Raw genomic sequence first — 68,918 nt, 5'->3', positions numbered from 1 at the left:
TTTTTTAAAAACTGATGCAGATTTTTGAATCACACAGAATTCTTCTTTAGCGTTAGGTCATGTTGCTCAACGCTGGCAACTTTAAGATGTCTGGACTTCAACTCCCAGAATTCCCCAGCCAGCATGGCTGGCTGGGGAATTCTGGGAGTTGAAGTCCAGACAACTTAAAGTTGCCAATGTTGAGAAATACTGGGTTAGGTATTGAAAACAACCAATCTGTCAATAAAATATATACCCAGTATGTCTGTCTGTCTATCATCTCTATTGTCTGTCTGTCTGTCTGTCTATCATCTATGTCATCTATCAATCATCATCATCATCTCTATCATCTATCTCTCTATCATCCATCTCTATCATCTGTCTGTCTGTCTATCGTTTTGCTCAACCCCTTTCCAAAACAGGAAAACGCTTACAACGTGTGCCACTTTTTCTTTAGAAAGGTTGTGGCTTTATACCTGGTAGTTTGGAAAAAGTTTCGTTTGCGATTTACTCTGTGGTTATGCGTGTGTTTAGAAGCGGTTAGGTCATTATTTATTTGTGGTTCTATTTGTGTACGTGGTACTTTAGAAGGAATGAGCGGTGTCTGTCGCTTGCAGGCCTGACAGCTCAGAAACAGGCTCAGAAACAGACAGCCGTTCACGGAAGAGCAGAGAAGTTGCTGCGTTTACGGTTTCTTACATTTCGGGACGCTAGGTGCCAGGTATTTCAGGGTCGGAGAGCGGCATCTCCACGGTCTGCAGAGACAATTCCTGCAAATTAGAATTAGGGGGTGCAGAAAGAAGAGCAAGAACTAAGCTACAGGGGCTGATGAAGGAGGACAGTAGAGGGCCAGGGGAATTCATCCAGTGTGAATGATGCAATTTCTCAGTTGTAGTGACTTCCTGGACAAGTATATGCAGTTTTCTTGGGAACAGTATGGAAGAGATTTTCCATCGTTGTTTTCTTCTTCTTCTTCTTCTTCTTCTTCTTCTTCTTCTTCTTCTTCTTCTTCTTCTTCTTCTTCTTCTTCTTCTCTCCTCCTCCTCCTCCTCCTCCTCCTCCTCCTCCTCCTCTCCTTCTCCTCCTCCTCCTCTCCTCTTCCTCCTCCTCCTCTTCCTCCTCTCCTCCTCCTCTCCTCCTCCTCCTCTCCTCCTTCTCCTCCTCCTCTCCTCCTCCTCCTCCTCCTCTCCTTCTCCTTCTCCTTCTCCTTCTCCTTCTCCTTCTCCTTCTCCTTCTCCTTCTCCTCCTCTCCTTCTCCTCCTCCTCCTCTCCTCTTCCTCCTCCTCCTCTTCCTCCTCTCCTCCTCCTCCTCTCCTCCTTCTCCTCCTCCTCTCCTCCTCCTCCTCCTCCTCCTCTCCTTCTCCTCCTCCTCTCCTCCTCCTCCTCCTCCTCTCCTTCTCCTCCTTCTCCTCCTCCTCTCCTTCTCCTCCTCCTCCTCCTCCTCCTCTTCCTCCTCTCCTCCTCCTCCTCTCCTCCTCCTCCTCTTCTCCTTCTCCTCCTCTCCTCCTCCTCCTCCTCCTCTCCTTCTCCTTCTCCTTCTCCTCCTCTCCTCTCCTCCTCCTCCTCTCCTCCTCCTCCTCTCCTCTTCCTCCTCCTCCTCCTCCTCCTCTCCTTCTCCTCCTTCTCCTCCTCCTCTCCTTCTCCTCCTCCTCCTCCTCCTCCTCCTCTCCTTCTCCTTCTCCTTCTCCTTCTCCTCCTCTCCTCTCCTCTTCTCCTCCTCCTCTCCTCCTCCTCCTCCTCTCCTCTTCCTCCTCCTTCTTCTCCTCCTCTCCTCCTCTTCTCCTCCTCCTCCTCCTCCTCTCCTTCTCCTTCTCCTTCTCCTCCTCTCCTCTTCTCCTCCTCCTCTCCTCCTTCTCCTCCTCCTCTCCTTCTCCTTCTCCTTCTTTCCAGTCTTCCCTCCCTGGTGGTCTCCCATCCTAACCAGGTTTACTCTGCTTAGCTTTTCAAGAGCAATCACGGAGGACAGGGGCTGCTCCACAGGCATATCGTTACGTATCTGTAAATATTTGTGCTGGAGAAGTTAACTCATGGGGCCAAAGGTTGGGCTGATGGATATCCTCCCCTAATCAATCCAGCTGTGCTACTCTCTCCCTTCCCTTCCAGATGCAACTTATTCCCACTCCTTGCCCCAACCAGCCCATAGTCAACTCTCAGCTCCTGAGCACCTCGAAGCAAAAACCCGAATGGTGTCTCTGATGGAAACTAACACGGGAATCCATCCATCTCAAACCAGAAAGGAAGAGCTGCAAGCGAGGAGGAGAATATGGGGTGGCGGAGTCAAGTTAAAAGCCCTTATGGAGTCCTTGGTGTTCCCTGAGCTTGGTGGTTTTCTCGCAGACATTTCGTTGCCCAACTAGTCCTAGCATTGAAGATGGGTTACCCTAGTTGGGTAACGAAATGTCTGCAAGCAAACCACCAAGCTCAGGGAACACCAAGGTTCAACTCTGAGCTACAGATATTCTCTTCTCTTGGTAAAAGTCTCTAATCCAAGCACATCTTCCCACGGAAAACAACCCCATGATCTTGAATTAGGCAACCGTTCTCTTTTCCTGGGAAAACAAAAACTCTCAGGTCTGCCCTAAAGGCAATCAGAAGTCCAAGGGATGCTGATAATCTGGGAAAAGATTGTGGGAGCTGAGCAGAGCCCTGGAAAAGCAGAGAAAGTAGGTTCCAAAAGACACTGTGTTCATGGAATAACCGCCTCCTTGTTCTTTCTGATTCCCATTGTCTTCGTAGTCCTGCCCCCATGACCTCATAGGTATACCCTGGTGACCTCACTGACCTAACTAAGCTCATGATGCATTATATGTAATCAAATACTTGCTGTTATATTGAGTCAGAGGCATGCTCTAATTTTCGTAAATCTATATGGAAGAGAGACTGTAACTTCATCCCTCTGTAGCAGTGTTCCTCAACCTTAGCAACTTTAAGATGGGTGGACTTCAACTCCCAGAATTCCCCAGCTAGCCATGCTGGCTGGGAAATTCTGGGAGTTGAAGTCCACCCATCTTAAAGTTGCTAAGGTTGAGGAACACTGCTTTACAGACCTGTCTGTGTCTCCCATGCTGTCAATCAACCAATTAGTGCTCCCATGTAACTGTGTCCTGGTCTCCACTTCAAACCTACCCTCCCCCAAATCCTACTACATGGCCCACCACCCTCTGTTAGATCAATGTTGGCTTAGGGAAGGACAATTGAATTTGTGCAGCAAAAACTGGGTTTCATTGTGCCCAGTGTCTGTGTGTGTGTGTGTATACATACATACATATTGTACTTCCCACTTCTTGATTTAGGCAGAAGCATCAATTAACGCCTTCTGGTGAGCTAAGAATTAATGAGCTTTTATGGGATCAGGCTTGTCACCCACCCCCGGTCAAGTTTTTAAGAAAAGCCATTTCTGAACTGGTAACTCCAAAGGCACATCCATGGAACTTTCTTGGCACCAATATGGAAGTAGTTTTTCAGCACATTTTTTCAATTTCCTAACTAGTCTACATTCTGGGGATACCCTGCTGGTCTCCCATCCAAATTCCAATCGGGACGGGCCCTACTTAGCTTCGTGAGCTCAGCCAAGGTTGGCTAGGTACTGCCACCAAATACATTCTGTCCATTTGCCCCCTTCCCAATGTGATGGGCCTGCCACAATTTGTGCCCCTTCCGCACCTCAAAATGGGCAATTAGATTACTTTTCAGCAGCCATGATCTGAAAGACCTCGGAGGGTTGCAAAAGAGCATTTGGGTGGTGGGGAGGGAAACAATAATCCAGTCCATGCAATCTTCTAAGCAGGGGTGTTTTTCTGCCCCTTATTTGTGTCTCTCTTCTTTTAGGGCTATGAAGAGGCCTCGCTGCGGTGTCCCGGATAAATTTGGGTCGGAAATCAAAGCCAATGTGAGGCGCAGGCGCTATGCAATCCAGGGACTGAAGTGGCAGCAATTTGATCTTAGCTTCTGGTGAGGCTGGAAACAATGTCTGTCCGGGAGAGGGAATGGAGAGGCGGGACAAGGTCCATCTTGGGAAGGGCAGCTGAAGAAAACAATCAGTGCCGGGGGTGGTAGGAAGCAGAATGAAAGCAAAAGGAAAAAATGGAACCTCTTTTTATAGACCTCTGCTTATGAAATCCAGGAACTTTTGCTGCTGCTGTTAGATTCTGGATAAGTGCAAGGACAGAAAGAAGCTGGAGAACAGGGCAGAGAATAGGGGTTAACTTGAAATCTCATCCCTCAGTAGACTTCAGCCCCACCCCTGCCCCCTATCACCAGGGTCACTTTTCACATGGTTTGATACGAACATGAGGACTAGAGGCCTTGAAAAGGAAAATAAAACATCAGAGTCCTGCAAACAAACCCCTAGATCAGTGTTCCTCAAATTTGCTGGCTTTAAGACGTGTGGACTTCAGCTCCCAGAATCCCCCAGCCACACGCCCTAAAGTCGCCAAGGTTGAGGAACACCACACTAGATCTTCCTTGTGTCTGCCTCACTAACACTTGGAGATTTTGAGAGTGGCTATCAAAGGTATTGAAATAAGATGGAAAGTCAGTAACAAGGTGAGTGGCTGAGAATGGAAGGAGAACTTGAGCAATTGTTGAGCGGGGAGAAATTGAGGCTGTGGGGGAGAAAGTGAGTTGGTTGATCTATCAGACGTACCACAGCAGCTTTCCTAACCTGATGTCCTTCAACAGTGGTGCGACCACAACTGTGGAAACACGGATTTCTACGCTGAGCAGGGGGTTAGACTAGATGATCTCCAAAACCCCTTCCACTCTTCTTTTCTATGACTCTATGGGTGTGCTAGGAGGCAATTCTGGGAGCTGAAGTTCTGGCCCATCTAGAGAACATCAGGCTGGAAGAAGTGATGTTAAGGGTTACCGATGGTCTTGACAATAGACAGACTGTCCCTCCATTGAACAAACTCAGATTGTTTTGTGGAGCAAACCCAGTTTACAGATCCTACTTAGAGATGCAAGATGGCGGGGTGGACTCGGCTAAGGCTCTGGGACCTCATTTTTCCCCTCCCTCGCAGCATCCAGAACTACACACCCAAGGTCGGCGAACAGGCCACCTTTGCCGCCATCCGACGCGCCTTCCGGGTCTGGCAGTCGGTGACGCCGCTGCGCTTCCGCGAGGTGCCTTACGCGGCCGTGCGCGAGGGCCGCGAACCGCAGGCAGACATCATGATCTTCTTTGCGGACGGCTTCCACGGGGACAGCACCCCCTTCGATGGCGAAGGCGGCTTCCTGGCCCATGCCTACTTCCCTGGGCCCCACATTGGAGGTGACACTCACTTTGATGCAGCTGAGCCCTGGACGTCTCGCAATGATGACCTCAGTGGTGAGGGCAGACTTGGGGAGCAGGCTCGACGGGGGATGTTGAGGGGTGGGATGGAGAAGGTGACCCTTGGAGGAACCTGGAAGCCAGAGAGGTTGTGGAAATGAATCATGGAGGGTGATGCATCCGTGGGTATTCCCTGCTCTGCTACTCACTCGCTTGGGACTCAGGAGAACACTGCTTCCCTTTTCCACTTCTCCAAACTTCCTCGATCACGTTCTCAATTCCCCTTTTTCCCACCCTGTGTGAGAATTCTTTTGGGTTGAAACTGGTGGTACCCATGAAGAGGCTCCCTCTTCCACGTCCCCAATGTCTGGTTGAACTACGTCATCCTGACTTTACTGTGAAGAAATATCTCCCTCTGTTTTCCCTGATCATGACCCCTTCTGCGTTCCTCCAGGTGAAGAGGAGTTGCAACAGCTGAAGTATGAGGTATGGTTTTCATCATCAGCCTCGAAATGAGTTAATTTCCTGCCCTCTGCCTTGCAGGAAATGACATTTTCCTTGTTGCTGTCCATGAGTTGGGTCATGCCCTGGGACTGGAGCATTCAAATGACCCCTCTGCCATCATGGCCCCTTTCTACCAGTGGATGGACACGGAGAACTTCGAGCTGCCGGAAGATGACCGGCAGGGCATACAGCAGCTCTATGGTACGAGTTGTGCAATCCCACCTCAATCTTCTGATCTTAATCGCTTTTTGCTTTTCTCTTCCTTTGATGCCTCCAACAGTAGCAAGTGTGAAGACCACTAAACCTGGTCCAGCTGTCAGGCAGATGTTTCCCTCAGTGCTAACAATGGCAATCTTTCCAAGAACATGGTGCCCATGCTTGCTGGTCCACCATTCATGATGAAGACCTTTTTTTCCCTTGCTTTGCTCAAAGCTACTTTTATTACCTGACACTGGGGCGGCAAGGTGCTCTGTTAGAATTATGGGTACCTTACCTGTTGGCAGGTGTGGAGAAAAAGAATCGCCCCGTTGGCCAAGCATTATTTACATAGATATACATATTCATACACACAAACCCATCATGGTATTTCTTTTTGAGGTCAATAGTGCTATGCAGAGCTTAGAAAAAGAGTAAAGAAATCAAAGGCATAAGATATGAAAAAGGGAAGGAAATAGGTTTTCCTTCTGGCTGGGGAATTCTGGGAGGTGAAGTCCATGTATCTTAAAGTTGCTGAGGTTAACAAACACTGTTCTAGAGGGAGCCTTGGCAATTCTTAGCTGTGTTCCTCGCTCCAGAACCCGGCCTGATGTGTTGGATGCAACTCCCATCCTTCTCAGCTGGTGGTCCAGTGGCCTGGCTGGTTGGGGAGATGGAAGATTGCATCCTCCAACATGTGGAGGACAACAAGTTAGAGAAACCTCTAGCACATCGGCCACGTCAGATTTTGGGGTCAAGATTAAGCTGAAGACCAACTCTTCCTTTCCTTCTTTCCAGGATCTGAAGTTGGCCACCCCACCAAACCTCCACGGATCCCACGCACCACTCCGAAGCCCCGAAACCCTCACAGGCCCCCCAAGAACCCAACCTATGGCCCCAACATCTGTGATGGACGGTTTGACACCATTGCTGTACTCCGGGGCGAGATGTTTGTCTTTAAGGTGAGACGTTTGGAGGGATTTAGGACTGCAAGGCCAAGAGGAAGGGTCTTGGGTGGGCGGGAGAGGCATTCCTTTGCTTTGGGACCAACTCCGCCTTGCGCAACATTCTGCAGAATTCTGTAACCAGAATTCTGCATTGGCAAAAAATAGATTCTGCCAGAATTCAGCACGTGTTTCCACATAATTAACCGCAGATGGATTGCTGGGTACCCCGTGTTTCTCTTACTTCTTAGACAAGGTTGTGTCCAACCTCATCTGGATTATAAATTCTCCTACACATTTTATGTGAAAGACTGGAAACTTAAAGGAAACCACGTACCCCTGATCTCCGCCATCTGCATCTAAGGATTTTGGATATGAAGGAGCGTAGAGTTGAACTTGCCAAGGAAATAGAAAAATTGCCCTTCTGCTGCTGACGTTTCTTCTCGTTGTGCATAATTTGATTGATTAAATGAAACAGTTGGATACAGACGTAACATTTGCCATTTTCCAGGATAAATGGTTTTGGCGAGTGCGGAATAACCGTGTGATGGACGGATACCCTCTCCCCATCGGCCAGTTCTGGGTGGGTCTTCCCTCAACGATCAACACAGCGTACGAGAGGAAAGATGGAAAATTTGTCTTTTTCAAAGGTTAGTGATTATCTTTTGTGTCTGAAGAGCATGACGTCTGACCAAGAAGGGCCACCAGGATTTCCTGGGGTGGGAGGGAACAATGTAAAATCCGTTCCCCCCTTTCCAAACAGTGTCCTGGTTTTTGCAAACTGAGCTGTCGAAATAACGTTGAGACACAACACCTAAAACTCTGTGACTATGCGAACGGTCTATCAACTGTTGCTCATAAGTCGCTTGTTGGCTTGACTCCAGGCAAAATTTACAGGGAGGCCAAGTCAAATTTGTGGTTTGGCGGGATGTTTAGTTGAAGTGGGAGAGTGTTTCCCAAGCTGATGTCCTCCTAATGTCTCTGGACATCCCATCTCAAAGCCTCCAGTCCCTGAAGCTGGTGGGTGCGCTGGCTGGAGAGGATGGGAATTGTAATCCAAGACACCTGGAGAAGGCTTCTTTGTGGAACACAAAGTTGGAATAACGTTGGGATCCGGACTGTTGAGGGATTGGTCGTGGACCCATTGCTCTTTAACCTGATGAGTCTTTGCACCATGGTGGGGTTGAATCCAAAGTTTTAATCTTTGGATTCTCTGTAAATCCAAAGAAAATTAGAAACGCATAACCGAGGCCAGCTCTCACTTCCACTTAATTTTGGGGGTTGCCTGCCTTCCAAGCAGTTTGAAATAATGAATATTCCAGCTGTTAACCGTTCTGTTTGCTTCAGAGCTATCTGAAGCCACGAATTACATAAAACCGGGGGAGGGTGGACCTTATTCATTTTTGAGTCTGACATTAAGCGAATCGGAAGGGTCGACTGCTTTGGGTGTGTCTAAAGAAGAGCGGAGATAATTAGCATTGCCGGTTGCCCTTCTTCTTGCAGGAGACAAGCACTGGGTTTTCAATGAAGCCAACTTGGAACCTGGATACCCCAAACACATCAAGGAGCTAGGAAGGAGGCTTCCCACAGATCGGATTGACGCTGCACTTTTCTGGATGCCAAGTGGAAAAACATACTTCTTCCGGGGAAATAAGTGAGTTGGCAAACTATTCATCATCCCGACCTCTGTTTGGCTTGATAAGGGAATACCTCAGGCTAGTGATATCTGGTTTCCACCTTCAGAGTCCCTCTTGGGTGAAGCTTGACACCCATGTTGCCTTCGGGGATTTTCTGTTGGTCTCCCATCCAATGTCCCCTCCCCACAAGGTGGTGTTCAAAGCTCTGCTTATTCAGCTCTGTACTGGTTCTTCCTACCTCTGTCTAATACATGTGGTGATCATCCAGCCTTCAACCGTTCATTATGGGTGGGGTAATGGGACAGAAAATTCAGTGGGTAGGAGATAATGGAGCTGTTATCACTTCTTAATGGTGAGATGGGCTTTTGGCCAAGAAAAATATGGGGAAATGCAGAGTAAGCTCTGAATGTTGAAACTCATGAGAGCAACAATGTTTTGTTTCCAGCATATGATAGTTGGAAAGCTTTCTGGAACCTATGTAAATATAACTCAAGTGAGCAGAGGAACATCAAGGAGGACCCTAAAGCAACTTATTTTCCAGGCGGTTGGAAAACTAGCTTATCCTTCTTTAGAGGTGCTAAGATTTCAGTTTTACGTTCCCAAGTCTGTCTTGATAACTAAAAGGGCTACGCTTGATTTTTTTTTTTTTAAATGACACCGAAGATTGAAGGGATAATATCTTGAGAGACTGATTTAGGGCAGGGAGACAAGATGATGGGACTGAGGGATAAACTGGATCCTGGCCAACATCTCTGGAACCTCAACAGAAACAACAGTTGAGTGGCCGGTTTGCTACAAGTAATTTGGTTTGGACATGATGGCATTATCAACATTATATTACACACATGATACTTCTTTGAGATGAGCAGAGACTGTCCTGTTTCTCCAGGGGTGATCAACCAGAGAGATGTTGGCAAGAAGTTCAGAACCTTAGCAGGAAACCCATATTTCCCATCTAAGGGCTGCTGATAGACATAACTCCTTTGTGAATTTAGTCCTTTCTAAAGACATCTGAGCCTTTAGATGTGGTCCACACATCATCCCAAGATTTACTTATTGCCATTGATTCTCCTGATGGTTGTGATGAAGTGCATGGTTATGGATGAGACCAAATTCAATTTTCTGTTGGTCTTTTCCCCTCTGCATTGGACCCCAATATTCTCTTTTCACGATGCAGATATTATCGCTTCAACGAGGAGAGCAGATCGGTCGACGCGGACTACCCCAAGAACATCGATGTCTGGGAAGGAATCCCTGAATCACCCCGCAGTGCATTTATGGGCAGTGATGAGGGTAAGATACAAGGAAGAAGGAAAGGGGTGGACAAGATTAAGACCATTTAGCTAGGGGGCTGAAAAGAAACTGCTTTTCTACCATCAGTTGCCTCCCCAATACCTACTGCACTTTTTTGCAGAATGGCACCCTACCGTTAAAAGTAAAAATTCCCATCAGCCATGTGGGGTGGGTGATCATAGCATCTTTAGTCCAACACAATGTGGCTGACTGGAGAAGGTCGATCAGTGTGTTTCACGCCAGATTGCTGTCTATTGCACAACTGAGTGATCTAGACAGGATCATAATTTTGGATCTGCATGCAGAAATGCCTTAAGGCAGTGAGGTACTAGAACCCTTGAGTTGGAAGGGACTTGAGAGGTCATCTAGTCCAAATCCCTGGTCCATGCAGTTCCACTGCAGCACCTCTGACAGGTAAGCATTCAGCCTCTGTTTGAAGACCTCCAGGAAAGGAGAACTGATCAATTCATGTGGCAACCTGTTCCACTGGCTGACAGCTTGTATTATTAGGACATTCTTTCTGATGTCTAGCCTGAAGCTCCTTCCTTATAGTTTTAACTTGCTGGCTCTGTGTCCGTTCTCTGCAGCAACAGAGAGTAAATTCATTTCCATTTTGAAACCAAGGGCTGCACTTGATTTCTAAGTGGTGTGATGGGATGGGGGAGGGCCCACTCCAGAAATGGGCAGAGCCAGGACAAAAGTCGAAAGTGATTTAGCCTAATCCAATTCATCCAATTAAATTTTACATTTGAATGGTCTTCAATTAAAGCGATGAAGTCCAGTGAATAGGATGACTTCCCGTAATTTCCCTCTTTCCAGGGTGATCAAAATAACATTCTGCCCACATCTCTGAAGGTGCTTTTAAGAGCTGCAAACTCACAACTAATTCCTCTCCATTCTACACTTACTGACAGGAAGACAGATGAGTGGCTAACAGTCATTTCCGCCATGGTGAAAAGTTTCTGGTGTCTCTCAACGTTGAGTTAGTGTGTGCCTACATAAAACCATTCACTAACGTCAATTAGTAATAATTATTCATACATGGGCTGACTTATGTTTCTATTAATCATTTTCCTTTTTTGGAGGAGGAAATCCTTACTCTTTCTAACCCAAATTTGGAAGTTTTGCTGAAGTACCATCAGCATTTCTTAAAATATGCATTGAAAAACCAGTCATAGTTTTTTTGTTTATGTGAAACCAAATATATCCTGCCAATTTCTAACATGCAGTGAAAATGAGGTGTCCAAAGGCTCGATAGAAACAATTTAGCATTCAGAATAATTGGTCAGAAACAACCAGGGTGATTCTTAAGTTTAATTGAACTCCCACTGAAAAATCATCGTTTAGGTTCAACCCAGTGAAAATTAGCTTTGTGTAAAATATTTTTCCAAACATTTCCCAGGTAATACCTAATTTGGAACTTTTATTGTATCCACGGAGTGTAAGATTGCTGTCAATGTTTAAATGCCTGAGATGAAATATTGGGTTCTGAATTCTGTTTAACCCCCGTGACCCTCCTTCTGGCATCACAAATTGATTTTGAAGTGGTCATTTGAAGGGGGAAAAAGACACCCTCCTCGAGTTTAAAATGGCTGTCGGCATTTCCCATTTAAGTTTCCAAGCCATCCTTACTCTGCCACGTCCCCTTTCCCTCAACAGCATTCACCTACTTTTATAAGGGAGACCGCTACTGGAAGTTTAATAATGAGAAACTGAAGGTGGAACCGGGATACCCCAAGTCGGTGCTCCGAGACTGGATGGGATGTCGCTCTGATGACCGGCGTGAGGGAGAAGAAGTGATCATTATCGAGGTGGACAATCCCGAGGAAGGGGGGCTGAACGCAGCCGCGGTGGTGGTACCCGTCCTGCTGCTCCTCACGATCTGTGCCCTGGGGGTCGCCATCCTCATCTTCAAGCGTTACGGCACGCCCAAACGGTTGCTCTATTGTCAGCGTTCTCTGCTGGACAAGGTGTGACCTGCGTTTCGCCTGGCTTGGGAGTAGAGGTCTCACCTGCCTCCTCCCCCCCGTCTGCCACAATTTGGCTCCGGACCCCTAGTTGCCATCTTTTGGGTCATCCTGTTCTGGCACCCTCCCCCCTGCTTCTGCCTCCTTCTTCCGTACGACCTCTGGTTCATCCTGCCTGCCTGCTGGCCACCAGCCACGTTCTCTCTCCAAGGGGTTTCCTTAACCAGGGCTGGTCCTCTGCCTTTGTTTGCCTTCTCCTGCCTTCCCTCCTGTCTCTCCCTTCTGCATCGGTCCCCTTTCCACTGTGTTTCCATTGTCCGCCCTCACCCTACTGGGCAGTGGGTGTGCTGAGCACACTCCCTAGTGTAATTCAATGAGGCATAAAGTAGAGGATCACGCTCTACGGGGCTTATGGCGATGCCAACCTCATAGCCACCCTCTTGCAAGGGGGCATCCTTTGACCTTGCAGAGAAAGGAGACGCTTATTTCGACCTACCAGCTTGCAAAGCCGGTGGGCGGAAGCCAACCCTGCGAATACTTTAGGCTCTCGTGATCATCCCAGGGACCTTCGATCTAAAATATTGGTCGCCAGATCTCTCTCACCACCCTTCCGGTCTTTCCTTCCGAGGGCAAAGAGAATTTACTGGTGGGGAAGCCATGGTCTCCCCTGCATTGCCCAACCAAGCAGCAGTGGGTAGGGGAGCTGCAGGTTTTGGCCTGATAGTGGGTGAAGCATTATAGACCGCAAAGGGAAACGGCCCTTTCCAGGGGGAGACCATGGAGCCGGAAGGAATTACAGCATTCCAAAGGGGACACTCTCATTCCATTGGGCAAGGCTTGAAAAGCGGGGAGGAGCCATGGCTGACCAGTCCAAGTGCTTATGGAGACTACCCAATCAGGAATAGCAGGGAAAGAAGTGGGTGGGATGCAAGGGGCGGAGGGTCTGGCCCATTCGCCAACCTTTTTCTTGGGGGTGGGGAGGAATCTTGAAGGGCCTAACCTAGTTCAGGTGGGGAGGGGGCAAGCAGAGCTTTCCCCATGATGTAATGGAGTGGACCATTGGTACTTTGACCGTAATGGAAAACAGGGCATGTTTGAGAGAGGGGGGAGAATGGTTGTGTGGGCTAGAGAAGATGTTTGCCTAGAACAGTTGTCCCCATCCTGGTGCCTTCCAGATGTTGAGATCACAGGTGGCATGGGGGGTCCAAAAAAAGTGAAGATGGGGGCCACCTTGATGGACATGTTGACTTTTTTTTTTACCTCTCCCATGGACACCCCAGGTTAGATCTAAATTCTCAATACTCGGTCATTTGGGCCAAGAATTTTGGGAGGGGAGTCCCCCATATCCCTGCAGGGCACCTGGCTGGAGATGGAGGAGGTCAGCCAAGTTCAAATGTTGGCAGTGCCGCTTCTGGAAGTGTTTACTTCTTCATCTGACGATACTTGCGTGACGTTTACAGTCGTCACTTAAAATCCATTCCAGATTCTGCAAAAATGAAAGAGAGCAATATTTTGCAAAGGGGGGGAAGAGGAGAACTGCCTCAAACTGCCTTTATCATCCTGTGTCTTGATTTTTGTTTTTTGAGTATGTAATTTTAATTATTATACAGAAATGCCTTTTTTTTAAAAAAAGCAAGGAGTTAAAAATAGCGCATTAATGGGGTGTGGGAAATAGAATAGGCATAGGAGGAGAATTTCAAAAATCCTGCAGGCCGGGAACTGGGTGCCTTACAATCTCTCCTTTCCTGCCCAGTGCATTTTTAACTGGGGCAGGGTGGGCGGGCTGGCTATATAAGTATTTTCAAATGGTCTCCAAACGGAATTAAACTGTGTTTAACGATAGAATTGTTTGTGGGTGGGGTTTAATATTGTTTATTGTTCTACTTTATTATTGTTATTATTTTGTTATTAATAATAAACACCCGTTCTTTGGAAGGGAAATATATGTCAAATTGCTGCAGCCTGTAATGTAGGCTGTTTAATTCTGTTATTCCTTTTAATGTTAGCAGTAATAATAAAAAAAACCCACCATTTCTGGGTGGAAATGGACTCAAAACGCTGGGAGTTTTAAAAGAGTTATTTTGGTTTTGCCCCTGCACAAGTTGTTCGTAATTGTTTTGTTATTAAAACGAAGCACGAAAGATTTTTCTTTTCTTTTCTTTTTTTTAAAGAAAAATAATAAATGCTGGAATTTCCCCTCTTTTTTTAAAGTAGTATAAAGTGTGATTTATTTTTTCTTTTGAGGGAAAATAGTAAATCAGCACTCTGGTGAACTTGGATCCCTTTCTGGAATGTTGTTCTTATTTGTCTAAAAGGTTGAAAATGTGAGGATAGAAATTAATTCAACATGTTTGGTTTGTTAATAAGACGGTTCTCAAGAAGTCAGTCCTTCTGAATTCAAAGAAAATTATTCCCAAGTAGTTTTTGATGAAAGATTGCAGACTAAAGATTTAGAGTCTGGCGAAAGACTCAAAATATTTTAGCATAGCCTCTGCCCGCCCCTACCTCCCACCATCCAAGATAGATGACACAGCTGTCAAAAGTGTCCTGTTAATGTGGCCATGCTGAGAATGATGGGAGTTGTAGTCCAACATATCCAGAGGGCTTCATGCGTAAGACTAGTGATGTGTCTTCAATTAATTAGCAGCTGCAATTTGTGGGTTAAAGTTTGAATAGAGCCCAACACAAGTCTCAAGAATAGAATTATTTTTTCCATTTCATGCAACTGAATCCTGCTTTAATTCAGGATTCAGGGTGGGTTCCTGAGTTTAAATGGGGGTGAGTGGGTAGGGGCGGGGTGGTTATGGATTTGCATGAATTCCATGAAAAAACAGATGATCTGATCACTTATCCCTGCCAAAATACGTTGTATACTAATATTCTTGGCACAACCTAGATCCAAAGTCAAGAGGGAGGCGTTGGAAATAACAAAGTTGGGGGTGGGTGGGAGGGAGACCAGGAAGCCTGCATACTTCCTATATCCTATTCCTTTTTCTCCCCATTCAGAAGTTAAAAGCTCCATCCCATTTTAGCAAAATACTTGGCTTCTTTTTTTCCTGAAAATGAGATGGTACTAATGTCAGTAAATTGCTATCCTATGTCACCCTATTGTGTAATGTTTATTTTGAAATAATCTTTCCTGGTATTTTGCTTTGCAAACCAACATGATAATTCTGGGAAATTTGGTCTGTGTGTTTCTGCGTGTATGTGCCTGATAGGGGAAGGGAGGCTGTGCTGGCTCGGCAGCTTCCACAGGTTCAAGAGCTGAATTGTAGAGCATCCTTGGGCGTCCATTTCGGAAAGGAGCTGAAGCTGGAACAGTGTTTGTTGTGGATGATATTGCAAACAGTAAGGGTGCGGGGACATCAACATCAGCCTCCCGTGTCTCTTGAAGGTAGCATGTTTGCTCCTGCCCACTTTCATTTTTAAAACAAACAATTCCAAAAGTCCAAAGCCACCCAGGAAAGCAAAGCATTGTGTTGTTTTCAAGTGAAAAGTGCCAGGCAGTACGGAAGAAAATAAAGGAAAGGGTTAAATCAAATGACTTTTTTTTTTTTTAAAGGTGCTCCTCCGCAGAAGGCTGTATATATAAATAAATTTTTAAAAAGTCAAATCTCCAGAGATGGATGCATGACACACAACCTCTGTATCCTGTCTCGGCTGATGTGACTGCAATTTTGCCCTCAATTCAACTGAGTCAGGGATAATCCAGCGGAGGGACGCTCGCAAGGGCTGTGTTGAGATGAGCCAGGCTCTGGAGCTAAATGGGTGAAATTTGGCGGGGGGGGACTGCTGGAAGAGGTGAGCTGGCCCTTGACGGCTGAACCTCAGCAGGGGGCCCTGCTCAATCGGGAGGCATGACTTTGCCCCTCCCCAGCTTGGCCGTCCCAGTGGGTCTCGTGCGCTTGGCGGACAACTCCAGGGCTGATCTCATCCTGTGTTTGTGGTTGCCACATCTGGAAGCAATTATAGGAGTGGGGTGGGAGGAAAAAAGATGTGTTCAAAACACAGATGGAATTAGCAAGGCAGGGATGACTGGGAAGGGGGGCACAGAAGGGCAAAGAGATTAACAGCTCTCTGTTTCCTATCCCGCCCCCCCAGATGCTATGGGGCTGGGGGGTCATGGAGACCATCCATCCATCCATCCATTCCCCCCCCCCCAAATCGCAGGATGGAAATAAGAGTGGAGCAACAGCGAAATCTCTTTCCAGATGAGCCGCTAACCCAAATTTGGCATCCAAGTTCCTGTATTTGAAAGCTAAACGACGCCCATCTCGGCTCCAGATGTTGAGCGGTGGAGACAGTATTGCAAAGATGGGGTGGGGGTGGGGGTGGGGGTGGGGGAGGAGCTAGCCCGCAGGGCCTTCCAAACGGGTTGAACAACAAAGCCCATCATGCCGAGCTGCAGCGAGGATGGAATGAACCAGGAATCCTGGCCGGGTCCTGTTTGTGAAAGTCTTGCTTAGCCAAAAACCTTTAGGTGACTCGGGCAGAAACAGTGTGTTCTATGCCAACTTCCCAGTGTTTGATTAAGTTAAATTGAACTGTGCCTCCCATACCCTGCCTGCAGAAAAGTGTATGGGTGTGAGCGAAAAAGAAGGATCTATAAGAATCTATTCTTTTTCGTGAGAAGTGTAATTTGAGAAAAGAAAGCTAGAACAGAAAATGTCATCTACACTGAAGGGGAAAAAATAGAGATTCTTTACTATTAGGAAAAATGCTTGGTTCTCCCCACACCCCGCTTTTCCTTCATAGGGTCCTGTGACTTGACCTCCGGCAAGCAGAGGTTCCCACGGGGCCGGAGGGGTGCGGGGACCCACACGGCAGGACGGAGCTCTGATTGTCTTCTGCAGAGAGTCCAAAATTCTTTTCAATCTGGCTGCCACTAACATCTGGGTTTTGGCCAGGATGGGATCCCCCCTCCCTCCCCGTTTCCAAAATCTGTTCTCCTTGGCCAGCTCGCAGGGCCAGAAGAACGCATCTTTCCTGGCAAAGTCTCCTCTCTCGGCCTCTCCTGTCCTCTTCGCTTTCATCCGCACGAGGCCAACTTCTTAAACTTCCATGGACACCTCGATTCTCCACGCAGGGAGGAGGCACCGCCTGCCACAAGGGAAGCTGGGGAGGGGGGAGGCATTTTGCTGACTTTTCATCGCAGATATCCTGGCCCACAACTCACCCTTGCAGCCGGGACCAAGGTTGGAACGTGAGGACTGATTCCAGGGCATGAGTTCAACATAATAATAAAACATCTCTTGCTTTCATTTTGGGAGTGCTGGAAAGTCACATTGCAGGATGCCTGAAGGCTAGAATCGTTTAACAAATATAGCCTTGTATCTCCCCTGCCAAAGGACTTTTGTCAATCTTTTTGTGACTGCAAATTGGGCTAAGTGTATACGTGTAAAAAAAGGGGCTGTGTTCATGGATTATTTTCACCCAGAAATCCAGATGTATTAAATTAAACCCAATGAATATGAAGGAGGTCTGCTGCGCGTAGCCTGTTCATGCTTTTTTCCTCCCCCTTATGAAGCAGGCAAGCAGACCTAGACCAAAGTATTCCATGCTAATTATTATTCCATACCAATCTGGGATCATGCGCAAATAAGCCGAACTTGTGAACTTTTTTTTGTAAACTTTGGCGTTGGCTGATAATTTAAGCTTCTTGGGGAGAAATACAACACAGTCTGTTTGGATGCAACAATCAGCTTTGGTTCACGTGTGAGTGCAAGGAGGTTGAGGTGTCATCTTGGGATCTTCCGGGCTGCCCTTGAAGAGCATTCGGAAGCTTCAGCTGGTGCAGAATGCAGCTGCATGGATAGTAAATGGTGTCGGATACTCGACACACGTAACACCACTGCTATGTGAGCTGCATTGGTTGCCGGTGTCCTTCCTGGTGCAATTCAAGGTGCTGGTTGTCTCCTTTAAAGTCCTTCATGGCTTCGGACTGGGTTACCTAAGGGACCGTCTTCTCCCAGTTGTTTCTACCCGTCCAATTCAATCTGGCAGGCTGGGTATGCTGCAGGTCCCATCAGCCAGGGAATGTCAGTTGGCGGGAACTAGAAGGCCTGCCTTCTCTTCCGTAGCGCCTGCCCTCTGGAACATCCTCCCTCCAGAAATTAGGATGTCCCTGACCCTGCTGGCCTTTCGTAAGGCCATGAAGACCCGGCTTGGTGCCCGGGCCTGGGGCCCCGAGCGTGTGAATGGTCCCGTTTCTTGGTTATATTAACATCCACACAGTTTACTTGGCAGCCATGTATATTTATCTTGTATTTATTTTGTATTTTAATTGTAATTAACTGTTTTATAGTTTTATTGTTGTAAGTCGCCCAGAGTCACTTGCTGAGATGGGCGGCTATAGAAATCAATCAATCAATCAAATAAATAAATAAAACGACATCAAGAAAGCCTTCTTTGAAACTGCTTCCTATAATTGGCCTTCAGACCTCAGCCTGGCTCTGGGGCATTGTGGCCTAAAACTGGGCCTCTGGGTATACTATTCACATACATTGTGGCTGGCTAAACCAGGATGGCTTGCTTAATGCTGCCTACTAACAAAAGTATGATCAAGTTGGGCTTGTTCCATCTGCCTGTGAGGTATGCAGGTCCTGAATGTGCAGGTGGTGATGAGGATCTTCAGTAATGGGAACTGAACAGGCCCTACAGCTCCCCCAAGCTTTTTTGGAACACCCGATTCCTTTACGTGGCTGATCAGTAGAGGCGCTGCGATTTCTGTGAAATGCCCCCTCTTCTGTCCTTCTCTGCCTCTGAAAACTAGGGTTCTAGCAACCCCCTCCAACATCAAGCCCCAGAATCCAAAGGGATTGAAGTCCCAACCCGCAGAGGGAAATAAAGAAATCTGAGTATCGGTGTCTTCTGAATATGGTTCCTGGAATAAACGGGCTAATTTCCCCAACATAAACAAGAACAAGGCTTTCTGCAGGATAATAAGACTCTCCTGAAGCCGTGTGATGCTGCAGTTGTATTGAAACTAAGCAGGCCCGAGCTAATGCATTTCTTTGCAACGAGCCACGCAAGGAATGTGCCAGTGCAGCCCCCCCACAACCTTGGTTTATAAACGACGAGGTCACCGTGAGAAAACGGGGGAAAAAAAGCTACCACCCAGTCCTCTCCTTACAAAATGTACATTTATCTTTTTTTTAAGCTTGAGATTACAGAAAAAAAGAGCAATCATTTCGGGACCTGCTGGAGTAAGGCTCCCTTAGGTTGAAGTCTGTTCCACTGTTTCTCTTCCTCATCTTGTTCCTGCTTCCTCATCTTCGCTTCCCACTTCTTCATTCCATGATCTAGTTCTGCGGAGAGCTGGGTTATACGCCTCTGAAGGGGCAGAAGGAAAGAAGGGAAGGTTGGGGGCCTGGAAGATGTCCTTCACGCCTCCTTCCCAGCACAGGGAATTGCAAACATACAGCCAAGCATTCATTTCCGAGGGTAAATCTACATGCGACTTCAAAACTAAATATACACCCCACCCAATATTCCAAATATTTAGGAGTGCAGACAACGATTCTTCAGGCAGGTGTATATTTCTAGCTGTCACCTAAAGGCAGAAAAACTCATTAATCCTTGTATTTTTTTTTCCTAAGGGGTCATCCCGTAGGGAGGAGTGGGGGGCGCTTCACGTGCTCAGAAGCACATCACAAAGAGATGGTATCCAGAGCCGGATCTGCTGTTAGAAAAATTTGCTAGTCTTGCCTGAATCCGTCAACTCGGGACAGAAACGAACGCCGGCTTTCAATCTGCTTGTTTTCATGGCTTACGACACATGGACAAGAACAGATGCAGGTCTGCACCGCCCTAGAAAAGCAGTGGGACCCCCATGCGGTTAGAAACCATGCTTACCACAATCTCTCTGTTTTTTTCCTGTCGACAGAGTTGGCCGGACATGGGGGGGGCGGGCCTGCCATCTGTAGAGGGGGTAAAGGCACAGCATTACTGGAGACGCGGGTTGGCATTCTCAGCGCTCCGTCACCTGCACTTGATGGGAGACGTAAAGCTGGCTCAAGTGCAGAATGGTTCTCTTGCAGCATAACGACCCCCTTTCCTGAGATCACAGGGGCGATTCGAACAACTGCTGCAGTACGCAGCATAACCCAAGATTTGGTTCGGGGATTAATTAAGGTAAGCAAGTAGATGGAGGGAGAAGACGAAGAGGTGATGCCCCAGAATGCAAATATTTAGAAGGGATTAGGAAGGTGAAAGTAAGGCCTTCAACAGTGACCTGACACAACAGCAGAACTGAAGTTATGACCTAGCCTGTTATACGTGAAATCAGAATCCCATATTCCGAAAACGTTCTATTTTGTTCTGCTACACTGGGAATGACTTTCTTGCACTCCTTTCTTCATTTACCATTAAAATTTTCTGGTTGCATGCTCCTCCCTCCCTCCCTCCCTCCCTCATCTCCCCTTCCATTTTAGAGTAACCTAAACCTAAGGGACTCGGGATGGCATTCACAATCCACAAAAAGAAAAGCCAAAACATAATAATAAGTAGGTAAATTGGAAGAATATCAATCGCCCATCAGTCCCCTGCCATCTCAAAAAGCCTTGATAAAAGCCGAACAGAACCCAAGTAAGTGTCCATAATCAGCAGGGACCAAAAGCACATGGAAATAGGTCCGTTTTTACAACATTTATATTTATTGAGCATCTTACATGCTGTAAAAGTCAAATCTAAAGAAGAAGATAGAAAAGAAAGGAAAAAAGAAGAAAAAGGTGCAAGAAAAAAGGAAAGAAACTGAAGTTATGAAATATGACTTCTGACCTCTTCCACAGATAGTTGCTATATTATAATCCTTAGCATTATCTTAGATATTGAAATAGGTCCGTTTTAAGCTTTATTGCAGCAAGATGGGGCTGCATGTATTTCTGTGCGGGGAAGAGCGGGGGCTATTACCCAGAAATCATCCTGCCCACACCCTGCAGACCTCAGGAGGGGAGGAAACTTTTAGCATACTCTCTCATGACGACCAGAGTGGGAAGGCAGATTCAATTCTGACAAGACATCCTCTGATGCATTCTGGTGCCAGGCCACTTAGAGCTTTAAAAGTGATGAGCAGCACTTTAAATTGGGCCTGAAAGCCTGCTGGTGACCAATGCAACAACCTTAACATGGCTGGAATTCTCCATTGGCTGGACTCCCTGTCAATCGTCTTGCCACTGCATTCCACATGCCTGTCCTTTGATGATTATTTTTTTCCTTAAAGGAATTTCTTGCCTTGCTTGAAAAGGGGGTTAGTTTTATTCTGCTTTTATCTTGCAAGTTGGTTTGAGGGGCTCTGGCATAAAAGCAGTCTATAAATATCAACAGATAATGTACCCCCTGCCTCTTTTTTTTTTTTTTTTTTTACCAGCAAACGACCAATCCGGTAAGTCAGTTGTAAGCCCATGATCTGACGGATTTGCGGGGAGACCATTCCTGGAAAAAGAAGACAAGTCATTTGTATGGCTCTCAGAAATTAAATATATCACCAAAAGAGGAAAAAGAGTATCTTGCTCACTTTGAGTCTGCCTCTACTGATAACCTAAATGATGTTGGCATCCCTGCTCAGTTACAATTCCTTCAACAGCTCCCTGTTTTCAATCTCCTAAATATTTAAGCACAAAATATTCCTCACCAGAGTGACGTCCCCTCCATTTATATAACTCACTTCAGTCTCCATTCACTTCCGGCATGCTTCACGGCACTGTAATGGAAGCTCCGAGCCAGTTTTGCAAGCTGGGGTCCTACACAGTGAAAAACCAAATAGAAAATGCAGGGCTGAACCAGAAGTGTGGTGTTCTTGGCCCAGCATCCTGTTCAAACCATAAAACAATTACAATTATTGCCTATAGATACAGGTACTTTTGAGTAGCCAAAGTTTAATACACATTATCATGGTTACAACTCCTACTAGCTGAGATGATCTTTAAAATGGTATATAAAGTCTGCCTTCCTTTTCAAAAACTCTCAGACAGAGGGGTGTAGATGTTATGTCATGGACTCATTTAATCACGTTCTAGATGTCTTCCACCCCACTTGGGAGGGGGGGATTTCTTGATTTTTACACAGTGTACATCTTGTGTGGTATTTTTACTTATACTGACTTCCAGGAGGCAATACCCAGCTGGTTTCATTCTAGCTGGATCTCATCAGGTGTACATAGGTACTGTGGCTACCTATACCTGATAAGTTTCAAATAGAATGAAAACAGTTGTGCGCTGCCTCCTGGTGGTCAGTATAAGCATTAGCTGAGATGGTCTCCAGGCTAGTGAATAGATACATGCCAGAGGCAAAATGTGGGCTGAAAGGTACCGATTTGACAGATGGCATTGCAACAGCGGGTGGCATTTCAACGACAAGGAATGTTTATACTGTAGAAAGAGCAGGGGGAAATCGTTTGGGGTTTGCTTCCCAGAAGCCTCCTGTTCCATATTCTGACCCTTCAGCCACTCACAAAACAGGCTAAAGTCAGCTTGCATGCCTTCCAATTTCTTCATCAGCCAACCCCCCGCCCCAGTAAATGGTGCTGCCCAATACGGCCATCACGGGGGCGGCAGAGCAGTTTGCACACTTCTGCATTAGACTTATTTCCTAAAGTTTAAAATAACCCAGCAAGGAAATAAACAAACAAACACACAAATACAAACTGCAATTTGGGCTCTGACAGCAGGCCATATTCAAGGTTGCTTGAAACATTAAAATCAGGAGAGTAATTCTCATAGGCTAGGTTTACATAAGAGGCAAATCATATTATTAATGTAATGTTTTGTCCTTCCTTTCAGATCCGAAGAAAGGCTGAGCTTCCTCAACACAAAGAACCAGAAACAACCCAAACCTACTGCTGAGTATTATAAATTTATTTACTAGACCACTGATACCCGTCCAGGATCAGTTAATCTCCCAGCACGATACTAATAATGAATTATATCTTTGTTCACAAAACCAGAAGGAAAAAAAGTCACAATTAAGAGTGATGAAAAAACAGACATGGAATTGCTGGAATACCCCTGCAATCTCCTCTATAGGTAGTCCTCGCTTAACAACGATTTTAGTGATGGTTTGGATTTACGACGGCGCTGGAAAAAACTCATCTTATGACCAGTCCTCACACTTATGACCGCTGCAGTGTCCCCATGATCACTTTGGGTGCTTGGCAACTGGTTCACATTTATGACCGTCGCAGCGTCACGTGATCACCGTTTTCGACCTTCCTGGCTGGCTTCTGGCAAGCAAAATCAATGGGGAACCACATGATTCACTTAACTACCATGTGATTAAGGCCTGCCACAAAAGGTCATAAAATTGTGTTGGATTCGCTTAAAGACTGTTTCGCTTAGCAATTGAAATGCCAGTCCCAATTATGGTCGTTAAGTGAGGACTACCTGTATTATGGACGAATTGAGTTTGATTCCTAACTTTCACCAACACCGCCTTGCAATTTGCCTTCCGAAAGGCTCCAAAAACACAGCTCCGTCCGCCTGCCTGGGGATCCGGTTATGTTTCTGAGCCTGCTAGATGGCTGTATTGATTGATGCATGACTTGCACTTGACTGTTTATTATGTTTCTCGGTTTTAATTTGGTTTTAATCTGGTTTCAAAGGGGTTATTATCTTTATTGATTTTTGTACTTTCTTTACTAGTTTTGTTGTTTAATTATGTGAGCCGCAAACGTGGGATGGGTGACCATACAAATCGAATTAATAAATAAGTAATAAATTAATAAATTTCCTCAGTGGGATCCAGAAGGAAAATTTAGACCATCAGAAGGAATGAAGAATTGGAATTCAGCCTTCCTCAACTGGGCGCCTTCCAGATGTGTGGGTGACCTTGGGCCAGTCACTCTCTCTCAGCCCTAGGAAGGAGGCAAGGGCAAACCACTTCTGAAAAACCTGCCAAGAAAACTGCAGGGCCTCGTCCAGGCAGTCTCCGAGAATCAGACACGATCGAATGGATTAATAATAATAATAATAGTAATAATAATAATAATAATTTATTTAACTTGTACACTCTCAGTGACTCTGGGCAGCTCACAACGATCAAAGAAATCACAATAAAATCGATAAAACATACGAAACAAAGATAGAACTAGCACATCCCCTCAGAAAGGAGCCCCGCTGAATTCGACGGGATTTGAGTTCAGCCTTGCCCAGCTGGTGCCCTCCAGACGTGCGGGGGCCGGGGTGGGGTGGGGTGGGGGGCACCCAGCTGGGGAGGGCTATTCCAGCCTTGCAACGTGGGTCTCCGCATATCCACTCAAAAGGGAGCCCCACTGAATTCAGTGGAATTGGGCCCGGGAAAATAGAGCTACGACTTTATGCTCAGGATGGCGCGATCAAACTCCCTGCACGCGTGTCTGCGTATACGCACACACAGGCACACACAGGCGCGTTCCCGCGGTCCATACCCAGCCTCGGGGTCACGCGAACTGCCATTCAGGCGACCGAGTTGCGCGGCGCTCGCTCACCGGCGCTGTGCAGGCCACCCCATGCTGGGAGCCGCCATTTTGGATCGTCAAACCGGAAGCACCGCCTCATCCGGTCACGGTTCGGCTGGGAGCTCTGGGGGACGCCATTTTGCACGGAGCTCTAGAAAGTTTGCAGGAAGGGACAAAACAGCTGACAGGGGCAAAGCGTCGTGGCATCAGCTGTTGCTACGCTCGGCCGATCGCCGCTGGACGGCGTTTGGGGACTAACGCGGGTTATGTTGTCCGGCTATTGAAAGTATCAATACATCTGTGGGAGCAGCCATTTTTGGCTCAGGCATTAAATACCCGGATGTGGGTCCCGGAAGCTAAACTAGACTCCATTTTGCAAACGGAAACGGAGATTCTATCCCTTCGCTTCCATCTTGGATGAGGCAACCTTCTTCGCCAGCCCTGTTCGCATAAACAGTAATGATCACTGTTGAAATCTAATTTCCCGGTATTTCTTTAAGGAAAATATCACACTTATCGGAAAGGCCTCGTGTAGGTTCGCATGCTACACTCGTGACGTTTCAGGTCGCTGTGGCAGCCATTTTTCCTAGGGGCGGAAAGGGCGTCTCGGCCATTTTCGAAACGGTCGCAGGTTCGCTGGCGCCATCTTGGATGCTGGTTGCTAAGGAAGCCGTTGCCCTTGGCGACGACGTAAACAGTCGCCAGGCGAGGGACCCGAGGTTCCCCTGGTGGGATGACGGTGGGAGGCCCCTTCGTGAGCCCATATTGATGCAACGCAGAGAGGAATAATATATTACTGTATTTCTAATAAGCACCCTTCCCCAACCTGGCGCTCTGAACTTCTCCCATCGGGTCTAGACAGCGCTAGCTGGGAATGATGGGAGTCGAGGTGGAACCATTGCCCAGAGCATCAGATGGGGTCTGGGGTCTGTAGGCCTGTGCAGACCTCACTTCTTCCTTTTTTTTTTTTTCTCCAAGGAGAGGGTCTTTTCCTCTGGAGCACACACACCAGATCCAAATAATACTTTGGAGTGGAGCTCTAGCTCTGCACCAAGAGCTTTAAAAATCAGCACTTTCTGACGATAAGGGGCATGTTGGAGGGTGCTAATCCCAAGCCTGTAGCCCAGTAAAGTGGCAGAAAAAGATTTGTCAGCTGCTGCATTTTCCAGAATTCTTTACTGGACAAAAGAGTTCAGAAATAAAACGACGAAAGTGCAATAATAGAAATGGAGAGTTCATTGGGACTGAACATTGCTCAGTGCCACTCACTGATCTGTGTACAACTGGCTACAATAAAAGTTTCAGGACTACTTTTGATTTCTACTTGTCTTATATTCCTCCCACTCCTCCTCCGACTTGCCCTGGGAACTCTCAGTTCTGCAGACAACACAAAGAAGAAACGGGAAGCATTTTCTGCTCAAAACACATTTCTCAGCCTGGGGTACCTCTGGGACTGAGCCTTTGGATTTGAAAGTTGCACTGATAGGAAGCAGAAATCTATGATTTTTCTCTAGAGCTTGGTGTGACCTGGAGGCTTTGTATGAGAGTGGATGCAGAAAGCAGATACAGGAAAGAACAGTTTGGGTGGGTGGAGGGAGGGCAAGACTTTCTTTCTTGCAGGAAGTCTTCACTCTTCTTGGGCATGGCTGGGAGGAAATTTGCAGGAACTGGCAGTCCCTTATCTTCCTTAGTGATGAGGTAGCTCCTCTCTGCCCCCACCTGGCACCAGACGGACCTTGGACTCAATGGCTCACCCGCCCGTACACCCCCTCACTCCGCCTCCAGTCGCCCTGCTTAGTTCCTCAAGTTAAAAGTGCTGTCCTGACAGCTTCTAATTCTTTATTCCTAAGCTGGTGTGGGGCCAGGCAGGCAGATCAGAAGGGAGACCTAAGTCCAGAAGTGGTGAGTCCTTCTCAGTTCATCTCTTATGCATCCTCTCCATCCTTGTCTCATTCTGTCCCCTGGTGGAAGGGGTTAGAATCTCGATTTCCAGCCATCAGACGGCTGCCCCAGCCCCTGATTAAAGCAGAAATCCCAGTTCTGCCTCCCTTCAGTCGCTTGGGCTCCATTCACTACAGTCTCTTCCCTCTGGGCAGAATATCTAAGGCAGAGCTTTTAGTTCAAAGTTTTTTAGAATCTCCAGATGTAACTTTTCATAGCCTTTCTGATGTACAGGAGGTGTGCCCGCAATCTGGATGCCAAACCTGTCTATTTCTGCCCATTTGATCCTTCTTCCAGATTAAAAAAAAATCAGTTTTATTTCAAGCTCTTCCTCCCTGGCTTTAGCAGAGAAACTCAGGTCCTGGATTCCAGCACTTGGGAAGCCAAGGAACATCTGTCTTCCAACCTTTCCCTCTATTTTGTATCTGTCTCCTGGTAGAGACCAGACTCACATTGCACTAAATCAGATTGTGTTACGTTTGGCTCTTGGCTTAGTGGCTTGTGTGAACTGGCTGATTTGTTTAGTAAACCACATTTAGGCAAACTGTGGCGTAGCAGACTGTGTGTGCATCCAGTCATGGTGAATTTCATTTCAGGACAAGCCAAGCTCTGTTTGCATCTCCTTGACAAGTGAGCTATGCTTCAGCCTTCCCTTCCCCCCAAAGCTTGCTTTGGTACCAGCCCTCCTCAAATGGGTACATGATGGATTGTAGCTGTATTGACGAGGGGGAGTGACTGCACATCTGGAAGGCTCCAGGTTGGGGAAGCTAATAATATGTTGTCTGGATCACTTCCAGAGGAAAAAAAACATCTTCTGGGATGCAGGGGGGCACTTCTTCCAGCCATGGCAGTAACCAAACTGTTTTCTCCTTGCCCAGCCATGACCAAGTCCACCCAGTATGTGGTGGCAGCCACCCAGGATGACCATCCTGCCAAGACAGCCACCAATGGGGCCTTGTCCTCTTCCAGCTCATCCTCCGAGGAGGCTATCCAGTTGAAGAAGGAGATCTCACTGCTCAACGGGGTCTGTCTGATTGTGGGCAACATGATCGGCTCAGGCATCTTCGTCTCACCCAAGGGCGTCCTGGCCTACAGCGGGTCTTATGGACTGTCCCTCATTATCTGGGCTGTGGGGGGCCTTTTCTCTGTTTTTGGGGCCCTCTGCTATGCTGAGCTGGGCACCACCATCAAAAAATCAGGGGCCAGCTATGCCTATATCCTGGAGGCCTTTGGGGAGCTCCTTGCTTTCATACGACTATGGACCTCTCTTCTCATCATTGAACCCACCAGCCAAGCCATCATTGCCATCACCTTTGCCAACTACTTGGTGCAACCTTTCTTCCCATCCTGCGAGGCACCCTATTTGGCTGGCCGTCTCCTGGCTGCTGCCTGCATCTGTGAGTGCAACCAGAGAGGGGAGGCAATGGCACCCGAAAAAAGGGTCGGTTGAGGTCATGACACGTTGCTGTCCTCTAGTGGTCATCTGGATTTCTGCAGCCCTGATCTGCTCACCCTTCCTGAGAAGGCTTCTTAGCTTCTGAAACATGGGGGAGGGGGGAGGCATCTCAAGGCAACGGCCCATGCTACTTAGGTATTTTGATAGAATCTTTGCTACGCCAAAGCTTGATTCAAGCAAGGCAAAGGGCAGATTGTTTCTCAGTATCTAATCTATCTCTCTGTTCTTATCTTGCTGTGACCTTCCTTCCCATTCTGCGCAACTCTCTCCTTCTTTGGCTGAGATTTTGAATCACTGGGGTGTTGGGGTTTCAACTTTGTCCAAAGACAGAGGCTGGCTTCTATCTGGAAATGGGACCTCCTGGGGTCCTGTCTGACACCATTTTCCACCTTTCCTGTATTTGGGGTGGGTGGGATAGAATCATAGTTATCCTGCCTCCTAAGAACATAAATCTTTTTTCTCAGATAGGACCTGCTTTCAGCTCCTATTTCCCCTTATCCTGATCCCATTCTCCTGGATGACCTGTGACTCAGGCACCTGTGAAAACCATCTCCTCTTTGCTCCTCTGCTTTTATCACTCCTGGATTTTGGGATGGTTAAATCAGACAGAGTTCTTCCCTTGAAAGTTTCAAGCTGTAGTGACGTGACCAGTTGGATTTCTGCTTGAATTGTCATTGTCATCCAGCTGAAGGAGAGCAGCACAACTTTTTTCTGGGTCAAGGGCACTGCAGAGACCATGCTCTGAAAAATGATGTGTGGGGCCAGGAAAGCAATGACATTTGCTTTTCATGTTCATTTCAAGTTATCTAAAATTAAATTTAGTTAATGTGGTTACTCGCCAGTTCTACAGGTAGTCCTTGCTTAATAACCGTTAGTTTAGCAATGGTTCGGACTTACAACCGTGCTGGAAAAATCAACTTATGACTGGTTCTCACACTTACAACCATTGCAGCATCCCTGCGGTCACGTGGTCACAATTTAGGTGCTTGGCAACTGGTTCACATTTATGACCGTCGCAGTGTCCCGTGGTCATGTGATCGCCATTTTCAACCTTCCTGGCTAGCTTCTGGCAAGAAAATCAATGGGGAACCACGTGATTCACTTAATGACCATGTGGTTTGCTTAATGCCCATGGCGATTCACTTAACAACTGCTGCAACAAAGGTCGTAAACTCAGGTCAGATTTGCTTAATGACCACTTCACTTAGCAACCAAAATTCTGGTCCCAATTGTTAAGCGAGGACTACCTGTATATTTAATAATCTCCTTGCTGCCAAAATTACAACTGTTGAAACCTGATGGAGCCTGCACTCAAAGATGTGGGGACTAGGATTTGTACCTCTGTGCTAAAAGAAAAGGTGGCACCTCTGCAGATGTTCATCTTGCTCCTTTGGTCCACTGCAACTTCCCAGACCTCATTCTCCTCTGCCACAGCTCTAAAGAGGATCCAGAGGTCCTGACACTGCTCCCACATTATGGCAGGAGAAAGCGGTACGAGGCAAGCCACATGCAGACCTGTCCATACCCACCGGGTTGGAGCTTAATCCTTGAAACCTGCTTGGATGTCTCTGCGTGTGGCTCTGATGTGGCCAGGAAAATGGTCACTTCATTCGTGTGGAGAAAAAGACCTTCTCTCCACATTCAGAGAATCTGAAGGAGATTCGATAAAGTTGGCTAGTCAAAAAGGTGCTGCCGGTTTCCTCCTGATTTTTTGCTGCCTTAGACCAAGTGGGCTTTCCTCCTCCATGTTCAGAAAAGCACCCTTTCCGCATTGGGCATTCTGACTCAGGGTCTGGTGATCTCCAGCTCTTTTCGGCTGCGTGCTCTCCTTTCCCTCTTAACCAGCGGATAATTCTGGGTTGTTTGCAGGAAGCCAGTGACTTCAGCTGATGGCCAGGCAGCATGCTGAATCGGCAAGTGCTGTCTGGAAGCGGCTGGTGAGAAGTGCAGCGTCAGGCTCCCCCGAAACCACGCGGTTGCGACACAGGAATGTGCCGGCTGGAACGTCGTGGGCTTGGGGGTTAGGCAGGAAAACTGCTTGCTTGTGTTGGGAGGGAAAAGAGCAGATCCTGTGGGCTGGAGGTGGGATGATAGCAAAGTGTGTGCGGGGTGAAGGCTGCAGTGGAGATTAATCAGAACTAATGTATCTGTCTTTTCTAAAGCAACTCACCTCCATGAACTAGCCCTGAAAAGCAGACCATTCCCTTTATCCCCATTTCAGGGATGCCAAAATGGAGGCTGAGTTAGAGAAGTTTTCTGAAAGCTGCAGAGCTGGAACTAAAGATCCATTCTCCTCACCTGAGACAACCCTTAACTTGTGCTTTGAACAGGTCTCCGCTCAAAAAATGAGCCATTTTTTCACTTAGGACTCTTGATAAAGCTTGTCTGGAATGTTGGCCTCATTAGAGGTGGCCAGCATCTAGTTCTTCAGTCCATGTTGAAGGTGAAAGGGTGCAGAAGGCCCTCTGTCCAGGGTCAGAGACATCTGTGGGGTCCAGGTGGCAACCCACACCCACACAATGTATTTCTATCGAGAAGCAGGCTATGCCATCTACAGTAATTTGTTGAGGTGGCACAGAAAAGAGAAGGCTGTCCTGTGGCAGATGTTTGGAGACCAGAGCTCATACACTGAGGTTGGCATACACAGCTGGGCATTACGTACCATGAGAGATTGGCACCAGAGAGAATGGGATTACTTGAAAACTTGGCAGGACTGCTTCTGCCATCTCCCACCGGAAAGTAGGTGGTGCCATTGGGAAATGAGTCCTCATATCTGTGGTTTCTCAGATCTGGGCACGTACCAAAAACCAATAACAAGGAGGGATTTATTGCCTTGTTTATCAAGAAGTGACGCGTTGGTTAAGAGGTATGCCCGATCCCCCCGTTGGCTTTGCAGTAAGGAAGTGGCATCTTGGACTTGAAATCAAGCCTGTAGCTTGGAAGATGCTCCTTAGCTACACACTTTCTCTTCCGGCCCCCGGGGGTTTGGGTGTCTGGCCACAAGCCGAGTCTCCCACAGCCTCTTGAGGCACAACAACTTGTTCCTGGAATAAGGATCAAGGTTAGAAGGGCAGAATATAAAAAGCTGTAGGAGCTGGATAAACAAGTAACTTCTGTTCTTCCTCTTTGAACTTTGGGTGGAATCCAGGAAGACCTATCTTCCTCCACCTTGATTCAACTTCTCAGTGTTTACTGGCAACGGTTGTCTGGCACCTCGTGTCTTGCTAATGGGGCGGGCATCCTGGCTTGGGAACTTTGGGGGCTGGGCACCAGGTTGGGGAAACTAGCAGACACATCAGGCGACAGCTGTGCGGTTTCTTTGCATCCAGATGTTATTTTGTCCTTCTTTGTTGCTCTGGGGAAGGGGCTGTTGATCTGGCCTTGCACCCAGCCAGGGAAGGGAAATGGTTTAACAGAATCACGCGTTGTCCCTAATGCTGAAAATCAACCTGCAAGGTTGCTGCCCGGTTGCTCCTGCTACAGGCTTGAATAGACGGGGGGAAAAGGGGCTTTTTTTCCCCCCCCGATTGCTTCTAGCCTTCCAATTGCTTTCTCCCCTTCCTTAGGGGAGAAATCTTGCTCCCAGGCTTCCTTAGCTGCAAATCTCTAGGGCGGATTTCCTCCCTAGGCTTGGGAACAGGAGGCAAAATGCAGGATTCCTTTCTCCCCTCTAACATATCTGAAGGTTACAGCCTGGACTGTAACATTGGCTTTGTTGGCTGGAGATGATGGGACCTGTAGTCCAAGGCATTGAGAAGTGCTGCGTGCAGAAGGTGGGTTGGAGGAGGAAGCTCTGAGCTGGGAATTCACGTCTTATCGGCCAACCTACCAGTTATCTCTCCCCGTTCGTCCCCCCCGCTCTCCCAGCTCCCTGTCTTTGCGGAGCGATTGCTCCATAGCATGACTAAGAAACAGGACCTAGGGAAGAAGTCCAAGATAAAAGGCCAGGGCACTGTGGACAGGATTACGCCCAGTAGCTTCCATCTGGTGGGACCACAGCAAACATGTCAGAAGCTGCTTTGCGGAAAGAAAACTGCAGGCTCATGAGCTTGCAAGGAGCGGTGGCCAGATTTAAACTCCATCCATAGTAACAGCTGAAGAATAGACACCTTTTCCCCAGGCCAGTGAATGACGGTGAAAGCATCATCTAGTAATAGGGGAGGGATTCAGGTGGGCAATGGGAATGGCCTTTGAAGAGTGATGTGGAAAGGGGGTATGCTGGTGTCATTTAACGCTTCTGTTGGGAGTCGCTGAGAAAACAAAGGAAGTGCTGTAGAAGCGATCCAGAAGTAGCCTTCTCCTCCTTTTTTAAGCCCTGTTGTACACAAGCACAGGATCTTAAAGGGTCTTTAGGTTTTAGAATGCAAGAGGAGACCAATTCAGTTGGTTTCTTACTTGGGCATGGGTATGTAAATAGACACCCCGCTGTTGTAAGTGATTCTGCTTTTTTTTTTTCCCTCTTGATTTCAGGCTTACTGACTTTTGTGAATTGTGCCTATGTGAAATGGGGAACCCGAGTACAAGATATGTCCACCTACGCCAAGGTGCTAGCCCTCATTGCCGTGATCATTGCAGGCATCATCTGCATTGGACAAGGTACTAAAACTCTGGCTGTGGTGTTGCTACTTCTCTTGCCCCTCTGCATGTTGCACATGCAGTATATACAGGTAGTCCTCGCCTAACGACCACAATTGAGACCAGAATTTTGGTTGCTAAGCAAAGTGGTCATTAAGTGAATCTGACCCAATTTTACGATCTTTTTTGCAGTGGTCATTAAGTGAATCACCATGGCCGTTAAGTGAACCATGTGGTTGTTAAGTGAATCACACAGTTCCCCATTGATTTTGCTTCCCAGAAGCTGGTCGGAAAGGTCGAAAATGGCGATCACATGACTATGGGGTGCTGCAACGGTCATAAATGCAAACCAGTTGTCAAGCACCCAAATTGTGATCACGCGACCTCAGGGATGCTGCGATGGTCGTAAGTGTGAGCACTGGTTGTAAGTTGTTTTTTTCAGCACCATCTTAAGTCTGAACCATCACTAAAGGAATGGTCATTAAGTGAGGACTACCTGTATTGTGTTTTTACTCCTTCTATGAAAAAACCCCGACCTCTCGGGTACCTCCATCCTGGGTGATCAGAGCGAGCCCACATCAGAGATGAGATCTGATCCAAAGTCAAACCAAATTTTCCAATCTGCTTTCTTTTCTGGTGATCTCTTGGAGCTAATTCACACTTGGATGAATGTTCTTACTGGGTGTCTACAAGCTTCAAGGGATGGCCTGCACGTGTGAATGGGCGTCATGTGCACCACACCCCAGACAGGATTTTAGGATCCCCTTAGATTTCCTCAAACCTCACCCCTACTGGGGAGGCATTAAAGGACTTCTTACACATTTGGGTGAACCCTTATCTTCCCCTGCAGGGCAGACTGAGAACTTCACTGATGCTTTTGAGGGATCTGCCTGGGACGTGGGCAACATTGCACTGGCTCTTTACTCTGCACTCTTCTCCTACTCTGGATGGGACACCCTCAATTTTGTCACTGAAGAAATCAAGAACCCCGAAAGGTCAGCATTCAAACTGCGGTCTTGAGTTTCAGGAAAATATGGGCTCCGTCCCAGGCTGTGAGATCACTGTGGTTTTGCGTGCTCCGTGGAGTGGAATCCAGCTGCTTGCAGCTTTTGGGTAGTGCCTGAGATATCTCTCCAGAGAAGCAGCATTGCTTCCTCACCCATTTCCTAGAATGACCTTAGAATTTTTGCTCAGCTCCCAAAGAGGGAATTGGGGGAGGAAGCTAAACCTGATCAGCTGCTGGCCCCTCCTTGTTCTTCAGACTTTGTCTCCAGCCAATAAATTCCTTGCTGGGGATTAAGTTAGAAGTTCTTCGTTGGCTGAAGGAGCACTCTCTTTCTTGTGTGCTAGAATGCACATGGTCTAGCCCAGTGTTTCTCAACCTTGGCAACTTTAAGATGGGTGGACTTCAACTCCCAGAATTCCCCAGCCAGCCATTGGGAGTTGAAGAAATTCTGGGAGTTGAAGTCCACCCATCTTAAAGTTGCCAAGGTTGAGAAACACTGGGCTAGCCTATTAAAATTAATGGGCTGTGGTTGTGGGCATTATTATTATTTATTTATTTGATGCACCGGGGTGCTGGAGACCACGAAAGTCCATGAGAAATACCCACCTTTGTTCTTTCCTCCCTCTTAATTCAAATCCCTGGGTCTTTATTTGGGAAGGGCTGAGGTGGGGAGAGAGTGCCATCTACTGGACAAAGTCAGGCACAGCTCTTATCAAGGTGGGATAAAATATATCGTGACACTTCCAAATCAAAAGGTTTGTACAGGTAGTCCTTGTTTAATGACCACAACTGGGACCAGAATTTTGGTTGCTGAGTGAAGTGGTCATTAAGCGAATCTGACCTGATTTTATGACATTCTTTGTGGTGGTCGTTAAGTGAATCACCACAGGCATTAAGTGAACCACGTGGTTGTTAAGTGAATCACACAGATCCCCATTGATTTTGCTTACCAGAAGCTGGCTGAGAAGGTAAAAAATGGCAATCACATGACCTTGGGGCACTGTGATGGTCATAAACCAGTTGCCAAGTGCCCAAATCGTCACTGTGGGGATGCTGCGATGGTTGTAAGCATGAGGACTGGTCGTAAGTCAGTTTTTTCAGCACCGTTGTAAGTCCAAACTGTCATTAAACGAGTGGTTGTTAAGCGAGGACTACCTGTATCTGCTCAGGGTGGTTGAAGGGAGGACGGGGCTAATATGGATTTCACTGAGGAAATCCTGCAGTTTTCAAAGAGCTACCCTGAACCCCGACGACGTATCTTGCAAGGATATCAAGTCTGATTATGAAATGGAATGAAGCATGAGCTTTTCGCCTTAGGTGGGATTTTCTCTTTTTTAAATTGAGGGCGGAAATGCTCTCTTAACCCAGCGTTGGGACCTTGTCCCTATTCTTTTAATGAAATGAAATGAAAGCCAGGAGACTTAATTGCACCTGGAAGCTAAGCCTGGAGAAGGAAGGATTCTGTGAGCTTCGCCAAGGAATTTAGCTTCTCCAGCTGCTTCTCCTAGCCTGGGCTCCTCTGAAGGGGACGGCGGCCAGGTCACAGAACGTGGGAACAGTGTTAGCAGAGGCACCAACAATGAGAAGGTGGGAATGCATCCCTTTTCTTTGTGCCACTTCTTAGGAACCTGCCGCTCTCCATTGGAATATCCATGCCGATCGTCACGGTGATCTATATCATGACGAACCTGGCATACTACACGGTGCTGAGCCAGACGGAGATCCTGTCGAGCGATGCGGTGGCAGTGGTTAGTAAGCGCACCCCTCCCCATTCGAGGGGCAGAGTGGGAAACCCAGCAGTTGGTTGCCCGCAAAGCTTTTTGTCCCTAAAATGGCTTAATTCCAAGGAGTCAGGAGAGAAGGACACTTGCTAAGAAAAGTTACTTCAATCAGGGAATTCTGGCGGTTCGTTCATCATTTGGGGATCTTCTCTTGCATCAAGAAAGGTTTTGCTGACTTCTCTGCAAGAGCAGCAGAGGGAAGTGTATGAATGTTCCAATGATCCTGGGCTGGAATCCCTGCTGATCGTTGGCCGCGTGTAAATGTATGTGGGGAAGACCTTGGGAGACTGAGCGAAGAGACGCTGCCAAGGGAACAGTCAGATAAGAGACGGCATAGCCCGGAGCTGGATAGTGGGCCGGGCAAGAGGCTCAGAAGGGACCCTCCCTAGTTTCTCGGGCTGTAAAGGAGATGGTGGGAGAACTGTACTTCCAGACTTGCAAGATTCTGTCAATGTAGTTTTACAATAAAGTAGAATTAGCTCATCTGGCCACGATTCCTATCTGGTATACCCCATGGGGCCGACATCATTCTTGCAAGTCTAAAAGTACAATTCTCTCCCCCCACCCTTTACTGCCCAAGAAACTAGGGAGGGTCTCTTCTGAACTTCTTGCCCCACCCCCTATCCAACTGCAGGCTATGCCATTGCTTATCTGACCGTTCCCTTGGCAGCATCTCTTCGCCCAAGATCTTTCCCACATACCATTACACCACATCAGCTCTGGTTTATGGCAACTGGAGTCTGATAACAACTGTGGAAATTTCTCACTTCCTACTGGATCGTATCATACCATAGAAGAATGGTATCATATTTCAGTTTCCCCGAGTTGGTGATGGTGGGCATTGCAGGGAAACATATATGGAGGGTACCACATTGAATAAGACCTTTCTGTTGTTTTGGGAATGATGTTGATGCTAGGGACCCATTAGCCTAAGATAAATGCCGGCAGCTCATATGAGATTCTCTCTTTGTTTAGACTTTTGGCAATCAAGTTTTTGGAGTGATGAGTTGGGTCATCCCACTTGCTGTGGCTTTATCCTGCTTTGGAGGCCTTAATGCCTCTATCTTAGCTGCTTCCAGGTAAACATTTGTGGTATATGTTCTCTCTATTCTCAGAAGTCTTCCAAGACTAATTTTAAAAGTTCTGCTTTAAGGGACCAGTTACATGAGAATAATCCTCTGGAAATAAGAACATTCCTTATTACAGAAACTCCTTAGTAACTTTCCATAGTTATTTCACCGAAGTCTTCCTGTGTGAAACCAAAGCGTTAAACTTACTGGAGTTTGAAGACTTTAGAAATCACTGTCCGCGTGTGCAAAATATGCTGAATTTCGTTCCTGATTTTCTAACAGCCTTATTTTCAGGGAATTGCAAAACAGAGCATAGTTATAAACTCAGTAAACAATTAAATTTCTGTTCCCGTTTGTGGCAAAAAAAAGCTTGTGGGGGTGTTTCTCCTTTTGAGATGAATCCTTTCCATCTCCTTAATATGTGATGATGTTAAAGTGACAGATTTAATAAAGAATCAAAGATAAGCCCTTCCTAAGAAGGTTCAACTTATTCCAAGTAATGCAAATATACTGTATGTCCAGAAGATTGTTTTCGAAGCAGTGGCACCTTAGTTAAACTATCCTGTGAGTATGTGACTGTTGCTCTTTACGAAGATATTTCCTAAATGACGTACAGCATTGAAAGATACAGGCTGACGTAGTTATGATAGAAAGGATGAAGGACGGGGGAAGAAAGAAAGAAACTAATCTGGAGCAGCAGTCTGTTCTTTGGCCAGTGGATGGAACTAGGTTGATCTCAGTTTGTAACAGCCTTCTTTTCTGGATGGGAAGTGCGACATGCTCCTTAATAAAGGTCTAGATTGGTCTTCCCTGTACTGTTATAGTAGATACTACCTCCTAGGGGTCTTTGGTTCTCTGGCCAATGGAGGTGATCAGAATCATCTGCCTTAGTTCCAAGACAGGGATGTCCATGCGGAGAGGGCCAAAAAAGTTAAGATAATATTTCCAACTGTATGATTGAATCCCCAGCCCCCTTTTGCACACTGATTGATCGATTATGGGCCATCACGTCATTTTTGACTCCTCGGGACCTCATTCTCCATGACGATCTATCCCTAACCTGGTCCTTCAAGTCTTTTTCCAACAGTGACCCCAGCACCACTGTAACTGAGTCCATCCATCTTGCTGCTGGCCGTCGTCTTCTCCTCTTTCCTTCCACCTTTCCCAGCATCAGAGCCTTTTCCAGAGAGCTGGGCCTTCACATCATGTATCCAAGGGATGGGATTTTGATTGTGTAGTTGCAGCCATCCTCTTGGCTTTTTTTTTCTTTCCCTTTTGAGTCCCTGTGGATGTCCCTGTCTAGGACAACTGATTTTGGGACACCTGAAGCTTATTGTGAGCTGTACACTTCAGTTCAGCCAGATTGGATGAGCGTTTGAGTGGCACGTTGGGGGAAGTGAGCCAGGACATGAACTATATTTCATCTGATATAATTTAATCTGCCCCTACATCTGATTAAAATGAAATTCAGTTAATTTAGTAGAGTTGATAGGATTACTCCGTGTGTATTTAATAATATTCTTCTTTTGTCACACTAGTGCAGTGTTTCTCAACCTCGGCGACTTTAAGATGGGTGGACTTCAACTCCCAGAATTCCCCAGCCAGAATTCTGGGCAACTCCCATCTTAAAGCAATTGAGGGGTAGTGCTCTAGGGCTGCAGAAGAGTCATGCACCCCTGCCTTCTTGAATTGGCCTTGAATGCAATTCTCCCTTGTTCTTTCTCGACAGGTTGTTTTTCGTTGGCTCCCGGGAGGGGCACCTACCAGATGCTATCTGCATGATCCATGTGGAGCGGTTCACCCCTGTGCCGGCCCTGCTTTTTAATGTAAGTCCGAGGGCACCGTGTGAGTAGGTCTGCATGGATCCAGTTGGCCTGGTGGAGGGAGGTGGAGTCAGCCTTAAATCTCCCCTATCCGATTTCCTAGTAACCTTGAGGGGTTTGCCCGGCAGAAGAAACGACATTCTTCCTTAACTGGTGAACTCTGCAAGGGATGGACTCCAGCTCACATCACACCCTAGTGGCCCATGGGGATCAAGCTGAGGAGGGGTGAATAACGAGCACTCTAAAAATCAATTGCCTTGTCTTAACCTCACTCATTCCCTCTGGGATGCGTGATGTCCACCCATAGGTACCTCTCCCCAGCCATGGGCAGCTGCCCAATATTAAAACAGGTGGGAGAGTTAAGCCTTCCGTCTTCAGGATGTTGAGCTTTCTTTGAAAGTACAATCCTGACTTTCAAAGGTCCATATTGGGCAAAAGGTGGGCAGATTTTCTCCATCCCAGCTGGGAGAGATCATATGCCTCCCAGTCTGGCATACAGCTGCATAACAGCTTGGAAAGAAGACAGTGCACAGGAAGACAAAGATGAGCCACAATTATCTTCTTTCTTCTTCCCAAGCCATGAAACAGCCCACGTCATGGTTCATTCCTGCGTACCTCCTTCTTGTGCAGTCCTACTTCTCTTTGGCTTCCCAAACAGCGGTGTGGTGTGTTTGCAGGGTGAGACAGCTGGAGTGAATTCAAGAGCATAGATAACAGTGATGGGCTGAGCCTCAGGCCTCCAGAAGTCTAAAGTTGCCCTCACCTAGCCAGCTCATCCCTGCACCAGCTGGAAGAGTAGGTGTGAATTGTCAGCTGTTGGCAAGCTGAGAAACCACAGTTCAGCTCCTGAAAGGAAGGTTGAGATCAAATGTAATGAGTCATTATCTAAAAATGATCCTAGTTACCAATCTTGGAAATGCCTGTGGTGTCTTGGGACAGACGTGGGAAGAATTGGTGTCATGAACTCTGTTCCTTGGACTTTTTTTGGAGACATGTCTTACATCTTCTAAGTGACGTGGGTGGACAGTAAGCAGCTGGAAAACCAAAATATTATTCTGCTGATTATGATGGACCTTGCTTCATTCCTGTGTTTGTCTCAGGGAGCCATGGCCCTGATTTATCTTTGTGTGGAGGATATCTTCCAACTCATCAACTACTACAGCTTCAGCTACTGGTTCTTTGTCGGCCTTTCAATTGCAGGTCAACTCTACCTTCGCTGGAAGGAACCATCCAGGGAACGTCCGCTCAAGGTAGGGAAACCTGCCGCCTTAGTTGTATAATATTTAAAATATCTATTGCCAACTCCGTGTTAAACTGACAAAGCTAATTATATAATGCTGGTGAACTATCCTTGATTAGATTCCTTTCCATTAGTGCTGGGTCCTTGTAATGGCATGAGGGGAAGACCTTGGGAGATGGGGCGAAGAGATATTGCCAAGGGAACGGTCAGATAAGAGAGGACATAGCCCACAGCTGGATAGTGGGCAGGGCAAGAGGCTCAGAAGAGACCCTCCCTAGTTTCTTGGGCTGTAAAGGGAATGGGGGGGAGGAATTGTACTTTCAGACTTGCAACATTCTGTCAATGTAGCTTTACAATTGTTATGAGTACGGATGGTGAGCAGGAGAGGGCCCCTATCCAGGGGGAAAAACGCATGCGTAGTTTAGAGGCTTTGAGCTGTCATTCAAAGAAACCCAGAACAGACCCACCTTGAGTTTGGGGGTTTATCTGTCTGGGTTTTCCCACGCTCCTTCAGTTTGGTAGGATTTTCTGTCTACTATAGCAGCTTAATAAACACTAGAGACGTTCTCCTCATCTCAGCGTGGTCTTTGCTTAAGCCAGGACAACAATAAAGTGGAATTAGCTCACCTGGTCATGATTCCTATCTGGTTTACACAGCAAGGTGACAGTCCTCAACAGAAGTATCTGTGGGGGTGGGATGGGATCAAAAAGGGGATGAAGCAGACAAAATTTCATGATGCAAGTCTGGGCCCTTAGTACTGTACCTTTTTTAATTTTAAAAAAATTTATTGGTGAAATATAACAAGCAAACAACAATCAGTACAACAAAATACATGTGAGATTGTATAGTTAACCCCCCCCACATATCTGATAACTATTAAAATAAATTAAACATAAAAGACTTAAAAAGTGATAAAAAAAGAAAAAAAAATTAAGATCCAGATAGTATCAATTTAAAATTCATTCAGTCCTTAAACTTATTATGAAATCTAGACCGTACAGGACTAAATTGCCCCATCTTCTCATTTTCAGAATATAAAAAGACATTTTAAAAATGGATGACAAACACACATCTTGAATCCATTCCTTAACACCTGGAAGATCAGCTTCTTTTAATCTAGGTAAAATTATCCCCTTTGATCAGCTGGACTGCAACCAATCCCTATTTCTGTATCCTTTAGTTGAGCATCATCTTCCCCATCATTTTTTGCCTGTGCACCATCTTTCTGGTGGCTGTACCACTCTACACTGACCCCATCAATTCGGCCATCGGCATTGCCATAGCAGCGTCTGGGCTTCCGGTCTATTTCCTGGTGGTGCGAGTCCCAGAGCACAAGAAACCACACTGCTTACGCCGAGCGACAGGTGAGTGGATCAGAGCTTCCACTTCTGGGATTTCTGATTTCTCTCTTCATTGGGCCCCCAACAGAGCACCTAAAAGACTAGCAGGGGTAGAAGCTGGGAAATGAGAATGAATAGGATTTGTTTTCCCCCTTTTCCCTGACTGCTGAATTCTCAAAGAACATCTAATTTTACATAAGAAGGGGGAATTCAGCACAATTCCACAAATTACAGGTAGCCCTCACTTAACGACCACAATTGGGACCAGAATTTCAGTTGCTAAGCAAATTTTGGAAAACAAAGTTTCCTTCCTCAGGGACATTGCAAAAGAAACACCTATAACATTTTTATAGTGGTGATAGATGTAGCGGTGCCAAGTGAGAGCACCATCAGGAAGAAGGAATATGAGAAGCTGGAGAAGGACCAGGGCCTGAAGGAGGAACTAGAGAGGGTGTGGAAAGGGAAAGCCAAAGTGGTCCCAGGTGTGGGAGGGGCACTCGGGGCTGTGACCCCCAAGCTGGGAGAGGGGCTCCAACAGATCCCAGGAGCAACATCCGAGCTCTCTGTCCCGAAGGGTGCAGTCTAGGAACAGCCAAGATCCTGCGCAGAACCTTCAAACTCCCAGGCCCGATAGAGGAACTGAGATTGAGGAAGACACACACCACCCATAGGGCTGAGAAGGGAATTTTTAAAAAATGTATATACAGTATACGTATCAGAATGGTATGGAGAGTTTAGAGCAGTTTTTCTCAACCTTGGGAACTTTAAGATGTGTGGACTTCAGCTCCCAGAATTCTCCAGCCAGCACGGGATGCTGTGACGGTCATTAAATGCGAACCGATTCCCAAGCACCCAAATCGTGATCACATGACTGCAGGGACACGGTGACGGTCGTGTGACCGCTGCTTGTAAGCCAGTTTTTTCAGCCGCCACTGAACAAATGGTCATTAAGTGAGGACCACCTGTATGGCTTTCCTCCTGTGATGATCTCTCTCTTAGGTGAATCTTTCTCCACCCCTCCCCAGCTTCCCTGACTGACCAACCTTGTTTTTCTTCCCAGCCTGTGTGACCCGGCTGATCCAGTTAGTGTCCCTGTCTGTCCTGACAGAGATGGACCCTCCCTCTGAAGACAAGTCTCAGTGATGAAGAGATGACTGCTGGGAGAGGCCGGCTTCTCCCCCCACCCCTTGCAATGGACTCTTTCTGAGACCCCTAATTTATTATTTGATACTTGCTGCAGGAATATTTGTGGTGGTTTCTATGGGGCAGAGTGGATCTGTTTTTGGTGGCCCAGCCCAGTAAATACGCAGTCTCCACAGGTTTCCTTCGATTATTTCAAAGCATCCGTGATGGTCTTTGTCCTTTCAGCATCTCAGAAGGTTTTGCCGTGCCTCTCCAATACAGCTTTGGCTTCCTCTGCAAACTTTTTTTAAAACTATGGACCACAGTTAAGCCATCCAACGTCTTCCAGATCCTCCAGTCCCACCACTTACGGAAATGGCGATGCAAACATCTGGAGGGCATAGGTTATGTAGTCTCCTCCTGTTAAACATCTTTAATTTCTGCTGAGATATATTCACATACACCCTCCTGTTCTTTTGTTCCTGAATGTATGTGGCCACTGGAGATTATAGGGATTTTTTTAAGGGAATAAAAGTATATGGTGTCGAGAAAAGAATGCCGTTCTTGAGCAGGCCAAGGACCTAACGGGGTTGAGATCCTGCATTCCAGGAGCCTACAAGTAAGATCTGAAAGCTGCAGTGTCTGTCATAGAATCATAGGGTTGGAAGGGACCTTGGAGGTCTCCGGATACCGTCTCGGACAAACGCTTGCCTAATCTTTTCTTGAAAACCTCTCAACCCCATGAGCTTTTCAGGGACTCGGTAGCTGGGGGTTACAGCCCTGTGTGCAGATACGTGGCTTGCAAAAGAACAGGCAGGAACTGTGGAAAATAGTGAGCTAGAAAAGGCCACTTCTGGGTGGGGTCCAAGGACAAAGCCTGGGGATGAAACAGCCATTTTCAAACGTTGTCAGAGCCGAGAGAGAGAGAGAACATAAAAGAGAACATCTTTTATTAGTGATGAATGGAACCATGAGACAAGGAGGGGAGGGAACTGGGTAAGAACGTCTTTGCCTAGAGTAGGGACCCACGGTGTTCAGCCTACTGTATGCCTAATGTATCTTCCCATGGTCTCTTTTTTGGCGGTGGCTCGCTAGGAGCGGGCTGCTGGTGCTTCGAAGGGTTCTCGGAAAAGGTCTGGCGCAGCGGCCCTGCGAGGAGATGAGGAAACGAAAGTAAGGATTGGGTTTGCCCTCCCCCCACAGCAAGGCAAGCAATCCACTGTCCTTCCCCAACTTCAAACCTTGACAGATTAAAAATTGGAAGATAATGTAGCACATATAAAGGGATTGCCCGGATCAGGCCACAGGCCTGTTTAACGCAGTAGTATGATTTGCAGAGTGACCAGCCGGGTGCTTTGGAAGATGGCCCACCCGTTCGTCGCCCTGGCTCTACTGCAGGTGGCCCGTAGAGTATGCTGCCCCCAAACCGGGCGGGATCAATTTAGCTAAGCTGGGCCACAGCTGTTGGCGGACACCACAAAGGTGCCCAGTTCCTTTTCCCAACCCTCTAGCTGGGTGGCCATCGTCGTATCTTGTGCCAATGATTTATAAAGTATTACATGAAGACATGCCTCCTGGTTACCCAGAAAGACTAACTGGCTCACATCACACTCTGAAACAGTGTTTCTCGACCTTGGCAACTTTTAAGATAGGTGGACTTCTACTCCCAGAATTGTGAATTCTGTTGCCAAGGTTGAGAAACACTGCTCTAGTATCATTCCCCCTGCCCTGCAAAAACCCAATTGTTTTCCCACCCCAGGCACCATGTTCCCAATTTTTCCAAGCCTTTAATATAATCATTGTCTCTCATGAGGAAGGTGCAGTAGCTTCCCTCTTATTCTGGCTGCTGAAGTTTGCCCTTTTTCCTTTCCTGCTTTGGTTTTTAAGACAGGTTAAGTGAATAAATGGTTAAAACACGAAGCCCATGTGCTTCATTTGCTGAACGTGTTCCCACTGTGAAATATAGGGATGGGATGCTGCAGGACCACAACGTCCAGCATCCCTGCCAACAGCTCTGAGGCTAGGGCTGGTGGGAGTTGTAGTACAGCGGGGAGGGGGCACAGCCTCACCACCTGAGATGCAACACATCTGATGGCACCAGAAGAGGGTGGCAGGTAAAAGGGACTGACCCGCAGCTGCTAAATCCAGGTGGTTTTTGATGCGGTCTTCTCGTTCTTGTAATCTTCTTCTCGTCTGTATGTCCTGCCATCCTAGATGAGAGGAGAGCCAAAGGCAGCTAAACACGTAGGGCCTTAGGGGGGGCATAAACCCAGCCCTCCCATTCCAGCCTTCAGCCTCCTCCCTCAACTCACCTTTCTTGACACTCTCCATTAATCCCTTCTGGGCAGGTAGCTCTGCAGGGCTGTGCACCTTCTGATTAGGGATGTGGAAAAAGGCGCGAAGGGCAGGCAAGCGTAACAATGATACTTGTGCCACTGAGTACAGGTTGGAAGTCAGCCAGTAAGTGAAGATGGCCTGCGGGCAAGGCAAGAAGGGTCAAATATCAAAAGATCTCTCGCCGCACTGGTGTATCGTGGCGCAGATCGGAAAGCGAGCATTAGACCTGTCCCAGTGGGCTACAAAGGAGCAACTTCTTGGGGGCCCAATACGTAACCCAGAAACAGATGTGCTAAAAAAAAAAAAAAAAAGGAATTTTGGCCCTCCCTTGTGGACAAATTGAGAAAAAGACGGTAGTTCCATCCCCTTCCCGTGTGAATGAGAAACCCACTTTGTAGCATGGAGAGGTAAGGGAAGTGAAGGGTTTCCCCATGACAGACAAATACAAATAGACAGACACGCAGGAAACATGCAAGTTTCAAGGGGCGCCATTTCGTCTTGCCCGCAACCAACCCGTGGCTTTTTGTACGGCATTTAGATGAAACAAGAGCCTCCCTCTCACCGTTGGGAAGTTGATCGTGATCGGCAACAATAGAACAGGAATCACCCGGAAGACTGTTTTCATCATGTGGAAGTTTGGATTTGAGACTCCTGATTCTGCCCCAAACTGCAGAAGAGACAGATGATGATACTACCTGGGCACTGCTTGGTCTTCTACAAATCCCCCTTTTCACATCTGTCCCCTGGATTCCCCTTCAAGGGGGATCGTTCTGAAATTTGGGCTGGCCCAGTTGCGGAAAAAGTGGGTTAAAGTTTTGGTAAGCCCCTGCCAATTTCGTTCTGGGATCCAGCATCAGGGCATTTGAGAGAAGGGAGCTGTGGCAACCCTAATGGAGACAAAATCAATGGATGCCTTGAGTTTTCCCCTGACTTTGCCCAAGTCTTACCTCCAGAACAGCCCACATGGAGACGGTGGTCATCAGGGGTAGAATGTAGTAAGGATCAGAGGCTGTGAGATTCGTGAACCACCACAGCCCCCCAGTCTCCATGCTGGGCACAGGGAACTCAGCCATTTTGCGCAGGGCGAAGAAGAATGAGATGAAAATGGGCGCCTGAGACAGAGAAGGGAGAGGTCAAGCCGGGAAGCCATGCAGAGAATACGAACTCTAAGCATGCTAAGAGATGCAGGTCAAGTGGGACACTGTGGAAACTGACCTGGACCAAGGGTGCAATGAGTCCTAGTTTAGGATTAATGTTATGGGCTTTCTGATACTGGTTCAATTCCGTGTAGAGCTTTACAACTGGGAGATTAAAGGAGAAATATTTGGAGGGTGAGCAACATTGAAAAAAACTACTGCTAACTCCCCTGTGTTAGGTGTTTCTGCAAATAGCCTGTCCTCTGGAGGAGCACCATGCTCAGCCTTTAAGGCTTTGCTCCTCTCCGGCACCACCCCAGCCCTCTGATGCCTCATCTTGACCTGCCTTTTAATCCCTGATTAAATCCAAACTTTTGTTGGATCCTCAGGTTTTAACCGCACCCTAAACTTACACTCTTTCTGATTCCCCGACTTCCTGGCATCAGCGATTCTGGTATTCATCTCATTCATTTGGGGAAAATGGTTATTGAGTCGGACTGCCTCTCGCTGGCTCTTTACAATGAGCGGGAAGACCAAACAGCGGGCTAGGACGGTCCCTGAGAAGTTGAGAAGGAGAGAAGACCTCTGTTACTTGCAGGGGAATCAGAAGGCCACGATTATCCACAATGAAATTCCTGACCCGGCTGATAGAAGTTCCCTAGCTGGTACCTTCTAGGTATGCAGAAAGTATAATCCCGCACCAGGATGGGGAACACTGTGACTGCTATGGGAAGCGAACAGGGCAAGGAGATCATTTCCCAAAAAGGAAATGCATTTTAAACTCAAGACATCATCCCACCGGCACAGATGTTTGTGAGAATCCCTTTACAGGTAGTCCTCACTTAGCAACCACAATTGGAACCAGCCACTCCACATAAGTGAAGCGGTTGCTAAGTGGGAAATCATGTGACTGTGCTTTCTGGCTTGAAGCTGACAAGACGAATCAGTTCCACACCTTCGCCTTCTGTTTGCCTCCTAACCACTCCTCCGCCCTTGGGAATGCTCACCCTGGTGCTGGGATAATTAACAAGAAGGGAATTAATGTTTGTATTTACATTAATCGGAGAGGAAGGGGTTACGAGAGAGTAAGGAGGCACACAATGGGGAATACACATTGAAAGGAATGCGCAGGTGTTGGCAGCCACAAGCGCACTACACAAACAGCCCGGTGTATTCCCTGCTGTGTGCCTCCTTACTCTCTGTAATCCCTTCCTCTTCAATGTCTCTGCTCTGCAAGGAAAAAAAAGAAAACGAACAGGCCAGGCACGCACTGACTGTAATGGCAATCACGTGACTGAGGGATGCTGCGAAGATTGTAAATGTGGGTATTGGCTGTAAAGTGTTTTTTTTCAGCAGTGTCGTAACTTTAACAGTTGTTGAATGAGGCAGTCAGTTGGTAAGCGAGGACTACCTGTATTTGGGCAGTTCTGGAACAGTCAATCAATTCTGGATTTGTTTACTAGCACGTTATACTGCTTTATACAAAATCAAATGCTGTTTGATGGTTGATTGTTCTGACTCAGTTTCCATGCTTTACAGCCTACAACAAAGACTGTGGTCCCTTGAGTCCACTTGCCAGCAAATTGTTATTTTTAACGTGATAGCAGGCAAGAGAAAAATAATTAAGTTCATGATCAGTGACCTGAAATATTGACTTCTTTTATTAAATTAAGTCTGATTCAATAAAGGAAACATACTTTTTATTTTACTCCTCCCTAGTTTTATCCTGGTCCTGCAGGATGAAGGATTTTTCCTATAAAATATAATCTCCAAGCGTATATTTTTAAATGGGAGTCTCCAGCGAGTGAACGCTTCCATCCAAATTCTTTTCTCTATCAGTGTAAAGCCGTCTGTCTGTTCCCGCCCCCTTACGATTCCAGTGGTCCTCTTTACCTGCTACAATGGCTCCCCACCAAGGCAGCCCCAGGTCCAGGTGGAAAGATTCCAAGATCTTCATGATTAGGCCCACCGGGCTGCTGCTTCCCAGACCCAGTTCGGCCAGAGTCGGTTCCTGCACGAGTTGGCCAAGCTCCTCTACAGGGAGGACATTCTCTACAGGTGGGGTTGCTGCAGCTTGAGCAACCTGAAAGAGGCAAAAAGAAATGGATGTTGATATAGGTGGTGTGGAATTCCAAGCTCCCAAGTGGTATTTCTCCTCCACCTTGCATCGTTCCAAACTTTACAGACATGTTCCTCTTACCTGGGCACCTGCAACCGCTGCAGTGCTTTGACATCGGATTGTGGGCCTTAAAAGGACAACACAACCGTTTTGAGAATGCCGCTCAGAAGCTAACCAAGTTTTGGCCTGTGACCATCTCAGGGGGGTGGATGTCCGGTGAACCTGGAAAGGAAGTTGCGAGAAAGAACACGCTTATGCAGTAATAGCAGAAGCCCAGAATTGCAATGCCAATAAAACCGATCGGTTTCTCAGGAGCGCCACTGCTGGGAAAGTGCAAGGGTAAACTTTTCCATCCCTCAAAACAGCAGCAGTCTCGGGATGAACTTAAAGCAGGAAAATATATTTGATATACATTTAATATACAGTACTGTGCAGAAGTTTTAGGCAGGTGTGAAAAAATGCTGTAAAGTAAGAATGCTTTCAAAAATATATATTGTAATTGTTTAGGTTTATCAATTACAAAATGCAAAGTGAGCAAACAGAAGAAAAATCTAAATCAAATCAATATTTGGTGTGACCATCCTTTGGCTTCAAAACAGCATCAATTCTTATACTTGCACACTTTGTACACTTGCACAGTCAGGGATCTACTATAATTTGATTAACAAATTATACCAAGCAGGTGCTAATGATCATCAATTTCATATGTAGGTTGAAACACAGTCATTAACTGAAACAGAAACAGCTGTGTAGGAGGCTTAAAACTGGGTGAGGAACAGCCAAACTCTGCTATTAAGGTGAGGTTCTGGAAGACGGTTTCATGCCACAGGACATACACCATGGCAAGACTGAGCACAGCAACAAGACACAAGGTAGCTATGCTGCATCAGCAAGGTCTATCCCAGGCAAAAATTGCAAAGCAGACTGGGGTTTCAAGATGTGCTGTTCAAGCTCTTTTGAAGAAGCACGAAGAAACGGGCAACGTTGAGGACCGCAGACGCAGTGGTCGGCCAAGGAAGCTTAATGCAGCAGATGAAAGACACATCATGCTTGCTTCCCTTTGACACCGGAAGATGTCCAGCAGTGCCATCGGCACAGAACTGGCAGAAACCAGTGGGACCCAGGTACACCCATCTACTGTCCAAAGAAGTCTGGCCAGAAGTGGTCTTCATGGAAGAATTGTGGTCAAAAAGCCATACCTCCGATGTGGAAACAAGGCTAAGCGACTCAACTATGCATGAAAACATAGGAACTGGGGTGCAGAAAAATGGCAGCCAGTGCTCTGGACTGGTGAGTCAAAAATTGAAATATTTGGCTGTCGCAGGAGGCAGCTTGTTCGCCGAAGGGCTGGAGAGCGGTACAATAATGAGTGTCTGCAGGCAACAGTGAAGCATGGTGGAGGTTCCTTGCAAGTTTGGGGCTGCTTTTCTGCAAATGGAGTTGGAGATTTGGTCAGGATCAATGGTGTCCTCAATGCTGAGAAATACAGGCAGATACTTATCCATCGTGCCATACCATCAGGGAGGCGTGTGATTGGCCCCAAATTTATTCTGCGGCAGGACAACAACCCCAAGCATACAGCCAATGTCATTAAGAACTATCTTCAGCGTAAAGAAGAACAAGGAGTCCCGGAAGCGACGGTTTGGCCCCCACAGAGCCCGGATCTCAACATCATCGAGTCTGTCTGGGATTACAGGAAGAGATGGAAGGATCTGAGGCAGCCGACATCCACAGCAGATCTGTGGTTAGTTCTCCAAGATGTTTGGAGCAACCTACCTGCCGAGTTCCTTCAAAAACTGTGCAATAGAAGAATTGATGCTGTTTTGAAGGCAAAGGGTGGGTGGTCACGTTAAATATTGATTGGATTTGGATTTCTCTTCTGTTTGCTCACTTTGCATTTTGTAAATTGATAAACATAAACAATTACAATATATATTTTTGACAGCATTCTTAGTTTACAGCATTTTTTCACACCTGCCTAAACTTTTGCACAGTACTGTATTTGAAATGGTCAGGACCCCCTTGTGGGTAATACGGACAAAGGACTATCCAACAGAGAGAAAAACGGCTGGGATTACCCTGGTGCTTCCCAAACCTGGGCAAATTACCCCAAATTGGGTAAAAGTGGATTTTCTTTGGGTACCCACGCACGAACCCATTACCCAGTCACAACAGGGACATTTAAATGGGCTTCAAGCGTTTTACCTACATGGGGTAAAAAGGACTTTCTGATGAGCGGTGTTGGGTACTGCAGGGAAAAGTTTGGGAAGGACTGGATTACCCCGAGCCCGCCGTTCTGGCCTCCGTTCCGGTCTTGCTTGGAGGCGGCGGTGCGGCTCGCCCGTCCGACCCGCAGACCGGGAGGCCGCCGGGAGTGAACCGGCGCTGGGGCCGGCCGGGCACTTCGCCGGCAGGACGGGCAGCGCAGCCCCGCCCCGCCCCGCCCCGCCCCGCCGGGGGTGCGCCGGACTACATCTCCCATAGCTGAGTGACGTCACGGGGCGCGGGCACCCACCTGCCGGTAAGCGCCCCCCGCCGAGATCCAGGCCCGCCGCAGCACCGCGAAAGCCGCCATGGTCCCCGGCGTGACCGCCGCGGCCGCCCGGCGTTCGTCTCAGGCGAACGGAGCATGCGCCGGAAGGGCCGCGCCCGCCGCTCTTCCGAGGCCGCCGCGGCCCTCTTGGTTCCGGGCACGTGGCCCTTCCTCTCCGGGGAGAGGCGGGCTCTCGGCTACGCGCCCCGTTCCTCGCGAGGATCGTCGGAGCACGGAGTCGACTTCCGACCCAGCCGTGAAGGGAAAACAATAAAAATAAGCTAACGCCTCGGAGAATCGAACGCGCTCTGGGAGAAGGGTCGAGGTCTGCGTTGTGGCCATGTTTGTCACGGGCACGTCGATCCTTCCCTTTGCCGCGGTGCCGCCATGTTTGTTGTGGTCGAGGCGATACGGAAGAGGGAGCGCGGCCATATTTCTCGCGGGCAGTGATACCCCCCTTATCGGCCAGACTCCCAGCTTTCCTCTAAACCTTTCCGGGTGTTTCTACAAAACGGCCACACCGAGGGAACGCCGCCTTTGGATCCTCCGGCTGTGGGGTCCCAAAGAATGGCGGTCGACGGCCTCCGCCGTCTGTCTCCGAAGGAGAAAAGGAAAACTGCTGGCGGAGCCTAAACGAAACCGTTCCCGAGTCTGAAGGGAGCACGCGCGGGCCTCGCGCCGATTGGCTGGCCACCCGTTCCTCGCTCCGATTGGCTGGAAGCTCTTCACCAATCAGAAGGACTCTCCCGGGTAGCAACAAGGGAGAGCGACCGTTTTGGCGGACAGCAGCCTGAGGAGAGTTGTCGGAGAGCCGCTTTAGTCTCTGGTGGGTCTGAGGAAAGGAGCTGAAGAAAACCCGTGCCCTTTAAGGCAACTGGTTAGCCGGAACAGGTGCTGCCGGACTCCTGATTTTTTGCCTGAGGAAAAGTGATAGTGAGGAAAAAGGATGTTGTGGGCGCTGGGGGGAAGCGTTAGTGGGGGATTTGCGCCCGCTTGCGGTAGGAAAAGCAAAAAAAAACCGCCTCGAGAAGCTGCTGAGGGAAGGCGGAGACGCGCCAGACGCCTGCCTCTTGGACTTCAGAACAGCAGATTGCGGGGAACTCGGAGAGGTTGGATCCCGCGGCTTGAAATCCTGAAAGTTGAAGTCCACGTGTCTTTAAAATTGCCAAATTTGAGAAACATTCCGCTAGAGGACACGACGGGGGGAGGGGGAATATGATAGCAGTTTTCAAGCAGCTGAAGGTTTGTCATCTAAAAGAGGGGTATGGCCAGAATCAGTGAATTAAAACTACAGTAGAAGGAAGTACAGGCAGTCCTCACTTAACGACCACAGTTGGGGCCGGAATTTTGGTTGCTAAGTGAACCAGTCGTTAGGGGAATCCAACCCAGATTTTGCGACCTTTTTCGTGGTGGTGTTTTAGCAAATTGCTGTAGGTGTTAAGCAAACCACGTGGTTATTAAGCAAATCATGCAGTTCCCCACTGATTTTGCTTCCCAGAAGCTGGCCGGGAAGGTAGAAAATGGTGATCACATGACCACAGGATGCTGTGATGGTCATAAATGTGAACCCGTTGCCAAGCGCTCAAATCACGATCACGTGACCACGGGGATGCTGCGAGGTGTGAGGGCTGGCCGTAAGTCATTTTTTCCCAGCACCGTCCTAAGTCTGAACCACCACTGAATGGTTGTTAAGTGAGGACTACCTGTAGATACAGGTGAGGTATCAGGAGGAATTTCTTGAATGTACGCGTCAGTGGAAGAGATTGCTGCGTAGTATGGTGAGCTTTTGCTGGAGGTCTTTAAACAGACTGGTTGCTCACCTCTTAGAGATGATCTAATGGATTCTGCACTGAGCAGAGGGTTGGACTAGATGACCTCTGAGGTCATTTCCAGCCATAGGATTCTCAGAAAAAGAGTTGCACTACAACTTCTGTACTAAAACAAGGGAGTCTGCGCTAAAAGAAGGGAAGAGCTTTTATTTGGAGTTAGGTAGGAGCAGAGGAATTGGGGACGTGGTGGTGCTGCGGGTTAAACTGCTGAGCTGCCGAGCTTGCCAATTGGAAGGTCGACGGTTCGAATCCGCCTGACGGGGTGAGCTCCTGTTGCTAGTCCCAGCTCCTGCCAACCTAGCAGTTCAAAAACATGCAAATGTGAGTAGATTAATCAGTACCGCTTCGACGGTCAGGTAATGGCATTCTGTTTAGTCATGCCAGCCACATGACCACGGAGGAAGTGTCTACGGACAAACGTCGGCTCTTCGGCTTTGAAACGGAGATGAGCACCGCCCCCTAGAGTCGGACACGACTGGACGTAATGTCAAGGGAAACCTTTACCTTTACCCTAGGAGCAGAGGAGTCTTTTTTGTGATGGCACCGGTGTTGAGGTTGTGAGGGTCTGGATGGAGAGGAATAGGCTCCCAAGTCAGACCTAGCAACTGAGTGATTGTGGCTTTTAACTCCCTTCCGCCCCCCAGATGTGGAGACCTTTGATTGTTAACTCTGGAGGGGGTGCCACTTCCTCTGACCGAGTTAGTGTGCAGCCTGGGTGTCCTCGAGGCCAGAAGAGCCTTTGCACTAATCCATCTTGTGTGCCAGTTGTGTTGTTCCTGGTTCAACAGGCTCTGTTCAGGGTCACTTAGGCCTCAGGTATTTTCCGGTTGGGCTACTGCAATGTATTCTATATGCGGCTGCCTTGAAAGCATTTGGAAGCTGCAGCTGGCTTTTGGGACCACCGCATTATGCCCACATAACACCACTGCTTTGTGAGCTGTATTGGCTTCTGGGTGCAATTAAATATGCTGGTTATCACCTTGAAAGCCATACATGACGGGGGGCCAGGAGAAGCAGCTTCTGCCTGTTGCACCAGATCTGGTCAGGTGGCCATGCTCCAGGTCCCTTCTGTGAAACAATGTCATTTATGGAACCTGGAAAGTGTGCCGTCTCTTTCCTGATACGTGCCCTGTGAAGCAGCTTGCCCACACCGTTTGGAGGGCTTTGACCTTGCAAGGCCTTTAAAACCTGACTCTTCCACTAGACTTAGAGCCTGGTCTCTGTATTTTCTGCATTGTTTGAGAAATTGATTATTTTTACCTGCTATCTTTGTTTGCTTTACTGCTTTATCTGTAGTTTTTGTTTTATGCTTTGCTCAGAAAGGCAGCCATATACATTTGTGGAATAAATAAATAACCTCTCTACAATCCAAAAAAGTGCAATGTGGGATTTCTGGGTATTGCAGACCAATCACCTGGTGAGTCGCAGGGTGGACAATATCAACTGGATAAAGTCCCTGATATGTGAACACTTAGCTCTTTTAGGGTGGGTTGATGGTGACCTATGTGGTATAAGTCACATGCTCTTCTAATCTCACACTTCTGAAACACTGACTTTTTCTTTTTGCAAAATATTACAAATTTAATTTGAAAGGACTTGTTAATTGAAAGCATAGTTTTATGTAATAAATTTACAAAGAGACACATTTACACATATGCTCTCAGAGCAAGTGGAAAACAAAATTAATAGTTTAAATTGGGGCAAAAGGATAAGGGAAATGGGAGAATGTTTTTGCCTTGAATGGAACTCAGTGGCATTCACCCTAGTTGTCTCTTTTGTGGTGACGGCTTGCTAGGATGCTGTAAAGGTTTATGGGGAAAAGTTTGGTGGAGCAACCCTGTGAATGGAAGAGAACACAAAAATAAAAATTATGGTTTTTTTTCCCAAGTAAAGCTTACCTTGTACATCCCCCACCCCCCAATAAAGAGAAGTCTGCAGTCAAAGGTGAAAACAAGTGTGTACAAAGAGATTGCTTGTATCGGACCAAAGACCTGTTAGGCTCAGCAGTCTGAATCTCACATTTACAAACCAGATGCTTTGAAAGGCCATAGGTGGGCTTTTCCCACTGCACTTCAGCTGGGATTTAGGAACATGCTGCCTCCAGACTAGGCTGGACCAGTTTAGGCTGATGGTTACCTTCCCTTTCACGAAGGTGTCTAATTCCATTTCAAAACCTTCTAAATTGGTGGCCATCAAACTTGGGACAATGAGTTCCATAGATTTATAATGTGAAGAAACGTCTCCTTGCTAGCTTTAAAAGGGGGGGGGGAATCTATTTCTATCAGCACAACTGTCTTGTTCTAAATTCTCCTAGCACTGTTTAATTTTTAGTAAAACATTGTAGTCTTGCCCAGTAGGGTGTCAGATCCCTGCTGTTTTGACTACCCAGTTCTGTACTTTTTCCTCCCTACTTTGTTTTAAGAGACACTGAGAATAAATCCATGTAAATTTAAAACCTCTTGCTTCCTTTCCCGTATCAAATTTACTCTAACTGAAATCTGGTGGGGAAACTCGTTCTCTGGATGCCGCTGAACTACAACTCCCAGCATCCTGTACCAGGAACAGAAGCTTCTGGAATATGTAGTTCAGCAATATTCTGGAGGATCAGAGCTCTCCTCTCTGAAACACAAAATATGAACATTTGTGGTCTGGGATGGCAGGGTTGAATGAAAGAGGCTTACCTTTACGTGTTGAATCCAGTTGTTTTTTAATGTACTGCTCTCGCTCCTCTAACTGATGAGCTATCTGGACATTCTTCCATCCTAGCAGAGATTGGGGCAGGAGGCAGCTAACCTTGCATGACCATATGAACCTGGCCAACCCATTCCTGCCTTCAGCCACCTTCTCTCAACTCACCTTCCTTGATGCTCTTCAGAAAATCTTGCTGGGGAGGTAAGGACTCAGGATTATGTGCCACCCTCTCAGGGATGTGGAAAAACGTACGAGCGGCAGGCAAACGAAACAGCAATACTTGCATAATGGAGAACAAGTTGGATGTCAGCCAGTAGGTAAAGACGGCCTGCAGTAGGTAAAGATGGAGGAAGAGAGCATCGAACCTCAGATGACCTGTTGGGTTCTTGGTTTGCTTCACTCCCCCATGCACTGATGCTGTTATCTAGCCTGGTACAGAAATGTCTGCAGGAAAACAAGCTCACGGAACACCAAGAACTCAACACTTCAACACTGAGCTACGAATATTCTTTACTACTGGAATCAGATGACCTCTCCCTGCCCCACTGAAAAAAATGAACAAAACAGGAGATGAACCAGACACTTAATTCATGATACCCAGCTGTATGTCTCTGCCCTGGTGAGCTAAGTGATGCTGTTGATGTCCTTTCTTGGTGCCTGAAGGCTGTGGGGGCCTGGATGGGGAACAACAGGCTTCAGCTGAACCCTGGCAAGACTGAGCGGCTTTGGGTTTTAGGGCCTTCTGTATCGGGATTTACCATCTTTGGTGATGGATGGGGTAGCGCTGCCCCAAACAGACCCAGCGTGCAACTTGGGGGTTCTTCTGGACCCATGACTCCTGCTCGAAGCCTTCGCAGAGCTTCATCTTGTGCTCCAGTTGCACCCATTCCTGCATTGGGAGGCTCTACTCTTAGTCACTCAAGCCCTAGTCACTTCCCGAATGGACTACTGCAACACGCTGTTCATGGGGCTACACTTGAAGAGTATCCAGAAGCTTCAGCTGGTGCAAAATGCAGTGGCTGCGTTGGTTGTCAGTTTGCTTCGGGTCCAATTCAAGGCTATCACCTTTCAAGCCCTACGTGGCATGGGACTGGGATATTTGAGGGACAGCCTCTCCCCAGTTGCATCAGCCCATACCATCAGGTCTGGCAAGAGAGGCGTGTTGCAGGTCCTGTCAGCTAGGGAGTGTCGTCGGGCAGGTCCTAGGAAGAAAGCCTTTTCTGCCATAGCCCCCGCCCTGTGGAACATCATTCCCCCGAGGTGAGATTGGCCTCAACCCTCCTGGCCTCCGGAAGGCCCTTAAAAGATGGCTTTGACAACTAGTTTGGGGATCCTTTGGAAGAGTGGAGCCTGTTAGATGGCTGTATGACTACTGATGGAATGCACTCTCTGTATGTTTTCCCACCATTTAAAAAAATTGGTTTGTATCTTGTTATTTTAATTTAAATTGGTTGTTTTAGTGTTTTTTATATACTCTTGATTCTTGCTGTGTCTGCCACCCAGAGTCACTATGTGAGATGGGGGCTATACAAATGTGATTGATTAAATAAATAACTTTGTAGAAATATGGGACTCATTTATACAAAACATAGTACTTTAGGGAAAAGCATGGCAGCTATATAATTGTATTAGAGTGTATATATATATACACACATACGTACACACGCATCATATTTGCATTAGGTAAATATATATAGAATTGTAATTGTTTATTGTAATGACATATTTCATATTTTATTTCTTTGTTATATTTTTATTTTTAAGCACCTGTTATTAATTTTTATAATGTGTATCTTTGTGTATTTTTTCCTTTTTCTGTCATTATTTTAAAAAGCAATAAAAATAACTTTGTAGAATAGAAAGGTCACTCAGGGGAGACACACGAGCGTGGAAAGCGTGCAGGCTTCAAACAGTGCCGACTCTGAGGCCACGAGACTAAAGAAATTCATGTCTGCCCACAGGCCATCTTGAGCCCTTACAACTGCAATCTGTGGGGTTTTCTGCAGAACACAGCTGAAATGAAAGCCTCCCTCTTACCGTTGGAAAGGAAATTATGACAGGAAGGAAGAGCACTGGCATCACTCGGAAAACCTTTTTCATTAGATCGAGGTTTGGGTTCGGGGCTCCTGTTTGCATCCCGGTCTGTAGAGAAGATAGCTGTTATCTGCTGGCCATTGCCTGACTTCTACTCTTTCTGCTTCACACGCCTGTCCCCAGTCCTCATTCCACACCAAGAGATGATTTTGCTATTTGAACTAGCCGATAGGAGGCAAGGGGGCTAAAGATCCAGGTAGGGCCAGGTTTCAGATAAATGGAGATTCAGTCCCCAGCCAAGATCTGGGTAGATTTCTATATGTCCTAGCCAGTTAAGTCCACCCCAGAAGTGCTTTTTCATGCCTGCTAATTTCTTTGCTTCAAAATCATGGTGGGTGGAAGAAGGGATCTGGAAAATCTAGGTAATAGATAAAGTGGAAGTGAAATCTGTGGCTAACTAGAGTTCACTCTCACACTGCCCAAATCTTACCTCCAAAATAATCCACATGGAGACGGTGGTCATCAGGGGTAGAACATAGTAAGGATCAGCAGCTGTGAGATCCGTGAACCACCACAGCCCCCCGGTCTCCATGCTGGGCACAGGGAACTCAGCCATTTTGCGCAGGGCGAAGAAGAATGAGATGAAAATGGGTGCCTGAGACAGAGAAGGGAGAGGTCAAGCCAGGAAGCCATGCAGAGAATACGAACTCCAAGCAAGCCACAGAAGCTGACCTGGACCAAGGGCGTGATGAATCCTCGGAAGGGGTTAACATTATGAGTTTTCTGATAGTGGTCCAGATCCATAACGGCTTTCACAACTGGGAGAAAAGGAGACAGGAAAAGTAATGCTAAAAACCTGTCTGCCAAGTGTTCCTTACGAACACCACTCCTGTCCTGGAATCCAGCTACTGGACGACAGCTCCCACCCCTCTTCCAGAGTAGTGTATTTTAAAGGCTTTATTCCACACTGGCAGCGTTTAAGGAAGGTTGCATCTCTGGCTCCTTTGTCCTTCCCCAGCCTTTCCTCATCTTATGGTTGCTCTTGCGACCCTTGGTTAATTGCAAAGCTTTATCGATCCCATTAAGTTTTGATCCCATCTTAAGCTTACACTGTTGTCGGTTGCCGGTCTTCTTGGCCTCACTGACTCTAGCAGATAACACGGTAATCTGGGGTATGTGGTTGCTTAACGCGATTGAGTCTCGCTGGTTCTTTACCATGAGTGGGAAAACCAGACAGCGTATGAGTACCGTCCCTGAGAAATTGGGCAGGAGAGAAGAGTTGCGTTACTTTGCAGGACAATTACAAGGCCACCGGTACGCACAAAGAAGAACAGGCGCTCCGAGTTTCTCAGCGGGTGTGCAGAAAATGTAATTCCACAGCTGGATGGGGGAGGCTGTGATGGGCCATAGGAAGGGCGCAGGGAAGGGAGTCATTTCCCCAAAATGAAATTGTTTCTTCGAAGTTTTTTAAACTCAAGATTCCACCCCGCTGACTTGGACACTTGTGAGAACGGAAGAAATATTTACAGTATCCTGAAGGCAGTTCTGGAAGCGTCTAACAATTTCGGCTTTGTTGACCAGCCGGCTGTGATTTGGCTCCTGTTTCCAGCTACAGGGCTTTCTCAGCACAACTAAATATTAACTGCATTTCTTTGATTAAATTAATTCTGTTAAGTTAAGCATAGTTTTTATCCTAATCCTGCCCAGAGTATTTTGTTCTGGTCCCTGTAGGATGAAAAGCCCCCCACTCCTTTACTTCCAATCTGGCCTTTAAAACTGGATTTGTCAATGACTGAATGGGTCTCTGCTTCCCCACCTGAATGCGTGATTCTTTGTCCACCGGTATAAAGGGTCCCCTGTGGGGGAGATGGGCGGTGATAAAAATATGATAAATAAATAAATGAAAACAAAAAGCCATCTGTCTGTTCCCGCCCCCTTACGATTCCAGTGGTCCTCTTTACCTGCTACAATGGCTCCCCACCAAGGCAGCCCCAGGTCCAGGTGGAAAGATTCCAAGATCTTCATGATTAGGCCCACCGGGCTGTTGCTTCCCAGACCCAGTTCGGCCAGAGTCGGTTCCTGCACGAGTTGGCCAAGCTCCTCTACAGGGAGGACGTTCCCCACCGGGGGGGTTGCTGCAGCCTGAGCAACCTAAAGGGGAGAGGCAGAAGTGAACGTCAGCAGGTCTCCTGTGGAAATGTCCCCCTCCCAAGTGCAGTCCCCTGGCTGACGTTTCACTTCCATCACTTCAAACTCCGTAAGTGCACCTGCCCCACCTGTATGCCTGCCACAGCTGCAGTGCTCTGACCCCGGACTGCGGGTCTCCAAGGAGGGAGAGGAAAACTGTTCGGCGGAGGAGCAGGAGGAGCTCTGGCTTGGGACCATCCCGGAGGGACAGGTATTCTGTGGACCTGGAACGGAGGTTGCAAAAAGTAGCACCCTGATCAGGTCGTTTCTCAGGAGCGCCGCTGCTGGGACAGCGCAAGGGTGAACTTTCCCGTCCCGCAAAACAGCAGCAGTCTCGGGATGAACTTAAAGCAGGGGGAAAACTACATATACACGCGCACACACATTTGAAACGTGTATACATATATATATATATATATATACACACACTTGAAACGATCTCAGCGCAACAAAAACGGCTGAGATTACCCCGAGCCCGCCGTTCTGGCCTCCGTTCCGGTCTTGCTTGGAGGAGGCGGCGGCGCGGCTCGCCCGTCCTCGGGGCCGCCCGCGCTGCCCGCCCGACCCGCAGGCCGGGAGGCCGCCGCGGGGTGAACCGGCGCTGGGGCCGGCCGGGCACTTCGCCGGCAGGACGGGCAGCCCCGCTCCGCCCCGCCCCGCCCCGCCGGGGGTGCGCCGGACTACATCTCCCATCGCTGAGTGACGTCACGGGGCGCGGGCACCCACCTGCCGGTAAGCGCCCCCCGCCGAGATCCAGGCCCGCCGCAGCACCGCGAAAGCCGCCATGGTCCCCGGCGTGACCGCCCGGCGTTCGTCTCAGGCGAACGGAGCATGCGCCGGAAGGGCCGCGCCCGCCGCTCTTCCGAGGCCGCCGCGGCCCTCTTGGTTCCGGGCACGTGGCCCTTCCTCTCCGGGGAGAGGCGGGCTCTCGGCTACGCGCCCCGTTCCTCGCGAGGATCGTCGGAGCACGGAGTCGACTTCCGACCCAGCCGTGAAGGGAAAACAATAAAAATAAGCTAACGCCTCGGAGAATCGAACGCGCTCTGGGAGAAGGGTCGAGGTCAACGGGTCACACTGCGTTGTGGCCATGTTTGTCACGGGCACGTCGATCCTTCCCTTTGCCGCGGTGCCGCCATGTTTGTTGTGGTCGAGGCGATACGGAAGAGGGAGCGCGGCCATGTTTTTCGCGGGCAGTGATCCTTCAGCCGCCATGACATGTTTGGGCAATTCCTCCCCGCCTTCCTCTAGCTCAGGGATGGCTGAGGAATTCTGGGAGTTGAAGTCCGCACATCTTAAAATTTGCTTAGGTTGGAAAACAGCTGTGGCGCTTTCTGTTCCATTCTACCGCGTGGCCACTGTGGGGAGCAGCTGGAGGCGTCGTTTCCCTGTTATTAGTGCTGAACTGGAAAAAAGTTAATTTAGGGGTGTAACTCAATTTAGTAGGAGGCTCACGGAAGCGGTAGGATCCAGGAATAGCAGGAGGGGAAGCAGACGCTCCGTAGACCAACTTTTAGCGTTAGACTATATGTTGTAGCCAAAAACCTATTTAAAAAAAAATCAGAAGGAATTTGGTAGCGCCTCTTCCGACTAACTCCTAAGAGTACCTCCTTAGGGGGGAGATAGGCTGTGATAAACATTTGACAAACAAACAAACAAATAACTTGCTTCATCAGATTATTTCTTTAATGTCACAGAAGCTTCTTTGCTCCTGAGCTTCATCTACAGCATCAAAAAGAGTTGACCTCTAGTAGCTTTCACCCCCCCATTGCCCCCTATGGCTCCAATAGCAGTGAGCATAACTCTTGCCCCCCCAAGTCAAATGTTGCTGGTTTGAAACCCAGCATTAATTTCTTTTATTATTATTCTTTCTTTCTAAGCTTCCTCCCTTTACTGTATTACATTTTTCAGAAAAAGTGCGGTTTCAGCCGTTTCCCAGCCCCCTGAGATGGAGCTGGGGTGTTCTATCTAGTCTCCAGCGCTTGTGAACATCAATACGAAGCCTTGCATGGAGGTAATTTGGAGACATGGAGTTGGGCACAGCCCTTTTAAACTTAGAAGTTTACCTTCTAAGTCAAAAAAAGCAGTTAGTGCTCCTGAAAGTTGCTTAAGGGGAGAAAACAAGTGAAATTATATCCAAAGAAGTTGGAGGTGATTTTGTTAGGGGAGAAAATGGACTTGGGACTGATCAGAAGTTTGCTTTGGATGGAGTGATTTGCCCTGGAATGCTTTTCAATCCCCAGCTGTCACTGGACTTGCAAATGATGGTTATCGCAAGGAACACTTTTGTACACTTTTAAAAAAAAATTGGTTCAATCGTGTCCGATTCTCAGAGACTGCCTGGATGAGTCCCTGCAGGTTTCTCGGCAAGGTTTTTCAGAAGTGGTTTGCCATTGCCTCCTTCCTAGGGCTGAGAGAGAGGGACTGGCCCAGGGTCACCCAGCTGGCTTTGTGCCTAAGGCAGGACTAGAACTCACGGTCTCCCAGTTCTTAGCCTGATGCCTTAACCACTACACCAAACTGGCTCTCTCTATATTTTAGTGGTTGTTTAAAAATTTAACTTGCTGTAAGCAAATGTGCATGGATGGAAATTATATATTTAAGATTTTGACCTGACAACCTTGGTCTGTAGTTCTTTACTCTGGATTCCCACTGGGCCAACAATTTGGTGGTCCTCATCCAGAGATCAAAAATGCAAGTATGGAAACGATTGACAGAGCTTCAGTCTGACAGCGTTGTGTACAGCATTGTCAGGTTAAAGCTCTGTCAATCGTTTCCATACTTTACATGCTGGGTTTTTTAGCACTTAAATGTCCCAAATGAAGAAATATCAGGCATGTTTATGAGAACCCATCTGCCCATGTGCCTGATGAAAAAACTTTCATAATCCAGGCAATTGATACTCAAACTGGTCATCTTCATAGGCTAGTTTAGGATGTAGTGGCATCTGTACAAGCTCTTAAGACATTGACACGATAACTTGAGCATCGTGACGTCATCACGCGCAAGATTCAACTTAGTACTTGCACTGCGATATCTGATGCAATTACAGTCACAAAAACTTATGCTGTTTAATAAACCTGGATAGCCTGAAAAGGTGCTACCTGGCTCCTTCTGACTTTTAACGTAATTATGTAAGTCATGTCATCTGCGTCCTGACATATGTGTTAGGACATATGTGGACATCTGTGCTACGATGAGGTGTGCTCTAGGATAGCCTACCGAAGCATGTACCTTCTTCTAGAAAAGAACAATAAATGAATACTGATGAATCACAAGAGTGCTTGGTGGATGGGCTTTATTCCTCCCTTCTACATTCTCTCTGGAGTGAATTCTAAATGTGAGTTGAAGAAGGGGGTTAATTATGTCACGAGTAAGCTGTGCTGAAAGGAGTTCTCTTAGGCTAAGGCGCTCCAGGGGGAAAGCTAAATGAAAAATATGTTTACTTTGTCAGTAGAACTAACTAGCAGACTGCAAATGCTTTAGAAAATGCATTTTCTGCGATGACTCTATTGGATACCTTCCATTTGGTAGAACTGAAGCCATCACTTTCTGGAGAAAAACCGACAAGATTACAAACTCCCCCACTTTTCATCCTTGAAATAGATATACAGAAGGCCGAGAGAAGGAAGATCGATGCTTTGGAACTGTGGTGTTGGAGGAAAATCCTGAGAGTGCCTTGGACTGCAGGAAGATCCAACCAGTCCATCCTCCAGGAAATAAAGCCAGACTGCTCACTTGAGGGAACGATATTAAAGGCAAAACTGAAGTACTTTGGCCACACAATGAGAAGACAGGACACCCTGGAGAAGATGCTGATGCTGGGGAGAGTGGAGGGCAAAAGGAAGAGGGGCCGACCAAGGGCAAGGTGGATGGATGATATTCTAGAGGGGACAGACTCATCCCTGGGGGAGCTGGGGGTGTTGACGACCGACAGGAAGCTCTGGCGTGGGCTGGTCCATGAAGTCACGAAGAGTCAGAAGCGACTGAACGAATAAACAACAACATCAAAGCTTTATCTTCATGATGATGGTTTATAAAGTTTTTAGCCTAGTTTTCTATATTTAAAACAAATTGACTCCCTGAACCAATCCAGGCTCTGCCGTGCCTTGTAACCTCACATCTCTGCCATATTATGGATCTCCTCCCATCTTAGACAAGGACGTCTCCTGACCTGTACTGTGGCCCCAAAGTATGAAAAGTGGGGGGACAAGGTAAAATCTAAATGGGGATAATGCTCCAGTTCTTGTCTTATGAAGAATAACATTGTGCTCATGTATGCACCACAGTGGTTCAACAGCCTCCTTTCCTCCACCTGCTTTGGTCTGGCCGTGATCACAGGACCACCCGACCTTACATGGTCACCCATCTATCTTCTGGTGAAGTTATCATTGCTAGACTGAAGATGATGGAGGAAAGGATACCAAACACATTGCTGTGGAATGCATATGCACATTTTGAAGTACAAAAAAAAAGAAAGAAAAGGAACAACAAGGAAGGTTGGGTGACCTTCTCTTCTCCCTGAATTGTCTCTGGAATTTGAGTTCTTCTTCAAAAAGGTGGGAAAAAAAAATATGTCCCCTTCACCAGGCATAACAGCTTTCAAAACAAAGTCCTGATTTGATTTGGTATGAACTTTAGATATGCAGCCTTTGGAGATCAGAATGGGATGTGAGTGAGTGTGTGTGCGCATGCATGCGCCAAGGTATATGACACATCAAAGTTTTTTAATACAAAGGTTCTGGAAGGTGCAATGAATCAAAATTCAGTATTTTTCGCAGAGATTCATTATCAGTGAATTGAGGCAGAAGGACAGTTGCCCCATTGTTTCTCTAAGAAAAAATATGCCACCTATATTAGTTGGCTTGGAGGCATTTTTTTTGTGAAATGTAGGTTATTAATAAGGGATGCTGTGGCGCTGCGGGTTAAACTGCTGAGCCACTGAGCTTGCCGATCGGAAGGTCGGCGGTTCGAATCCGCGTGACGGGGAGAGCTCCCGTTGCTAGTCCCAGCTCCTGCCAACCTGGCAGTTCGAAAACATGCCAGTGTGAGTAGATTAATAGGTACCGCTTCGGCAGGCAGGTAACGGCGTTCTGTGTGGTCATGCTGGCCACATGACCACGGAAGTGTCTATGGACAAACGCCGGCTCTTCGGCTTTGAAACGGAGATGAGCAGCACCCCCTAGAGTCGGACACGACTGAACTTAATGTCAAGGGAAACCTTTACCTTTACCTAGGTTATTAATACCCATAATTAATGTAATGAAGAAACATAGCTAGATCTTAGTGTACAGAATCCAAGAACAAAAAAACAACAACCACGAAACAAGAAGGTAAGCAGAATGAACTGCATGAAGTGGGGAAAATTTTCTCTTGAGCTCTTCACCCCTATACAGTGATTTTGGGCAACACTGGCCATATTCTAGCTTGGCTGAGTGTCTGAAGGAAGCTGGTTAAAGATAGGTCCTCCTGATGAGTGGAGAAGATAGGTTTGGGTTTAATGCAGAAAGCTATCAATTCAGTTAATTCTTAGTATAAAGGCATGTGTCTGGGCACAACTGAGGCCTTAAGAAGAGCTCGTGGATATAAATCCCAGACTGGACCTTGGCATACTGCTGTCTCTGGACTTAAACAGGTTGTGACACTTTCTGAAGTCCAAGTTTGGGGTCTGGTTGAAAAACTGCAGAAACTATGGAAGAATTTGAATTTGAGCTTTCAGATAATTTCAGCTAAGGGCTGACAATGGCTGATTGTCTCTGCATTTAAAATCCATCCCGCAGGAAAACTATACGGCATGTATAGTTCCCAGAAGACAGGGAACTACCCACGGGTTTTCGATATGGGATTTTGCTGAATTAAAATTAATCCACGACATAAGGGCACCTCAACAGTTGTACTAGCAAAGCAAACACATATTCCTCATGTTCTGCTTTTCCCTTGAGGCCTTTGGCATGATTTCTATTACCACAGCTTATCTGAAACTCAATTAATCATCTTGCACAACTCATATCCAGATTTGAATACTCATAGGAATGCAGGCATGGCAGAGGAAAGTATAGTAAGAAATCTGGACAGAAAGCCATATCTTGCTGTAGCAGTACTAATTGTAAATGCCACTTAGTTTTACAAATGAACTGTTATTGTTTAGTACAGGGCCTATACAAGGCCAGACTTTTAGCCCTTGAGAAAAGCAGGAACTTGGGTGAAAATGAAGCATGATATATTTTTTGAGGGTATACCATAGAATTGTGGAATGGAAGGGACAACATGGATCAACACCCCTTTGCAATGTGCAGGGAAATGAATTAAACCATCCTCAAGAGGTAGCTATCCAACCTCTTCTTCAAAGCCTCCAGATATGGGAAATACATACCCTCCATAGTTAGACTGCTCTCCTGTTGTAAAGATTTGATCATCAAGAAGCTGTTCCTTAATGAAATCTAGATAATTGCAACTTACACCTTTTATTTTCTGTGGCCATGGAAAAGAGTTCCTGACCATGTTCCCTAGGGTATCCTTTTATATACTCTGATGCTATGACTTCTCTTAGAATTCTTTTCCCTAGATTGATCATCCCAGGTTCCTTAAGTCTGTCCTCAAGTCCCTCTATTATCTCTGTTACCCTCTTCTGAATCTGTTCAAACCTGTCAACATCCTTCTGGAAATGGCCAAGAATAGTACATAATACTCCCAGTGTTGTCTCACAAGTGTGGAGTACAGGGGAATAAGAACTTGACATGTTTTTGACATGATGCTTCTCCTAATACAGCCCAGAACTTCATTAGTCCTTCTAGAGGCTGTCTCACACTGCTGGCTCATGTTCACCTTGTTGTTATGGTTGGTATTTGGTTGTTTGCAAGGAGCAAGCCACTAAGTTACTATGGTAACAAACCACTTTGGCAGGGTGAACAGGTCAAACTTAAGTATCCTCAGGTTAGGGTATGAAAAGATGACCATATAAGATAAAGCTGCTGATTGCCTGGAGTGGAACTTGCCTGGACTTGTTTAGTTTCCTTTTTGCTGCCTCTCCTTCCAGTCCTACTCAGACCACTTGTGCGTGTGTCTGAGCTTGTAAAATATGAGCTTGTAAAGCTTTTGTGCTTGTCCAGTTCTGAATATGGAAACCTGCTTATGTTTTATGCTTTCTGTAAATACATTTATTTTTATAGAAATGCCTGGTGTGTGTTTTTTCTGATCTCTCGGGCCCAATGCTTTCCAGCACTCTGCCACAGTTATGAGCATATCCTTCTTCTAATATGTTTTTTTCCAATAGCCCTGCAACCTTTCTGGTGATCGCCACTCTTTTATTAATAATCCAAAAGTAAATCAATTACGGAAGATGGAAGCAAAAGGCTGCCTTCTCTCTCTTTTTTCCCTCTTTCGCCTTTTCTATACCCTTAAGGCTTTAATCCATTCTGTCTTTCCATAGTTTCAATGACACAGTCCATCTCATATTACAGCAATCTCCTTGTTTTGTACATTCCACCACTTGTCTTTTCCCTTTGATGTCAAACACTCAACATTCCCATGAAGGCCTGGTCCATTTATTTAATTAATTCCAAATAGCACCAAAAGCCCTTCTGCCAAAATATTCATCTTTCAAATTTGTACAGTCCCCTTTATCCATTTATAACTTCCTTGGTCAAAACCTTGCTAAGCGCTTTGACCTCGTTTTAAAATCTTTTGACAATATTATCTTTCTCTTTGCTTTAGTGTCTGTAATTCGGAAGGGAGGCTCACTCCCCAAGAGGCTGTTTTCTTTGTTCCACTGTTTTTAAAGACCTCTTTTCAATTGTAAATTGATTGTATCCAAAAGTGTTTAAGAAACTGCGGGTTTTGCCAAACATTTTTTTTTTAATCCGTTCAATTGTGTCTGATTCTTAGAGACTGCCTGGACAAGTCCCTGCAGTTTTCTTAGCAAGGTTTTTTCAGAAGTGGTTTGCCATGGCCTCCTTCCCAGGGCTGAGAGGGCACTGATGACGGAACTGGTTTGTAGACAATAAAGATGATGTAGTTTGAAAATATTTTCATCTAAGAACCAACATGGATGGTGGTCTCTGTATTTAAAGCCCAACCAGCTGAAGTCCTGCAGAAAAGAACTGGAACTCTCTGTGGGCTTTCTATGTAAGGTTTTTCTAAATCCAGGAAATATGAACATGACCATTTAGGAATTGTACTTACAAAGCAGACCTGTGTTTTTCATCCATTGCTTTTCCCCTGAGGCATCTTAGTAAATGAGACTTAAGCCTTTGCTTTGTTGGTACAATTAATAATCTTTTTTTGGGAATTCAGTGATTTATGAAAATGTCAGAGACACACGCATAGCTTTGGTTCTGCGACCACAGGCCTGAAAAGGTCTTCTTCTGGTTGGACCTTTCGATCAACAGTGGCCCAACAATATGGGTCCCATATTGTTAGTTAGTTAGAAAATCCCTGAGTTTTCTAACTCACTTATTCTTTGCCCGCTGGACCTATAACTCCGTATTTTCCTTCAAAATTGTTAACATCTGTTGATATATAGACCTTTAGCCCACATAGATACTTGTGAGATTGCACTATTCTCTTCCAAAAAAGGCCCACAGAAAACAGCTGTCTCTGCAAATGTCCTATGCAGCAGTTCCTCTCCTTCTCTTCATTCTGGCTGGATCTGTCCTCATGAACTGGACCTCCTCCACTGTGGCCCATCTGAATTCAGTCTGCTTCTTCTCCACTTGACTCTTCAAATCATAATCCTTCACTAGCCAATTCATGGATGATTTCATAAATAGTGAAACTGCTAGTGTCTCTCTTGACTGTGCTATCAACCAATACTTTTTCCTGTCCCCTTTCTGGAATGGCCTTTGCTGCCCAGGATAAACTTCTGGTCTCCTTCCTTTTCACCCCACCCATGTGTGCGTGCATCTCTCTGTCCATGACTCTCAGTGCACCCACAATTGGTTACATCTTTTCTGGCTTTCTGATTTTAATTTATTGCCTCTCTACTCTTTAACAAAGGGACGCGGTGGCGCTGCGGGTTAAACCGCTGCGCTGCTGAGCTTGCTGATCGGAAGGTTGGCGGTTTGAATCCGCGCGACGGGGTGAGCTCCCGTTGCTAGTCCCAGCTCCTGTTCACCTAGCAGTTTGAAAACATGCAAATGTGAGTAGATCAATAGGTACCGCTTCGGCGGGAAGGTAACGCGTTCCGTGTCGTCATGCTGGCCACATGACCACGGAGGGGTCTACGGACAACGCCGGCTCTAACGGCTTAGAAACGGAGATGAGCACCGCCCCCTAGAGTCGGACATGACTGGACTTTACGTCAAGGGAAACCTTTACCTTTACCTACTCTTTAACAGACTCCTTCTCTTCTAGAGACCCCCAACTCAGATTTCATTATGGGTGTCAAGCTGTCCACCAGAAGCTTCTTAACACTTAAGGGAAGTGATTGCAGGGAAGTCCTACCTCTACTTTAGCATCCCTGAGGATCCCATTTCCTCTGCTTCTCTTTTCTTCGTGGTATTGGCTTGGGAACCAAATCCTAGCAGCCAAATTAATGTCTTTATTTGTCCTGGTGAACTCCTGCCACTTTGCATTTGATGTTAATTCTTTTATTTCTCAACTCCACTGTTACCAAGCTGCACAACTCAGTGAATGTTGAGAGCATAGCTCACTGCAGAAGACGTGACATATCAGGACACACTAACTCTAATTCTGCAAGTTTTTGATGCGCAATAATAAACAGGAAGAGATGAGACATGGGGAGGAACAAGAGAATATCAGAGGACGTGTCCCTGGCCTTCATAAATGTTTCCTCTCACATTTCTCTGTGCATTGTTGACAGAGAAAATTGCCAATGAAAAATAAGAAGGGTACATCTTCTAACACATCCATTACCCTTTTAAAAAGTCATCTCTGAGCTGGAAGGTTCAAGAGAGCCTAAAATTATCAGACGTCCATGTTCTGCATTAAAAATACTGATTTGCTTGTCTTGGCCCACCTTGTTTTTTACTACTTCTTCCTCGTTCTTTTCTCATTCCCCCTTCAGGTCCCAATTAAAATAATTTTTTTTTTAATGCATTTTCTGGGTGGAGAAATGTTTTAGGAAGCAAGGGTGCAGTTTCAGTGTCATGGTATAATTTAAACTGAACCGAGAGCATTCAGCAAACATATTTCCCAGATTAAGGAAGCTATTTCATTACATGCAAAGACTACAAAAATGAAAAGCTTGGGTATAATATTTAAAAATGTTGCATATGCGAGGACACGTAACACTCAAGGGGCATTCATTAGGAAGACGTACAGTAGGTAGACCTCAGTTAATGATGGCAGTTAGGACTGGAATTTCTGTTGCTAAGTGACACAGAAGTAAAGCATGTCATATGACTGTGCTGCTTAGCGATGGCAGTTCTGGCACTTCCTGGTTGCTGTCATTAAGTGAATCACTGCATGTTGTTAAGTGAGGATGTCACATGGTCACCATTTGTGACCTTCTGCCAGCTT

At 46.9% G+C, this 68,918-nt stretch overlaps 5 protein-coding genes across 5 annotated transcripts in view; 2 read left to right on the top strand and 3 right to left on the bottom strand.

Moving 5' to 3' along the window:
- MMP14 (matrix metallopeptidase 14) overlaps positions 1–13,847 on the top strand; it is a 22,766-nt gene extending 8,919 nt beyond the window's left edge. Inside the window, exons 3-10 of the mRNA XM_063301543.1 lie at positions 3,808–3,930; positions 5,001–5,308; positions 5,795–5,956; positions 6,749–6,912; positions 7,406–7,544; positions 8,398–8,548; positions 9,709–9,824; positions 11,484–13,847. Of these exons, the coding sequence (XP_063157613.1) occupies positions 3,808–3,930; positions 5,001–5,308; positions 5,795–5,956; positions 6,749–6,912; positions 7,406–7,544; positions 8,398–8,548; positions 9,709–9,824; positions 11,484–11,800 (1,480 nt within the window). The 3' untranslated portion in view covers positions 11,801–13,847. The remainder of the gene's footprint in view (positions 1–3,807; positions 3,931–5,000; positions 5,309–5,794; positions 5,957–6,748; positions 6,913–7,405; positions 7,545–8,397; positions 8,549–9,708; positions 9,825–11,483) is intronic.
- Positions 13,848–18,920: 5,073 nt separating this feature from the next.
- On the bottom strand, positions 18,921–24,311 carry MRPL52 (mitochondrial ribosomal protein L52). The gene is made up of 5 exons (XM_063301542.1): positions 24,192–24,311; positions 21,456–21,531; positions 21,156–21,223; positions 19,646–19,710; positions 18,921–19,123 (listed from the first exon to the last, which is right to left on the bottom strand). Exons 1-5 carry the CDS (start codon positions 24,217–24,219, stop codon positions 18,977–18,979), a joined length of 384 nt encoding a protein of 127 aa, XP_063157612.1. The 5' UTR covers positions 24,220–24,311; the 3' UTR covers positions 18,921–18,976.
- A 1,676-nt stretch (positions 24,312–25,987) lies between these two features.
- Positions 25,988–41,772, top strand: SLC7A7 (solute carrier family 7 member 7). The gene is made up of 10 exons (XM_063301541.1): positions 25,988–26,123; positions 27,041–27,559; positions 32,089–32,214; positions 33,044–33,188; positions 34,824–34,947; positions 35,956–36,059; positions 37,780–37,876; positions 38,974–39,123; positions 40,295–40,478; positions 41,515–41,772. The coding sequence occupies exons 2-10, from the start codon at positions 27,043–27,045 to the stop codon at positions 41,595–41,597; spliced, it is 1,530 nt and encodes a 509-aa protein (XP_063157611.1). The 5' UTR covers positions 25,988–26,123; positions 27,041–27,042; the 3' UTR covers positions 41,598–41,772.
- Positions 41,773–42,615: 843 nt separating this feature from the next.
- OXA1L (OXA1L mitochondrial inner membrane protein) lies at positions 42,616–49,769 on the bottom strand. Its single transcript, XM_063302904.1, has 10 exons — positions 49,684–49,769; positions 47,250–47,390; positions 46,943–47,132; positions 45,463–45,606; positions 45,129–45,214; positions 44,861–45,025; positions 44,476–44,580; positions 43,889–44,051; positions 43,706–43,786; positions 42,616–42,725 (listed from the first exon to the last, which is right to left on the bottom strand). Exons 1-10 carry the CDS (start codon positions 49,741–49,743, stop codon positions 42,616–42,618), a joined length of 1,245 nt encoding a protein of 414 aa, XP_063158974.1. The 5' UTR covers positions 49,744–49,769.
- A 3,357-nt stretch (positions 49,770–53,126) lies between these two features.
- Positions 53,127–59,246, bottom strand: LOC134495895 (mitochondrial inner membrane protein OXA1L-like). Its single transcript, XM_063301540.1, has 10 exons — positions 59,169–59,246; positions 58,532–58,666; positions 58,217–58,406; positions 57,365–57,508; positions 56,988–57,073; positions 56,746–56,910; positions 56,259–56,363; positions 54,387–54,549; positions 54,212–54,292; positions 53,127–53,367 (listed from the first exon to the last, which is right to left on the bottom strand). Exons 1-10 carry the CDS (start codon positions 59,226–59,228, stop codon positions 53,288–53,290), a joined length of 1,209 nt encoding a protein of 402 aa, XP_063157610.1. The 5' UTR covers positions 59,229–59,246; the 3' UTR covers positions 53,127–53,287.
- Between the last annotated feature and the right edge of the window lie 9,672 nt (positions 59,247–68,918).

The sequence above is a fragment of the Candoia aspera genome, chromosome 4 (assembly GCF_035149785.1).
Source record: "Candoia aspera isolate rCanAsp1 chromosome 4, rCanAsp1.hap2, whole genome shotgun sequence".
In the NCBI taxonomy this organism is placed as follows: Eukaryota; Metazoa; Chordata; class Lepidosauria; order Squamata; family Boidae; genus Candoia; species Candoia aspera.
Note: the sequence above shows the minus strand (reverse complement) of the source record. Positions and strands in the feature narration are given on the sequence as shown.

Excerpts from the sequence above, each read along its gene's own strand:
- MRPL52 (XM_063301542.1), bottom strand. The coding sequence starts at position 24,219 with ATGGCAGTTCGCGTGACCCCGAGGCTGG. Across the intron at positions 21,224-21,455 it reads GGAAGTGAATGGAGACTGAA|GAATGGTCTCCCCGCAAATC; the intron begins GTGAGTTATATA and ends TTCTTTTTCCAG. Across the intron at positions 19,711-21,155 it reads ACCGGATTGGTCGTTTGCTG|ATGGCAGGCCCGCCCCCCCC; the intron begins GTAAAAAAAAAA and ends CCCCCTCTACAG.
- SLC7A7 (XM_063301541.1), top strand. The coding sequence starts at position 27,043 with ATGACCAAGTCCACCCAGTATGTGGTGGCAGCCACCCAGGATGACCAT. Across the intron at positions 27,560-32,088 it reads CCTGGCTGCTGCCTGCATCT|GCTTACTGACTTTTGTGAAT; the intron begins GTGAGTGCAACC and ends TCTTGATTTCAG. Across the intron at positions 34,948-35,955 it reads CGAGCGATGCGGTGGCAGTG|ACTTTTGGCAATCAAGTTTT; the intron begins GTTAGTAAGCGC and ends CTCTTTGTTTAG.
- OXA1L (XM_063302904.1), bottom strand. The coding sequence starts at position 49,743 with ATGGCGGCTTTCGCGGTGCTGCGGCGGGCCTGGATCTCGGCGGGGGGC. Across the intron at positions 47,391-49,683 it reads CGGGGGGCGCTTACCGGCAG|GTTCACCGGACATCCACCCC; the intron begins GTGGGTGCCCGC and ends CTTCCTTTCCAG. Across the intron at positions 45,215-45,462 it reads GTCGGGGAATCAGAAAGAGT|TTGTAAAGCTCTACACGGAA; the intron begins GTAAGTTTAGGG and ends TTAATCTCCCAG.
- LOC134495895 (XM_063301540.1), bottom strand. The coding sequence starts at position 59,228 with ATGGCGGCTTTCGCGGTGCTGCGGCGGGCCTGGATCTCGGCGGGGGGC. Across the intron at positions 58,667-59,168 it reads CGGGGGGCGCTTACCGGCAG|GTCCACAGAATACCTGTCCC; the intron begins GTGGGTGCCCGC and ends CCTCCGTTCCAG. Across the intron at positions 53,368-54,211 it reads ACTGGATTCAACACGTAAAG|GGTTGCTCCACCAAACTTTT; the intron begins GTAAGCCTCTTT and ends TTCCATTCACAG.